Genomic DNA, 72,089 nt, shown 5'->3' on the forward strand with positions numbered 1-72,089 from the left:
TTGCTCAACGACGCGGTTTGCATGGAGGATAGAATCAAGATCTGAAACTTTAAGCTCTTTCGCCATATAGGTCACTAACAATAATGATATCCGTAATGTGGACCACTCTCTGTTAGCATGCTCAACCACCGATCTACCAAGCTCTTAGTAACCTCTTTAGGATAGACAGGTTCAAGGAGTCTCAGTCCTTCACTAACCCATCATACTCACGACATACCATCAAAGTGAAATCAAACCAAAGATGTCCAAAATATTGAATGATGCCTTTCCTACCAGTCTCATCATCCCATAGTCTCACTCCCCATTACGGCTTTGTATCCAAGAAAATCTAAACACCAAGAGCAGAGAGAAAGTAGTAAAAACAGAGCAATGAAGGAAGAAAATATGATGAAGTATTAAGAGCCATACTTCATCTCCTAGTTAGTGGACTTGCAGATGGGTGAATTAAAAGGTTTTTTTCTTTAAAATGTCACAGAGGAAGTAAAATGGAATTAAATCAATTTTTGAGCACAAACATAAGCAATAGAGGGACTGTCAGCCATGAAGTATAAAACATAAATCATCCAAAGGTCAATAGTAGCGCATCTCAATAATAGTGGATGAAGAGAAAATGAAAAAGCAAAAAAGAAAACACAGTGGAAAACTTACTTCCGAGAAAATATTGAAGGCCCTTATACTTTGTAATCCAAGACTCCTTTGTTTGCTCCCCAAGCTCAAGAATACCCTCTAAAAAGAAATCTCACTCTCCAGTAACAAAGTCACCCTCCTCGGCCGCTTCCTCTTCCTAAGCCTCAAAGGAACGCCCTCTAAAAAAATCTCTATAAAGAACCCTCACTCTCTAGCTCCCCTCTCTCCTCAATCTTTTCCTTTTATCAAGCTTTCTTTTCTAGAAAAATGCTCTGTCCCCCTCCTCCTAAGCCTCAAAGGAATGCCCTCTAAAAAAATATCTGTAAAGAACCCCCACTCTCTGGCTCCCCTCTCTCCTCAATCTTTTCATTTTCTCAAGCTTTCTTCTCTAGAAAAATGCTCTGTCCCCCTCCTCCTAAGCCTCAAAGGAACGCCTCAAAGGAACGCCCTCTAAAAAAATCTCTGTAAAGAACCCCCACTCTCTGGCTCCCCTCTCTCCTCAATCTTTTCCTTTTCTCAAGCTTTCTTCTCCAGAAAAATGCTCTGTCCCCCTCCTCTCTAAGGTGTCTTCCTCCCCCCAAAACGGCTAAAAGCCTCGCCCCCCGAAAAGTACCCTCTGCCCAGAATATCCTTCCTACAGCTCACTAACAACCTCAATGCCAAACGAACGCTGCTCTCAATATTCTCTCCACGTGCCTCAATATTATTTGCTCCTCAATTCCACTATCTGATATTCACTGGCAGCCAACCATGGGTCGACACATGGTCTCCCAAGGTTCCTCCAAGTGGCAAGCTAGGCAGCTGCAAGAATGACCCAAAATGGGGTCTACAACATATTAGGCATAAAAAATATAAAAAAGAAAATTCAAATAATTTCCCTCAGCCTAAGGGATCCTATCACATACTTGGTAAGATTTCTTGGGATTTAAAAATCCAAATTTACCAAGATACCCTTATAACAAAAATTACGGTTAGTAAAAACAAAAACCCTTAAAATCTAGAAAACAAGTTAGTATTGGTCGTTGTACAAAGGAGTGTTTGAGTGAGAGAATGAGTAAGAGCGAGAGAGAGAGATAGAGAGAGGAGGGTTGGGTTTTTTGAAAGACCACTAGTATGAAAGGTAGAGTCTAACCTTAAAACCCAAGGGGTTTATATATACTCTCTTGTGAGCTCAAGTGACTTTGACCCAACTTGGGCTTATGTCTTAATCCATCCCTTAATGAACTCTAATTAATTAGTTAATTCAATCTAGAAAAACTTAAAATAATTAATTATAATTCTTAAGAAATCTTTCACTTCTATCAAAATGTCCTTATGCACATAAATGATCAATTCTCCATAAAACTTTAAAACTTTATGCTAATAAAGACTATGAGCTTGAGTGGGGCCCACTAAGACTCATAGGAAAATATTTTCTTTTATAATCTAATTCTAAAGTTGACTCAATATTCCACTAAAGAAAGTCAATTGCACTTTCATAACCTATGACATTACACTAAGATGAAAATTGATTAAATCCAATTTAATAAATTTCTCAAGTTTGTGACCTTTATCTATTCGAGTTTGAACTAGGGTCCATAATCTAACATAGTGAAAGCTATTACACTCTTAAGATTACGTCTACCATCATTGAGTCTCAAATCCTCCTATTATATGATCAAATTGACATAATATATCTCACAAAGAGTATGAGTCAAGCTCTACTAAAGGAATTACTATGGTCCCGAATTTTAGGCTAACAAGTCTTTAAGATAACCTAAGAGGACACACTATCTAAAATAAAATCTATGAGATATCATGGTACATGTCTTAAGAATACCTATTGCTACCTACTAATTAATAGTGACCTAATCCATAGGGAATATAAATACCTTAACACTAGCACAGTATTCTGTCATGGTCTAGAGACTATATGATATAGTAGCATGATGAAATCATGATCACATGATAGTCAATGTCACAATTCACCATAATCTTGTCTAATGTGTAATCATACACACTAGTGCACTCAACATGGAAAACCTATCTAATGATAAAGGTAAGCCATCTCTCTTATTAGGAAGTAGTGTGCTATAACCTTAAATGAATTACCTATGTCCATGAACTAGCTATAAGCCACTCGTCAAAATACAAAGAATTCATAACTTCAATCTTTTGTGCAACTCCTAATACACCCAAGTTATATATATTACAATCATGCAGTCCTGAATGATAAAATAAACCATAATATAAAAGTAAGACGGTAAAGTGAATCTAAAAACTCATAAATATGTCATGTCATACTTTGAAGGACTCTATCTCCACAATTGATAATCTACCAAATTAAATGCATGAAATTCAATAATAAAAACTTGAACTTAGTAACCAAATCTACAATTTTATATAAAACCTTGTTAAAATGGCTTATGAAAAGTGATTGATATTACAAAAGAATATAAAATCAATGATGTGAAATGGATTTTCAAACTTAGTAATTGCTTTGGTTATGTGACAAATGAAATTGAATATAAGAAATCGAAGTCAATGACAAATGGTTATGTGAATAACATCTTGGTTATGTAGAGTTCTCCCATATTCAAGATTTCTTATAGTTTAATTTGTCAATCAGATGGTTATGAAGTTGGCCTTTCTATAAATTTGTACAATAGTAGTTTCACCTTGACTATAAGAGTTTCTCTCATTTTGGTAATTGCTTCGATTTTTATGTAATCACTAAAATATCCATCATAAGGTTGTACAATCGAATATCTAAATCAATACCATAACAAAGAAGTTTATATAAAGAAACCTAAATGGGTTTATAGTTTATAAATTTGTGAAATATTATTTCATCAATATCCTCCATCAAATCTTTTTGCTTGTATATATATACGTATAAAGATTTTATCATGTTATCCACATATAAAGGTTTAGTAGGAAATCCTCAATGAAGATTTCAACCCTATTGAGAATATTCAATAGATGTAGGACTTCTAGCTTTGTGTTTGCATTTTGAAGTTGAAGTTGCAAGCATTCTAGTTTTAGATGAATAAGAGATTTCGATCATGTAGTTGTCATCATCAATAGGGGTATGTTGTTTCCATTTCGTCCCATCAAAACTCATGTAAATATGCTCAGCTATCCCTTTGCAAAGCTCAAAGCGAATTTGGTGCACCTGAATTGAGAAGTAAACAAGAAGAAGAACAACAAAAAGTAGAAGTTAGTCTATACTTGGACATTTGAAGATGGATATTATTAACATGTTGGTTTCATCATCACTACCACTATTGTAAATCAAAACTAAAACTTCAAATACTTATCAATATTTAGCATAACATATAGTTGTAACAAAAATTATATGATCAATGTTTAAACATGTTTTAAGCTTGGTTTGATTAAGGAAAATATACATGCATAGAACTAACCTGTGCAAGACGAGTCCCATGGCAATTCAAAGGAAGAAACTTTTCCGCATGCCATGAATCTCTAAATCCTATAATCTCAAGAAGTCCATCATCCACAAAAGATGATGTAAAGTTTCTCTACAAATTACAATCCCATTAGAATTTTTTAATAAAACTATTAAACAAAGAAAGATAAAGTTAGCTTGAATGAAACTATATATATATATATATATATATATATATATATATATAATATATATATATATATATATAAAGTTTCTATTTTTCATCTCTTTTGATGTAAAACAAAACATTCAAAAGCTTACCTTTTTTTTTCTCCTAAAATTTGCTTTGCCCCAAGGGTCTAGTCCACCAAGGAAACTAGGCATGTTAAGACAAACAATTGATCTTATGCTACAAATGAAAAAAAAAAACAATTAGAAATATTATTAATGTTCATTCAAACGAGAACTAAATGCTAACAATAGATCAATTGCAAAAAGTAAAAGGAAAAAAAAAACAACAACAAATAGCCTTGCAAGATATAATATAATTAAATTTTGTATGGTCATGTCAAGGAGAATGACATTTCAATGAATGTTGTTGTAAAATATATAAACCTGAAAATATATTTCTTATTCATGTTAAGGAGGCTATCTAGTATTGATGTATTGAAGAACTAGTATACAACAAAAAGCATTTGAAAATCATTTCATCATTTGCTTTTATTATTGACCATGAAAAATGATCCACAATGAGATCAACTTTGTTGTGTGGATTTTCTTAAGGATGGTCATAATCCATTTTAGTTTTTGAGATAAAATTTTATTGATGAATTAAACAATTTTAGGTCTTGTTTTTCTATAAATAACTTTGGTCTTCCTTATCCTCACTCAACTTTAGTCTTTTAGCTAATTTTTTATAATTGTTGTCAAATCTTCATTAAGCTCCACTAATTTATCTAATATTCATTAAAATTTACTTATTCTTCAAGAATTTTACATTCTTTAAGCCTAAATTTAAAAGAAAACCAACTCTAGATGAAAAGTTTGACTAATACCCATTCTTAAAGAAAATGCTAAACTCATTTCTTTTTCCTTGCAATATCATTTTTTTTTTCTATGTTGTAAGATGTTTCTTCATTTTCATGGTGGAAATAGGGCAGGTTCATGAATACTCATCACATCTACATCATTTATTCTAAGATAAATTTTCAACCCTGTCTTATATCTTAGAGGCACATATGCATGTGACATCAAACAATTAAAAAAAATAAAGATGATGTGACACAAAGATGGAAGTTACAATGTATGTCAACCTCAAGACAAAACTGATAGAAAATAATGTCATTATTTTACCTTCGAGGTAACTTTAACTTCTTCCATTGATGTTGTTGATCCTTGATTTTAACAATTATAGGCAAAGTAATGTTCCTGCATCAATGAAGTTATTCTTCTCACATTTTTTCAAACAATAAAAATAATAATATTAATATAGTAAAGAAAGTCTACACTTTTAAATATGATTATGGGAAACATATATGATCTACACCATAACCAATTAGAAATGATTGAACAACCTTAATCAATCTTAATAAATCGCGTTATGGTTTAAACAAACTTCCAGAAATCAATTGTACCCATTCATCTCATGCTTCAGTTGAACTCACAAAATTCAAGGCTATTACATTATTATATTTTCTCTTAGTAATATATTATAGTGTAAGTCTATATTAATGATAAAATAATTGTTGGCAACACATACAATCACTTATTCACATATTTTTAGTTCATTTTTCACTTATTTTAAAATTTCAAATAGTAGTATAGTCCTTATAGAAAATAAAAGCATTCTTACCTTTTACTAACATTTCATCCAAATTAATTAGCAAGTTAATAATATATCCCAAAGTATTCCAAAATAGTAAACATCTACCCCTTGATTATTACACTAAATTGGAAAAGTATTATAGAACAAAGAAAATTAATTAAAAATAGTAGTATAATAATATCATAATGATAGGAATTGTACATCAAAAAGTTACCTTGGCCATGCTTTAAAGTGAGAATCGCCAAAACATTCTTGAGCATCCAATCCTAATACAAATATAAGAAAGATATAATGTCATATAGTTAAAGCATAGGGTACAAACAATCATCCTATTCTTATTGCATGTAATCTAATGCACAAGGAGCTAGATATTATCTGTATCTTTGTTGTGCTTAAATCTATAAACATTCCTAAATTTATTTGGCATGGAAAATGTTAGAAGTAGGTGGAGAAAGAAAATAAAGGTAAGCGTGATAAATGATTACTTAAATGTAAGCATTCAAGTCATGTAGAAGACTTAATGTGATTTGTTCATTACTAAAATCATATTTTGCACTTGTTTAAAATTGAAGACCAAGTTATATACTATAGATGATAAAAATGTGATGACTAAACAATGTGAAAATCCAAGTAGAATAATCACATAAATTTGACCACCTATATAGAATGAATTTGAAACATCCATATCTTACTTTTTAAGAGTACCATAAAAAAAATTAAAATTTCTTGCCTTTTTTACTAAGACACCATTAAGTTGATTCTAACATGAAAAAATGAAAACCAAATCAAATCAAGTTTTAACTTGTTCTAGATGAGGTCACAAATTATTAGTATATATATGCTTATTTCAACCATTCTAGATTAGATTATGTGTAAGACAAACTCAATACCACAAAAACATCATACTTTTTAGTTGAGAAGCTCTTTCACCACAAAATATTCTCAAACAAAATGTCTTACATACTTCATGAGTGTTTTGTATATATAATCTACTTGGGATTAAGGGAAACCTAATTAAATTTCTCTTTTAAGCAACTTAGTCTCTCTCAACAAAAGTATCATATCCAAAATTATCCTTGTTATTGACAACTCCACATTTTGTATATATGTATACACACATATGTGCATATCTAATTTCTTGTTAGTCTTTATAATTGGTTAAATTTTTCATTCATAGTCAAGTATTTATCATCCATAGATCTCCTTCCATGTGCATATATAAATTGGCTAACCCTCCTGAGTATAAGCAATGTGTGAGCCTACTATGCAAAATGCTAATAAACTTTCCTTAGAAGCCTCTAATATGTTTGGTATCAATATGGAAGTCATCACTATCTTTATATTAATGGAGGTATCAATAGCTTTATGGTAGTATAACATTCTTATCTCCTTTTAAGAGGATTGATAACATATTTCTTCATATAGGACTTTAATCATGATGACATATTTACTTGCCTCCTATTAGGATAAATCCCTTAAAAACATGACCTGATGTAATAATAAATGGATTTCAATATTATTTAAAGATGATTTTGGTTTCACATTCACTATCATTGTACATGAGAATACAAAATGAGACAAACACATGAGATGGCTCAAAGAAAGAAAAAAATAAATCTTTCTCTAAGAAAAAATAAAAAGTACTCAATAAAATTATCTCAAGTTGAGTGTTTTAACTATAGAGGTAAATGGCACTTTCATTTAGATTTCCCTATACCTAAAAAGAAAAAGAAAACATTGCAAATGACTTAGAGTGATTTCGAGTCTAATGATAATGAGTCTATAGAATCAACTAAAAGTGAAGATAATTGGTAGGGTCCATCCTTAATATGAAGACGGTAGGTAGCCATTTAATTTGCCATCTTAAGAAACCAAATTTTATTTTGGTTTTTATTTGCTCCATGCTGCCATTGCCAAATCCCCATTTTTACACTAATAAAATCTTGCATTTTTTCTTCCAATAAGAGCCTACCTATATTTCAACTAATGGAAGCAATCTTTAGCCTTCAATTACTGCATATAAATAACAAGCTTCTAGTGATCATTTGGTGAGACAAAAAATTCCAACCATTGAGAGTTGTGTAGAAAAGTGAGACAAAGTGAGCACTAAGTGATAAAATTTTGAGGATTACGAGCATATCCTGGGGTGTGTTAAACTCAAGTAAGGATAATACTTGAGTAATACTTTGTCCCAATTTTATCACATAGTGAATTCTTTTCTCATCTTTGCCCAGTGGAGGTTTTCCTCATTATGAGGGTTTTATCACGTAAATTAGGTGTTCCTTTTTCTTTGTCACTTTTATTTTCTATGGATTGGCACTGCCACCCATTTACTGATTTAAATTTCTGAAGGTTGACATAGCCACCCAACTGCTTACTTAAATTTCTAAAGGTTGACATAGCCATCCAACTTATTTATTTAATTTCCTATGGATTAGCATTGACACCTAATTACTAATTCAAAATTATGGTGGATTGGCAAAGCCACTCAAATATTACTTGTTGTAATGTTTAATAGGTCACACGCATTCCCAACAACTGGTATTAGAGCGTGATTAGGAAGTTCAAGTTCGGGTAGAATCATGGCTGAAAATTATTTGGGTACCATGATTAAATTTACAGCTACAAATTACTCAATTTGGAAATCCATGATGGAGGATTTCCTCAATTGCAAGGATTTATATGATCATATTGAGGGAGATAATGCTAAGCCAAGTGAAATGCCAGATGCAGATAGAAAGAATTAAAGCAGAAAACATTGGGTTCTATTTTCCAATGGGTGGATATTAGTCTTTACAACCATGTTGCCAAAGAGACGGATCCCCAAACTCTTTGGAAGAATTTGGAGAGCATGTATGAGACAAAAAACGCACAAACAAAAATTTTGTTAATGCAAAAGCTGATAAATTTAAAGCTAAAGAAGGGATGATCATTTGTTGAACATTTGAATTATTTTGAAGGTTTGATCACTCAATTACCTATTGCAGGACTTTCTCTTGATGATGAGACCCAGGCATGCTTGCTACTCAATTCATTACCCGACAGCTAGAATACTTTGGTGGTACTATGGGAAATTTAGCCCTAGAAGGAAAAGTCACATTGGGTATGGTTAGAAATAGCATATTCAATGAGGAAATTCAAAATAAGGATTTGATGGGCAATGACACACATGCCCTTGTCATGGGAAAAAGGGGTAGAAGTAGAAGCAAAGGACGTTATGGGCAAACAAATCAAAAGGTAGATCAAAGTCTAAAGGAAGATAAAATGTTATCATTGTGGTAAAATAGGCTACATGAAAAGGAACTGTAAATTTCTAAAACAGGGAATAGACAAGAACCAAAAGCAGGTAGACGATAGGAATACCACTACCAGTGACAACAAGGTGACCTTACTCTACAACCAAGAAGATTGTTTTCATGTAGCAGATCAAGATGACGAGTGGATAGTGGCTCAGCAGCATCATACCACTATATTAAAAATATAATATTTTTCCATATACAAAGTGAGAGACTTTGATGTTGTCAAAATGAGAAACATAAGTGATTCTCATATTGTGGAGATTGGCGACATCTGCACACAAACAAGTACGAGGTACACATTAACATTAAAAAATGTGTGACACTTTCTATGTCTATGTTTGAACCTAATTTCTATATGTATGCTAGACAAGGATGGATATAGCCACTTTATTTGTAACAACAATTGGAAACTCACCAAAGATCTTTGGTGGTGCTGTGAGGCAAATTATGTTGCTTATTGTACAAAACACACGTGAAAGTGTGTGGAAGTCAACTAATGCAGTTGAAGATGATGCTTCTCCAGATTTATGGCACAAACAACTGGTGTATATGAGTGAGAAAGGGTTACAACTTTTGGCCAAACAGTTCCTCATTCCTATGGCCAAAGGCAATCAAACCCCTATGACTATTGTATATTTGGAAAGCATCACAGAGTTTCATTCCAGAAGAATTCCAATAAAAAATTGGAGAAATTGGAATTAATGTATTCTAATGTTTGTGAACCCATGGAAATAGACTCGTTGGGCAGTAACAAATACTTTGTTAGTTTTATTGATGACGCTTCATGGAAAACGTGGGTATACCTGAAGTGTACAAAAAAATCAGGTATTCCAGTATTTTCAACAATTTCATGCCATGGTAGAGAGAGACGAGAAATCCACTAAAGCTTCTTTGAATAGATAATGGTGGATAGTACATCTTTAAAGAACTTAAAGAATATTGCTCAAAGCACAGAATCAGGCATGAGGAGACGGTTCTTGGTATGCCACAGCACAACAACGTTGTTGAACTGATGAATTGAACTATTATGGAAAAAGTCTAGTGTATTTTGAAAATAGCTAAACTTCCTAAGTTATTTTTAGGTGAAGCTGTCAACACCGCTATTTACCTAATTAATAGATCACCATCAGCTCCTTTGGACTTTGATATTCCTGAGAGAGTTTGGACTGGAAATGATGTTTCATACTCTCACTTGAAGGTGTTTGGATGCAAAACATTTTTACATGTACCTAGGGAGCAAAGATCAAAGCTTGATGATAAAACAATTCCTTGTATTTTCGTTGGATATAGGGATGAGAAATTCAATACAAGCTATGGGATTTAGAAAAGTAAAAGATAGTTAGAAGTAAGGACATTGTGTTTCACAAACACGAGACCATTGAAGATATGGAGAAAAACATGGGTAGTGCAAAACTCACATATGAAGGTGTTGCAAATTTAACACCAGGGCAGACTTCATTAGAGGGTACTACAAATGAAACAAAGATGTAAGGATCAGAACAAGGAACAAAAATGGAAAAACCAACCATTGGGGATGAGAAAAATGTAGACGACAATAATACAAAAGGTGCTAACCAGGGGAGCAAACCCTTCCACCAGAAAAAGAACCTCAATTAAGATAAACTACTGGAGAACTTCAATCATCTACAAGGTATCCCAATTCTAAGTATATTTTAATTACTGATGAGGGAGAACTTAAAAGCTTCTAGGAAGTGCAATCTCACAAAGACAAAGACTATTGGATAAAATTCATGCAAGAAAAGATGAATTCCTTGTGGAATAACCATACATACAAGTTTACAGAACTACCAATGGGAAGGAAAGCACTCAAGAACAAATAGGTGTTCAAACCAAAGAAAGACAACGAGAAGTTGTTAAAGTACAAGGCTTGATTAGTGGTAAAAGGATTCGGTCAAAAGCAAGGTATTAATTTTGATGAAATATTTTCATCTGTTGTGAAAATGTGTTCAATTTGAGTTATGCTGGGATTAGCAGCAAGTATGAATCTCCAATTGGAGCAACTCGACGTAAATACTACATTTTTGCATGGTGATCTTGATGAAGAGATCTTTATGGAGCAACCAGAAAGCTTCAAGGTTAAAAGGCAGGAGAACATGGTTTATAGGTTAAAGAAAAGCTTATGTGGATTAAAACAAGCACCATAACAATGGTACAATAAATTTGATTCTTTCATGATGAGTCAAGAGTACAAGAGAACAGTTGTAGATCCATGTGTATATGTTTGGAGATTCCTTGACGATAAATTCATCATTCTCTTATTATAAGTTGATGATATGATGATTGTAGGACAAGATGCAAATATGATTTGGAAACTAAAAAGGGAATTATCAAAGACAATGATATGAAGGATTTGGGTATTGCAAAGCATATCTTGGGGAAGGAGATCCTACGAGATATAAATTGACAATTTTCTTCCATTTCTTATTAATTACGATGAACTTATCTTTATAGGTCTTAACAACTAAAAAAACTTTGAGGTACCATAGAATTGAGTTTAGGAAGGTAAAAAGTCATCAAATTTGAGGAAATGATGTATTTTTGGTATGGTAAAGTTTTTTTAAATGGTAATTATATGCAAAAGTGTTGAAAAGGCAATTGAAAATAGCTGAAACTTGTGAATTGGATAATGTACTTAGTGGAAGTTCAAATAGATAAGAGGGGCATTCAAATGGTTTGTTATTTTTTAAAGTTTCAAATTACATTTTGAATTACAAAATCCTTGATTTTAAAGAGATATAAAAATTGGAAACTCTTCATATTTAGGGTTTAGGTTTCTTGAGTATAGATTTGTTTCTTTCAACTTATGTTTCCTAAGAACATTCATATTATAATGAATTGCATAATATTTATGAAAAAAAAAAGTACAAGCAAGCTAAACCCATTACCTATTATAAGATAGTTCCAAAATCTCCCACAAAGCTCTTTGTCACCTTCCTGGTAAGATATCATCATAAGAAGTACAAATTAATAAGTTAAAAAGTCTTATCCACTTCAAGCATTAATTCAAATAATGAATTATTAATTAATTAATTAATTCTTCTAAATTTAAGATTGTCTTAGAAGAAATTAAATCTTATGGATGTTTTAGGAGAGTTGCTCACTTAGCAAAGCCAAATGATTATAGGTTAGAGTCCCACCAGGAAAAAATAGAAAAAAGAAAAAAAAAAGTTTACCAATAAAAGAAAATGCTACCATGTAGCTAGTAAAGAAAATGTGAACTATACATTTTTTACTTAACTAATATGATATAGATCACAATCTCTCTCCCATATACATAATTTGTAGTATCTGAACTTATTTAATTAAAAGAGGTGGAGCAAGTTTAAACCCTCATAAGTCAACTGAAAATGATGCCCAATCAACTATTTATAGTAATGTGACTACTATAAAAATAGGAGTACACATGTATGATATGTAGATATATTTTGAAGCACAATGGTAGATAGCAAAAAGTAGGAGAAAGTGTTTTCACCCATTGAAATATATGTTCCACCTTTATGGGTGTTTGCTCAAAATAATGCTCGATAAACTATTTGTACTTATATGATTACTATGAAAATAAGAGTATGTACCTATGACATGCAAATATATTTTATAGTAAAAGTACCATAGGAAATAGCAAAGTAGCATAAATGTCTTCGCTCACTAAATATGTGTTTCATCTACTAAAATAAATTTTCTTTAACCTTAAAGTAGTATTTTAGAGAAGTTCATAAAACCTTATCAATTGTTGAGGTAAGCTAAACAAGTTGAATGGAAAATATAAGATAGTTTTGTTGTGCACTAGAGTGTAGCGAAGAAGAACCTTTGTAGAAGCAACTTGGTTAGGTCATGCCTAATTATTGGCATGACAATTTGGTCTTTAAAGAATTTCTATATATAGCTCCAATATATTGATTAACTATGTTAGTATTTCATCACTACTAACTATGGTTTTATTTTGCGCACCTTATAGATTCTAAGATATGCCTCCACTCTTAAATGGACCACTTCTCTAAAGGTGTGATATTTTAATGTAATTTTATTATGCACTACAACTTTTTCCCAATCTACTTATGTAGGAATTTTCATGTCTATAACCCTAAAGACTAACCAATTAATATTTAGGCAAACTTAAATTATGTTAGAATTAATTCCCTCTAAAGTATGCATGAAAAACTACATGAAAGTCATAGTGAGTACTAGAGTTTGAAGTATATCAATCAATTCATTAACCAATCATTATTGTCTTCTTGCTTGAATTGGTATCTAATCCCTATATAATCTCATAATTGATCAACAAATGTACCAATAAGTTTGCAATCCACAAATAAAGTCCACATTTGATGTTAATTTCTCTTATTCCATTATCAAGCTACTCATGATAAGCATGGATAATCTTATAGTGTCCCTAATATATTTGCTAAAAAAAAAAAAAGTCAATGTTTTGATCCAATTTACTAGTTTAATGGAATTATTTTAAAAAAAATGTCAATATTAGTAATTATAATATATCTATCCATAGCATAGGCTATTGGAATTAAATGTGATTGTTTAGCCATAATAGATTTAATGTATTTTATTAATAATGGAGTCAAATTTAAAACTTGTGTTGTAATATTAGAAAGTTAAATGCTATCAAACACTTAGGAATATTTAGTTATGAAAGACCATAGACTTTGTATAATAGGCACATCATAGAATTTTAGAAATTTGATTCTACACACACACACACGCACACGCACATACACCCACATATATATATATATATATATATATATATATATATATATATATGAATAAAAGGCAAAGATGTTGCATAGGTATTTTTCCATTTGAAGTCTCAACTAAAGAAAAAAAAATCAAGAACTGAATAAACAAAATGAAGGCTTTACTTGGTTCTTAAAATCAAGGATCAAAATTCAAGAATTAATGAAATATTAACGGTTGGATTTGTTTTAGAAGGAAGATAATATTGACATATGAAGAAATCTAAGTCAATTTCCAATTACTTTTTCAAGAGTATTAGTAATTTTGGATCAATTAAAAGAAATATTGAAAGTTTGAATGGTATTCAAGTGATTGAAAAGATCCTTTCATCTTTTAATCCAAGAAGTTATTATGTTGTTATCATTATTCAGAAGTCCAAAAATCATGATCCCATGACCATTGATCAACTCATGGGATCTTTACAAGTCCATGAATAATATTAAAATGAAAGAAGAAAGAAAATTGGAGCAACTCCTTCAAATCAATCTTACTTATGGTAATGAAATAAGTCAAAGTAATCTTGATGGTAGACATGGAAAATGTGGAACACATAATTACAATTCATTCAACAATGAAAAAAGTCAATATTGTAATTCTATAGAAGGACAAAATATGGAGCAATGGAAAATGAAATGAGAGGGCAAGGTATGAAAAATATTAAATTTAATGTCACAATAGATAATATTTCTCTATTTTTCTTTATTTTTGTGGATTCTTCAAATCCTATTTGTTGATAACAATAAAAGAATAGATAAAAAGAATTAGATTAATTATTTGGATTTTTTGTTACTCGAAATGTTCTTGTAAGTTTTATAGCATTGTCTCATTTCATTTGAACTTTTCAAAGAAAATGATAGAGATATGTGATTAGAACTCAAACTCAACACTCTAATGGCTCTAAAAGGCTTATTTTAGTATGTTCGAGGGACTTATAATTGATCCACTACTTACTTTTGTTTTTAATACCTTAGTCTTTTATATTTGATGTTTTTGTGAGAATTATGTAGGTCTTTAAGGTATTTTAAAGTGTGTTAGAATTTTTTGGGAGGACTTGAATGAAGCTTAAAGAGTAAGAAAACTTAAGAATTGGAGATATCTAAAGTAGTTGACGCATCTAAGAGGCGCGTCAAACTGAGGCCACACCTCTCAAATATGTTAGGTAAATTGTTCATCACTTAGATGACTCAAGTTTCACATCTCCAAGCTCATTTAAATTATGCACTACCTCCAACTCACTTAACTTATGCACCCCAACTCACTTAAATTATGCACCACTTTCCTCCAACTAAGTAGCTCACCTTCATTAAAACCAACCTTGCATCCTTCTTCACACTTGGAACTCCTCCAACTAGCACCTTTGCACACCATCTTCTCCAACATCCTATGCATGCTTCTAGTCATCTTCACCAATTGGCGCACCTTGAAGAACAATGATGGCGCACTTCAGGGATATTCACTAGACAAGATGGTGGAAGAATTTTTACTACCATTGTATGCACCCCAAAGAATACACAAGAGCATAGCATGCAACTTTGAAAAGGTGAGAACCAAGTGTCAAGCACAAGGTAGAGAAGAAAGTGAGCTGCAGATGAATGACCAAGCCAATCTATGAAAGCCAAGGTGGTTGAACCAGTCACCATGCTAGTCGTAATATCATAACAACCCAACATAGTGTTCAATTAGAGGAACATCTAAGCAGAAAAGACTTACAACATTATTATATATATATATCTTAACCTCATTTCCAACTCTTATTGCATAAATCATGGTCTAATATTAACATATAATAAGAATCTAAGACTAAAAATGGGAGATATTGAATTTTGTTGATGATTCTTACTCAATGAAGAATTCAAATGTGTAACAATGAAAAGAAGAAATGAGTAGAGAAAGATACCTTAGGGAGCTTGGAGTGTCAAATCAATTGAGTTTTTCAAAGGTCCTTAGTAGGAATAACTTCTTTACCTGCATATCTTTTATTTTCTTTTAGTTTAATTTTATGGGAAATAATTAGATTAAGTAAAGCAAGTTAAGCTTTAACCTTCTTGCTTTAATTCCACTTATGGCCTTATTTGCTCAAATGACTAATTAGATGCCTTTAGATAGACAATAAAGAATCTCAAGGTCCTTGGAGAAACAAAAAGAGGCATTTAGATAGATAGTAAAGAATCTCAAGGTACTTGGAGAAACAAAAAAAAAAAAAAAAGCATTCCCATTGAGAATTTTTCCTTAAATCATTCTCACACACTGCGCACTACATCTGTTAGTGTTAAAATACTAGAGTTCCCAAGGAAGGAAAGTTGTGGCAAATTGAGGAAAAGAATGATATATTGCAGAAAGGAAACGAAGATTAATAAAAAGATCTAATGCCACTTGCATCACGTATAAGGATTTAGCGAAGCAAAAAACTTGAGAAATCCATTTCCACCACTTGAAGCTTAGTTGTAGGTCCTCAGAGTGCTTTATCACTCAATTCCTTAGACAGACTAGTATGGGATTCATAGGCTAAGTAACAAGGATATGATAATGTTTGTATTCCTTTATGTTGAAAAAAATGTTAGAACATTAAAGCAATGAGTTAAATCTAGAAGAATGAAGTTTGCCCACAATCCAACCTAAGGAACTCAGTATAACTAAGAGTAAAAGATGCCTATACAGTTCTTGCTTTTCATTTAATTTTCATCATACTTAGCTAGTTTTACACTTCAAGGGGTAAGTAAAGCCAAGATTTTTCCATATCTGAGTTCAAATCTCTAGTGGTTTGATTTGTGTAAGACTCAAGTAAAGCTAGCCTTTTGTAGCGGTTATAATGACCAAAAGGAGTAACCATGCAAAACAAGTGTATGTTGTCATGGTTGTGAGGGTTGCACGTTAAGAAACCTTAGGAGAATGCCTAAGGGATCATAGTATTGATTTCCTTGAGTAGAGCACAAACCTACTAAGTTGAAATGAAACCTAACAAAAACATCTAGTTGCAAGGACCTAAACAAGAGCAACTAGAATGAGTTAAGCCTTTTTAAGATGTTTCTCATTCCTCTTAAGTATGTACTTTTTGGTATAAACCCTTGGCTTAGACTTAGAGTCACAAACACTAATATAGTGCCTTGTAAGAGAATTATAGATAGAAATGGTGATTTCAATGGATCTCCACTCTTAAAGTCTGTTTTCTATTAGTTTTTTGTTTTTAAATTTCATGTTTTATCCTATGACTTCAAGAGAAGCAATTCTATTTGAGCTCCTAAACTACATTCATACCTCTTGCTCTTTATCTTTGCTACTCTCAAGTAAAAGTCCCTATGGAGACAAGCTAACTACTATACAAGCTATTAGTTCTTTTTATTTTTGGTTCAAGGACTAAGAGTTTCAACAACTAAGTTGGTTTCATTTATTCATGTAAAAACCTTGTTGTAAAATCTACTAAAAGCATAGGTCTTCCTAAGAAAATTGTGGTTGTGATAGAGATAGAGTAGAGAGCTCTTGCAATACTTTATTCATCTAATCTTTTCATTCAAATAATAGAAAAAATTCATAGCTATCTTCTTCGAAAGCCTAATTTTATGTTTCATTAAACTTGGTATCTTTACTAACCTTATAACCTTTAAAGTATGAGTATCATTTCTTCACAATAAAATGAAATAGATAGATCTATTCCTGACATGAGTTGAAGCATGACAAAGAGTAAGAAAAAATAAATCTATTATTGACATGACTTGAAGTATGATAAAATATAAGAAAATATCTAATGAATTTTAAACCAAAGAGGTTGATTACATGTAGTCTACATAACATAGGATTGTCTTAGTGAAAGAATATTGTGTAACTCGATTGAGAATTCTTTTTAAAGTATTGAATGTGCCCATGTGCCGAAAGAAACTAGTAAAAGTTAGATATCAACGGTGAACTTTATTTTTATTTGCTATGACTCATACTCTAAATATTACAAGACTAGTAGAGATTACAAGTTTGATGAAATGTGGGATTCGTATGTCAAAGAAGATGACTATGAATTTCTTCATTTTTTTAAGAAGAAGACAAGCGAATAAAGAGTTGTAAGAGATCATTACTCCTCTTCTATCACCACCATCTACTTATGAAGACTCATCTCCATCGTCTTTAAAAAGTACAAATAAAAGTGCATAATATTACAAGAGCCTATAAAAATGTTTTGAGGTAAAAAGAAATAAATAAAAAATCTATTGTTTTTTTTTTAAATCTATTTTCTTATTATGACCAATCAACATTTTAGTGGCTATCAACAAATGATATATGGAGATATGCTATCAACAAATGATATATGGGAGTTAAAACCATTACAAAGCAATATTAGTGGCTAAAGGTTACAAATAATGACCAAATATTCATATGATAATTGATTAAAAAATTACAAATCATGCATCAAACAGCCTTTAACAAATTACTGGAGAAATGTCATCCAATGGACCTTTTTTTTTTTTTTTATACTTTTTCATCATTTTTCATGATTTATTTTTTTTCCTATTTCTTGATATTTTGGAAATTCTTCAAATAACTCACTACCGCACATGAAATTAGCTCATTGTGTGTCATGTTCTCACCGTTTGTGCTCCATGTTTGGCATGAATTCCTTAGTGCCATGTTTGGTAAGAATTCAAAGGGCAAGAATGGCAAGCATCTAGCTCAAATGATAGACTACCCTTATTACATTTTTTGTAATTATGTATATAATATACCTATACAATTTTCAAATTTCATTGAACTCATTATCCATTATTAAAAATATAAAATACATGATATTAAAAATAATTCAGTATAAAATAAATATAAATTTATGATATAACTACAAATATTTTTTTTTAATAAAGCATTATTACACTTATACCATCATGTTTTATATAGTTTATTATTTTGGTATAAAATATATTGGCAAGTTCCATATATTATTGTCATATATATACATATACATACACATTTATCCTTCTCTATTCTAGGAAAATTCCTTCTATACATAGTAATTCAAATCAATTTCAAATCTCCTACTAACTAATTTATAGTTGTACATGAAGTGTTTTAAAAGGAGAAAAGTCCTAACTAATTTATAATTGTACAAGAGAAGTCCTAAAAGGAGAAAAAATCCTAACTAATTCACAATTGTATAAAAAGGGTCCTAAAAAGAGAAAAATCCTAAATTATAAGACCCGAACTTGCAAAACTTGCCCTCAAGTTGGTGAATGGAGATTCTTTATTCCCAACTTGCCTATAATTCCTTAAAATGTGGTATTAGTCAATCTTTAGTTACAAAATATACAAGTTAGCCATGTGTCTCAATACCTGGAATGCAAATAAGACCACTATCAAGCTTATTCTTTATGAAATGTCAATCTACTTCCACATGCTTTATTTGATCATACTATACCAGATTATGAGTAATGTTGAATGTAGACTTGTTATCACGTACAATAAAGTCTCATAGGGTGTCTCTACTTGATTTTAAGATCATCTAAAATAATCTTAAGCCATAATAGTTCACAAATTCCATGAGCCTTTACTTGAAACTCCACCTCAACACTAGATCTTGTGACCTCTAGTTGTTTTTTCCTTTGCCAAGTATCAAGATATCCCCTAAGAAAAGTATAGTCCCCTAAGGTTGATCTTCTATTTAAAATTAATACAACATAATCTGGATCCATGTAGGCTTTCAGGCACAACTTCATAGCTTGTTTGAATAACAACCTTTATCGAATATTCATTTAAAGTAGTACATGATTCAATAAATAACTTAAAGATGAGTGTATTTGGGATTGTGCATAAATTGACAAACAATGCTCACAACATATGCAATTTCTAGTCTAATATGTGTTAAGTAAATTAATTTGCCCACTTGTCATTAATACATGGCACAATCTACAATCCCATTCTCCAAGGCCTCTGCTAATTTATGGTATGGGGTTGTCCACTAGCTTGCATCCAAGTTTCTTGGTTTCTTTAAGAAGATCAATAACATATTTTGATGGTGAAATAAAGATACCCTCCTTGGAATGACCCACATTGACTCTTAGGAAATACTTTAATCTAACAAGTTCTTTAATCTCAAATTCTCTAGTTAAATATACCAAAGAGCCTCATTTTCTCTGGATCATTACTAATCATAATAATATCATCCATATACACCAACAAAGTTATCACTCTCTTTAAAGTCAAATGCTTAATGAACAAAGTATGATCACCTTGACTTCGTTTGTATTTCATGGCAAACATCACTTTAGATATACTCCTAAACCATGTTCTTAGAGATTGTTCTAAGTCATATAAGGCTTTCTTTGATTTTCAAGCATTGGTTCCACCAAGACTTTTGCAAAATCCTAGAGAAATTTCCATATAGATATCTTCTTCTAAGTCCTCATGCAAAAATACATTTTTTTTTTACATCAAATTGTTGTAAGCTCCAACCAAAATTAGCTACTAATGATAATAACATCCTTGTGATATTTATAATAGCTATGAGAGCAAAGGTTGCTCAGTAATCAACCTCATAGGTTTGTGTTAGCCTTTTATTACTAACCTAGTCTTATATCTTTCTAGTTATACTTTATTCTATATACCCATTTACACCCAAATGGTTTCTTCCTCTAAGACACCTCTGCTATTTCCCATGTTCTATTTTTCTCTAAGGTCTCCATCTTAACACTCATGTCTTGTCTCTAATTCTCATTATTTAGTGCCTCGAAAAGGTTTTGTGGAGTGATGATGGTGTACAAATGAGTGAGAAAATTTTTATGGGAGTGGAAGAAGTTATCAAAAGACATAAATAATGACAACAGATGTTCTTAATGGTAATTGTTAAATCAAGATCATTGTCAACATTTGAAGTACTAGGAGAGATAGAGCTATTACCTAGCCTTAGTTCAGACACTTGAGTATACATGGGTTCAATGGTAATTGTTCTTCTTGTTGAGTAAACTTACAATGGTTTTATAACAATAGTTTCTAGACTAATGTTAGTCGAAGGATCCAATTCATTTTTTTTAAACTGGTTTAATTCAAGCATTGTGGCATTAGGAAAATATTAGATCATGTAGTCTATGTCTCCTGAGTCAATGACCTAAGAGCCAATGAAGGATAAATATGAGGCCCTTAAAGTATGAGAAATAAAAGATTGCCTTAAAGTATGAGAAATAGAAGACTTACTTGTTTGTGCCAAAGAACACATAATTATTTATTCAAAGTACCAAAAAATATCTTAGCCTTTCTATCTCTTCTTTGTTTAGTTCTCCCAATTCTTCACTATTGAAACTATGTTTTTCTTGAGGGCCTCCTTCAAAATTTGCCATAATTTCTTGATTGTGTTTTTTCCATGTTTTATTTTCACTATTCTAATCCAAGTTTTAAGGTTTTCCATTAAGTTTCCTATACTTCTCTTTGGTGTTTTAGGGCTTCTAGTAGTAAGTACACTAAAGTCCTTCACGATTGAGAATTTTCAACTTATCAAGACGCCCAGTTTCTCTTACAAGATTTAAGTTGAATTTGTTTGGCATTATAGAAACCATGGAAAAACCATGAATAAAATACGGTTCAAGGATCACACCTCTTTGATTTTCTTTAGCACAAATGATGGAGATGATTTCATTCATGGCTAGAGGCTCCTCTTTTCCTAGAACTTAGACCCATACTTGGTTAAACTATAAATTGGGCCTAGCAAGAAATTCAAAAATTCTTTCTTTTTCTATAATTTTTTTTGGCACTATTGCATCTTCACGACATTTAATTTGAATGTTATGGTAGTAGTCAATTTCCTATCACAAATTCTTCATAATATTGGCAAGTTTAATTATAAATCTAGTTCCTTATTTTATAGTTGAAATCTTCACCTTGATTTGAAAATTTGAGTAGAATCTCATATCTTTGAATAGGTTTGTCGGATGGCTTTATAAACCTCCCTAGTTGTTGTAAAAAACATACATGTTCCACTAATTTTAGGGGACATTGAATTCCATAATCAAGACATGATCATAAAATCCTTTTCATCCCAACTCTAAAATTTTAGATTTCCAAGTTTTAGTCCTATGCCAATTAAATGGTTCAATTTTCCTTTACCCTTTAGGGAGGTTCACACTAACTAAGAATATTGAAGATAATTCTTCTCAATAAAAGTTCTACAATTCCCTCGTGGTTTAGCTTAGTAGCGCTTTGAATGTCGCCTTAATAGAACTCTGGTAGTAGGAGTATGGTTCAATATTTCAAACATAGTAGTAGTGATGAATGGAGACAAAACGAATAATAAATAAATCAACAATGAAACTCAAGAAATCAAAATACCACAAAAAACTTCAAATAAGGATAGGTAGCACTCAAAGTTTTCATCAAGCATACAAAGAAACTAGAGAAAGGTTTGATACCATGTGAAATTCTAATTTAAAATCAAGAGAAACACACACACACAGACACACACACAGATATATATATATATATGTATGTATGTATTAAACCAACTTCAATGTGTATTATTATTATCTATTTTACCATTTTTTTTTTCATATTTATGTAGTTTTCATAATTTTTTATCTTAAAAAGATTTTTTTCCAAATTTTTGTTCAATTTTTTATATTTCTATAAAACTTAACTATTGATATTTTCATAATTTCTGATATTTTAATCCGTGATCATGATGTCATAATTTTCTTTAGTTACAATCTATAGTAACCATAAGATTCTAATTTCTTTCATAGCTTAGAATACATGGAAATTTTACTAAAAGTGTGATCAAAATCAATTTTTTAAATGAATGTCATAAAGAAAATTATATATGAAACAAATCATGGGTTATAAAGTAAAAGGAAACAAAAATAAAGTTTTGAATTGTACAAAAGCTTTATATAACTTCAAGTAGTAACGGGTCAAGATCATGGCATAGTATTTTGATAGATATTTTCAATATAGTATTCTTACTAAATATCCTGTGACCATGTGCTTTACATAAAGAAAATAAAAATATGAAATAATTGATTTTTACCAAAAAATTATCTAAGCACGAAAGTGCGAGATAGAGGAAAACATCCAAATCAAGATTACATCAAAAGGGATCTACACTAATCTAAACTAAAACATGAAGAAATCTAAACCCTAAAAATATATCAAAGAGGCCTTAAGACAAACCCCTCTCCAACTGCAAAATGGGATATTTATACCATTCCAAGGTTGCCTTAACGTGGAGAGATGTTGAGGAATTTTAATCCCAAAGATCTAAAGGATAGGAGAAAAATTCCAAAAAAAAAAAAAAGTGTCCAAGCATAAACAATTATTTTAATAGAGATGGTGTCACCCTTAGGAAAGCATTGCACCCAAAGTGGCAATAAGCAAAGGGGAGGTTGCAAATTTGGGCACCATGGGTCATCATCCCAAAATGGAAAATGGCATTGTGCATTCTCTCCTCCTCCCTTTCCCCTTCCCCCCTTCTCCCCTCCCTCCTCCCTCCCTCCTTCCCCTTCCTATTTCATGTCCTTGTACTCTTCTCACTCCATTTCAATACTTTGACTAAGCTCCCTTACATGCACTTATTCACTCAAAATAGTTGCAAGACATTAAAAAATAGAGAAAAAATGTAAGAAAGTTAGAGCATATGCAAGGTAGCACAAATTTGACTGATTGGACAATACAATTGATGCAAATATCACACAAAATTTGATTTCTACTTTACTGTCCCAACAATATTTAACATCAATCAATGTGTTTGTTAGGTAATTTGACAAAATTTTAATAAATAAATAAAAAAAGCTTAACATGCTATAAGAAAAACCAATTGAGATCCAAATGGACCATAAATTAGCATCTACATTGGCAAAAAATATGATGTTCCATGATCAAAACAAAAACATTGACAAAAGATATCCTTTCTTAAAAAAAAAACGCATAATGAAGAAGTAAGTGGAATTGAAGAACCTTGGTACTCATGATTAAATTTTTGACATATTCGTAAAAGTATGAATATTTAGTAAGTGCATTGTGCTAATTGATTTTTATATTAATTGTGGAGACAAATACTATAATATATATTAAACTTTTTAATGTTACTTTAACTCCATTGATTGATGGTCCAAGCATATTTTTACTTGGCTTTTTTACTTTGATTATAGAAACTTGAATATGGAAATGACAAAGTTTATGCTATAAATTAATAAATTTACTATAAAATATTGATACAACTACAAAAACAATCATGATCCCAAAACATATGCATTGTAAAAAACTAATGCATTAATTATTTGTGCAAAAGCAAAGTTCTCAATTTGCAAGCAAAATATTTGTTCTCTTGTAAATTAAAAAAATGTTATATGACAAAACGTTACCATGAGCAATAAGTCGTCTTCAGAAACATGTTGAACACGAAGAGTCTTTGGTATCTCAAGACAATCTGGAATTGATGTCCTCATTACAAAATTCCAACTGGAATAGATTCAAACTAAAATCATTTAAATTTGGCCCTTGGAAACTTCCAACAATAATTAGAACAAGAATGTGAATTCTTAATTACCATAAAACAAAGTACTCAGACTAATCAAATATCAATTATTTAAGAATGTGTAATAATGGTAATCTTCTATTATGAAATGTATACATTAGTCAGTGTTGGAAAGTAACTCAAATTTCTAATTAATATATACTCACTTCTATGAAGAATATTATATAGAAGATCTCCTATGTTTCTATGTTATTACAATATTATAGTTTTTTTTTTTATAGGATAAGGAAAGTTATTTGGAACATCTCTATAAATATTCTAGGTCATAAGGGGGAAAAAGAAATAAGATGAAATGGGTTTGTCTACATGCTAGGTAGAGATATGAGAAAGAGTAGAAGACACCTAATGAAATGAAGACTCAAGGTTCAAGATGTAGATATAAGGAATAAAGAAATATGAGATTTTTTAGGACTTAACATTGGTATATAAGGAACAAAGGTTCAAGATCTATAATATTCTCTATAATATAGTAGAATGATTTCTCTTATTAGTATATATAGGAATTATTTTTAAACTATGCTAAAACCTTTTATTCCTTTGTGTGTTGTTTATTTTATCTTTATATTCTAACACTAATATATCAGCACTAAAGCTTTCACTAGTATGACAAATTGGTGTCAAAGCTCAAATTGAGAATTCTAGAAGAAGCAAAGAGAACAAAACAGAAAAGAAGATCACAAAGGAATTTTAGTTGAAGGTAGAGTCAGTTGTTCTCTCATCAAAATGTGATACAAGAAATGTGTTTTCATTATCCAAGATAAGCATAGCTTCTCCTACACACTTATTCCATCTTAAAAGGTAGAAATGATGAAGTGTTTGAATGATTTAAATCCATAGCACATGACAAGACTGTGATGCACAAGGGTAACAATGATATTTTAGGAGTGTGGCGCACAATGGAAGTTATGATATATAGTAAGGATTTGATTCACATATGTTTATTAAAGTGTGTATCAAAGATAGATAAAAGATAAACTTGATAGAATTTGATCAAGATGATAAAGAGTTCAGATTTCCTTTTAAGATGGTTCTAGTTAGTACTAGATTAGTGTTTGAGTTAATTAAAAGAAAGCCAATATGCTTTGTACATTGCATCAAATGAAAAAAAAAAAAGAAAAAGAAAATTAGCACACTCTTTACATTATTTTAATGCTCTTTGGTTGAGAAGTTTCTAGACAAATCCACAATTTCATATTAAGGCAAAAGCATTTATAATGTATACGACTATAAATTTTAGTAACTTCTAGTGAAGTGATCTATCTAAATAAGAGAGTAGTATTTAATAAATAAAATAAACCTAGCTCATTAAAAACCACAAAAGTATCCTACACGAGCTCCCACTAGAAAGAACTTTTCAATTCCAAAATCTTGTACTTGAAAGTGTTTTGGAGTTTGAGTGCAATAGAGAACACTATAGAGCACTTCAAGAATCAAAAAGAGCTTTTGGGCAGCCCAAAAGTTGCACCAAAATGGTGCTCCAATTTGAAGGATGCTTAATATGGAATTATTTAGTCGAAAACAAACGATTATATATATAAATGAAGCGAATTGCCTAAGGTTTTGTTCAAGTAGAAATATTCATTATTTTATTGACTTTAAAAGGTTTATTTGATCCTAAGTTGCAATTAATTAGGACTTGAGATTAAGTTACAAACTAAACTTCCATTTCTAGCTAAGAATTCAATAGACTAATAGATTAATTGCGGCTCGAGTGCAAAGAACTATAATTTTCCGAGCTTAGAACCAACTAAAATTTGGTTAATGTAGCAAATATCTAACCACATTAATGCGGAGATAGATAGATGTTATCGAAGATCAAGCAACTGGGTCGTCAAGGTTTAAATAGTAATCCCTTTAGGCCAGCATATGGAGCATGTCACCAACCAAAATGGAAGGAATTAAGAAGGCATATCTTTTTACATAATAGTAACCAATGGAAGGCTTTTTTTTAGTCTTTTTTTTTTTCTTTTCTAAGACCATGAGTGGTGGATTAAGAAGAATTGAATCATAATTAGGGGAATAGATTGGTTCTATCCCATAATATAAATTTGAATATGTACCAAATGCTCAGCCAAGGGAGTAATGCTATTTGTTAATTGTTGATCACATTGAAGCTTGAAGCTCAAAGGTATAGGACTATGGTGAGGCAATTGGTAAGGCTTATATATATTATGCATTCTGTTAGTAACATTCAAACTTTATTACCTGTCTATCAATATCTCTTCAGCATCCCTTAATTTAGTCAAGTAAAATATAGGCTTAGAATCTGTATCAGAAATTTGATTTCCCTGTCAAGCAGTTAAATTATGCGTTAAAAAAAAAAAAAAAAAAAACCATCTCTTTTATCTCTTTATGTAATATAAATAGGATGAGGCTGCCAACTTATATGAAAAAGATGATAATTATTGTATTACCCATCCAAGAGAAATTGAAATGTTAACTTGTGTTCCCAAAGGCATCACACCAATTGATGGTGTCGGATGGAGTTCCATATCACAGAGTGCTTGTAAAACCCGATTTGTTGTAGCATCGCCTCCAAAAACCTGGTGAAGCATACATATATAGTCATTATGATGAGTTAATTGAGAGAAACCCAACCGCATATATCTTATACATGTTATAATAAAATAACATTTACAAGTACTCCACTTACCAGTACGTCTAGAAGGTTTATGATTTTTTTTTCTTTTCTTTTTAAACAATCTAATAGATTATTGCATAGAATAAAAGAAAAAAAAATGATATAATTGTTTAATATTTTATTAGAATAAATAATTATTCAATTAGAGAGAATTCCTCGTATCATATTTACTTATATCACTTATGTCATTTTAATAATTACTAGAGTTTGAGCTCAACATCTAAACAGAAAGTTGGGAGAAAGCTTTTAGGCAGTACGCTCTCTTAGAATTCTTAAGACAAAGGAGGCCTTATAATTGAGATTAAATCTTAAAACTTACAACTATCCTCAGTTTGTCTAGAAGGTCAGAATAGCTTATCTCCGTTACCAATTGGAAAGCCTCATGAACGTCACGTAATGGCAATTGAACAACCTCTGAAATGTCAGAAACCTGAAAAGTAAAGTTATTCAAAGCAGCACTAAAACAAATCCTCTGAATCAATCTTGAGGGTGCTTTAAAATCTAACCCATTCTGTGCCCAACATGCTACAAATAGATCGGAGCAAATGGTTCCCCTGATTGGCATCGTCTTTGGGGTTGATCATTACATAATATACTAGTTTCCTTTCTCGTAGTAACTTCTCCATGTGCTTGAAACTGTCACACTTAATACACGTTTAGTATATGAAAATAGGAATTAATCCCCAGGATCATTAGAGTAGATGATTTAAAGAAAGATAAGAATCCCTCACTTATGTTAAGGATTATAAAAAATTCTTCTAATATAACTAAAACAATCTAATATCTTTTAAATTTATAAAATAATATGCCATATATATCTTCCATTTTTAATATATATCTTTAATATAAAATTCAAATATTAATACCTTTATATAAACTATGAAAAAATAAATATTATTGATTTTAATTTTTTTTATATATATTTAAATTTCTAAAATAAAATATTTTTAATTTAATAAAATATAAATTATATATTTATTCAATCACAATTCAAAACTATAAATTGGTAAATTTTCAAATTCAATCTTTTAAAATATTATTTATAAATTGAAGTAATTCAAAACAAAATTCAACAAAAGAGGCAAAAATTCTTTTTGTTATGTATGTAAACACAATTCTTAGAAATTTTAGGGAAATTGAAATAAAAAAAATTTTAAAAGATAATTTTTTTTAAAAAAAATTACGTATGTGAATAATCAAATATTTTTTATTGAGAGGATAATTTTTTTATAAAAAAAAACATTATAGATAAATACTGAAAAAATGTATCAAAATAGTTATTTTAGCATTTCTAAGAAATGAAAAAAAGAAAGTTACAAAAGTATAAAAACCTTTCAAAAAAAAGTAAAAGAAATATGAAAGAAAAAAAAAACATGTAATTCCAAACACAGATTAAAAAATTAGGCAAGAGTGCTTTTTGCCATGTGAGTATGATTTTCCATTCAAAACACTTAGATTTTTTATTTTTTATTTTTTATTTTTTTTAAAAAGAAGTTTAAAATAAAATAAGGATAATCTTTTAAAAAGAAAACCAAGATAGGCACGTGCATGGAAAAAAAAAAGAATTAAAATAATACTAATATAAAATAAGGACTTAATTAGTCATATATATATATATATATATATAATATATATATATAATATATATATATATATATATATATATTATGCTATCTAAATTAAAAATCAGTTATTTTTCCTTAAAATTATCTTTATTTAAATTAAGAACAAAACATTTTTTCTCGTGATTAATTTTTTTTTTTCTTAATTTTATTTCACTACAAATAAAAAGAAAATAAAAAAATTAATAAATATTATTTATCAATCAAAATTTATTCTATTTAACTTTATTTCTCTGCCTTTTCTAATTACTTCTTTTGTAAACCCATACACTAGAAGTCATCTTCAAGAATAATAATGTTCATAATTAACTAAAAATATATGTCGTCATTGTGAATGCCAATGAAGCAAAATTCTATATTTTAATATAAATAATTGGATTTTAACATTCAATATAAATCATTGATTAATAAAATAAAATTAAAAAAAAAAAAAAAACTGGTTAAGGAAAGTGTCAATCTCCTTCTTAGCTTACTCATTCATCTCCTCTTACTCCATTTTCTGCATGAAAAAAATTAAAAAATACTTGCCCTCAATCTTATAATTTTTTTCCTATTTAAATTTTATAGTCTCCATAAAATCTTAACAAAAGTTTTTTTTTTCAAAAAAAAAAACACACCGGCTTCAATAAATTCTCAAAAATCAAAGAACAAACTAAAAAAAAAACTAACTAAATAAAAACAGTTACAAAAATAAAATGAAATTAATTAAAATTATAAATTAATAGACTCTAATGAAATCACTTTTGAAAAATAAAATAATCTAAAATATGATATTTCTTTTTTTATTTTTTTCTTTTTATATATTTTGTATTATTATTATTTTTAAAGGAAGAAAGAGATAATTGCATCATTTATACATAATTTAACCCATTCCTTTAATACGTTATTTGGTAATTGATTGCTTATTTATATATAAAATCTAGAGTATTAATCAATACATTATACTGTAAACAAGTTCTTATTTAAATCTCAAAAAATCTTAAATATATATATACCAACAATGTGATTATGATATACATGTGATTAGTATATGAAAAATGTGAAAAATATGAAAATAGCAACCTACTTAAAAATCATGTGACCATGATAAAAAATATTAAATTAGAAAGGTGGTATATAAAATATACGTAAAAATCAAGCTGAAAGCATAGAAACTTACTCCCCTCCATAGGTTTGGTTCTGCATAATAGTGTGGAACGTTCTTGCAGCTAACGGGAGACCATGAGAATGGTATATCATTTCATCCTTCAGTTTCACCACAGTGGGATGCTCCCGAGGAAGCAGCATCGTCATGAGGTCCCAAATAACCTCATTGGAAATGGGCTGCATACGATATAAATTATTGGGCCCAACCATCCTCTTAGCCACACCATCGAGTCTGGTTGTAATCATGATGATTCTACTCTGATTTGATTTGTTACGCCACTCGAGTCTCTCCTTTAACCTGAAGTACCAGTCCAGGTTGACATCCCAAATTCCATCAAACACTAATAAATAACTCTTACTCCCCAATGCTTTGCAGAGGGCGTCCAATAGCTTCTCCACCTCCACACTACCATCCCCAAAATCTCTTTGCCCACCATCACACTGCTTCAGCATAGCCTTGAGAATCTTCTTAAAATCTATTTCTCCATTCTGTATCGCTGGTAAGTTGATCCAAATTCTTCGGGCCATACGACTTTGGTCGAAAACCATTCGGGCCACAAGGGTCTTACCGCAACCCCCAATCCCCACAATTCCAATTTCCTTACTAAATCCTTCTTCATCCAATTCTCTCCTACCCAGAACCAAATTTGCTATATTTTCGACTTGGTCTCTAAAGTAATAGGAAGAATAAGAAGATGATAAAGAGCCAGAAGAAGAAGAAGTTGTGGCTACATCCGTGACGGCAGAAAGGGAAGTCTGCTCTAGTACTACTGGGTGGTGTGTAGCAACACGCAACTCTTTCTTGATGTGAATCAGCTTCCTTTTTGTTTTGCACAGAAACCATAGCTCAGGCAGAGAGTAGTGGTCTTGCCTTTGCCTTTGCCCTTGCCCTTGCTCTTTCCCTTGCCCTTGTGAGGAATCCTTGTTGATTTTCATTTTGCGCTTTTCCAGGAAGAGAACGCAGTCGGTCAATGCAATGCTGAGGTCGTAAAGACAATCCTTCATTCCTGTCGACGGCGTGATGCTTTTAGTTTCCAGAAGCTTTCGAATTTCTAGAAAATAAGAATGATGGGGGATGTCATGAGGTGGAGGGTGTTCCTCCTCTGCTTCTTCCAATTCATCCATGAATTTGTTCTTCAAAAACTGAAGAATATCTGCTGACATTTTGGCTGTAAAAACCTAATCTCCCAACTCTCACAATTAATTTTTGCTTACATCGGCATAAGGCTTTTCTTGTACAAATGAAGAGAATTTCTTGTGGTCTAAGGAAACGGACAAGAATCCAAAGTAGGGCATTTAAAGAAAGAAAGAAAAAGAAAAAGGAAGGAGATTAAAGCAAAAGAAAGAGGTTTATGCCGATGCTTACTTGTTTGACACTCCAAACTACATGGAATTTCCGTTGGTGATGATTCTCGGAATTTATTTCCATTTTAATTGTTTTTTTTTCTTCATAATTTATGTCAATTCTAATTGAAAATAGTATATATATATATATATATATATATATATATTGTATTTGAAGTTTACAAAATTAATCTTAAAATTATAGAAAATGTAAAATGTTAACTATTTTATTGGTATTTCAACTTAAAAACAAAAAAAAAATTAACATAATGTAAGTGAAAATATGTTGTTCAATATTTCTATAAAATATAAATGAAAATAGTATTATGGATGCAATCCTATGTTTCTCACTTTATTATACTCCTTACAAATGAATTTTTATTTATTAAGCTTTCAAATTTATTGTGACCCACCAAAATATACCAAAAATAGTATTTATATACCAATTAAGATATTTCTTTTTTTTGCTAAACGTGACAAAAAATTTAAAATACTATTTAACTCACCTATCAACCGTAGTTTGAAAAATGAAAAACATGTCAAAGTTGAGTGGAGAATATCAAAGAGAAAGGTTTGAGAATGGAGTGATGAATGAGAAATTTGAAGAATTTTGTGGTGATCAAGACATTCCAAAGTTGAAAATTTAATTGTTAAAATAAGAAAATTTATTTATTAAATCATATTATTTTTTCAATATGTAAGGAAATCATTGTTTTAACTCACATGTTTAAGTGTAAATTTTTTAAACATTTGTTAAAACGAACTTATCTTCTTTCTAATTGATATTATTTATGGGGAAAAATATAATTTGAAAAAAAAAAATACACATTTCTATAATGAATATCCAACAACACATACAACTTCTCCTCTTCTCCTTCATTTACAGAACGACTCCTCATATTTTCCAAAAAAAAATCTCTCATCATCTTCTTCTACTTCATAATATTCCTTTAGTGCATAAAACAGAAAGGTCATCTCCTCTTCCACTTCATTTATAGAAAGAGTCCTCATCTTTCATCATCTTCTTCTATTTTATTATCTTCCTTTGATGCACAAAACGAAAATCTCATATTTCTTTCAAAAACCCTAGAAATCCTTTATTTCATTTCGTATCCTTGGAAAAAATGTTATTCTATTTTTTTCAAGTTATCTCATATTATATCTTCAAGCACGAAGGAAACAATGAGTCCATTGAAGAGTGATAGGAGAAAAAGATTTTAAAAAGTGGCGAAAAAGCAAAAATGCCAATTGCGAACAGAAGAAAAAGGTGAAGCAGAAGAAAATGAAGCAAAGAAAAGCGAAGCTATTGAGCAAAAATCCTAACTACTGTGAACTTAATTGTGGTTAAGTTCTTTGTTAATGGAACTCAACTACTATTAAGTTCAGGTGAAAATTTGAACTGTGAACTTAACTGTGGTTAATGAACCTCAATTACTGTTAAGTTCAGGTGAAATATCTTATTGTGAACTTAACTATGGTTAAGTTCTTTGTTAATGCAACTCAACTACTATGAAGTTCAGGTGAAATATCTTATTGTGAACTTAACTATGGTTAAGTTCTTTGTTAATGCAACTCAACTACTGTTAAGTTCAGGTGAAAATTTTTGAATGAACTTTTCACTTGTTCAGAACTAACAATGGAGTCTCTATTTTTTTACCTACAATGTTGAAGTGAGATTTTGAATTTTCAAGAAATAGAAAGAAATAAAATGATAATATAAAAAAGAAATTGTTGGTTGCCTACATTTTTTTCATATTTTCGTGATCGAGAATGAAGAATAGATGAAACAATGGTAAGAAGTTAAACTTGATCTCCGCAAGAAAAGAGAGAGAAGAGCAACCAATGATTGAATAAAAAAATTAGAACCTAATCTACTATAAAACAAAGGGAAAGGGAAAGTTGTCTTGGAGGGAAAAATGAGGGGGGAAAGGGAAATGAGAAGTTGTATGTGTTGGAGAGAAAAAATAAGAAGGGCATTTTTGTCTCAATCGAGTCAATATTTTTGCTTTTTGACTGATGGGTTATATTTGCAAATATGGGGGTTATTTTGACCCCTTTAACCAATTAACCCAAAAAAAAATTAAGGGAGGGAGTTTGACTGAGAGCCTGTCGTTGACTGGCCATAAAATCGGGAGATTTCAAGAAAAATCCTGACAAATGCCAATATTTCGGTGATAATAACGGGAAAAAAAGAAGAGAAAAATCATTGGACCAACTTTCGATCCCATATTTCGTGTCGGGAAGGCCAGATAACACAAAATACTGATTATGAATTTATTTTATTATAACTCCATATGCAAAATTATTACTAATGTAAAAGAATGTAAAATGAGAAGGATACGAAGAATAATATGAGAAATGAAAAAAGAATGTGAGAATTCTTCGTACCCTCTTCCAATTTTTTTATTTTTTTATTTTTAATTTCCATCAACTCTAACTTAGTTCCTATTATTAAACTATTTTATTGCCATTTCAAGTAAAAAAAAAAAATCTTAAAATTATTAAAATTGTGAAATTGTAAGTAATTCTTAAAATTGTTTTAAATGTAACATTTTTTCATCTCCTCATATCCTGCCTTAGAATTAAAAATTATAATAGTTTCATGTCTTCTTATGCCTTAGAAGTATAGTAATATTTTTTATTTTTTATTTTTTAATGTAGCTTTGGTATTAGAGTACATAGAGAAAGGGAAGGTGAAGGAATTTGTAATCAATCTTAAAGATGAAATTCATGAGGATCCGTATATCAATGGTAGTTCTAACCATGATTCACAATTTATTTATAAAAAAGTTTAATGATATTTCAAATGAAGAAGTGTGCAAATAGGAATTGAATTGTACAGATGAAGCAAAAACATTTTACAACATATATGCTAAAGCGATCGGATTTAGTGTTTAGAAAGATGATTTGAAACGTGATAAGAATGGAGGTATTATATCTCCAAAGTGGATTTGTTCTAAAGAAGGACATCAATTGACCAAATGTTTTCGAAATGAAAATTGACAATGTGAGCCAAGATCATTGACTAGAGTTGGTGTGAAGCGTTATTTTGTATTGTTGTGGATCCCGCATTTTAGCTCAATGCATTCCCACTCGATGGCGAAACTCGCTTTTTTTTTTTCATTTATTTGGCGAAAATTTGATTTTTAGAAAAAGACTTGGAGTCGCCACTTATTTTTGTTTTATTTTTTTAAAGGGGAAACAAAATAAGAAAGAAAAACCATAAGTGTGACTTCTTATTTGGAAAAATAGGTCTGTGAAAAACCGAGTCGAGGTTCGGGGGTCAGATTACTTATCAAGAAGGTACAATAAAGATCGTAGCACCCCTCTAAGTCCCTAAAAACGGGTCTCTACTAATAAGGTGAAGCGAGCATGGCAATTGATAAGGAAATCAATGGATACCAAAGTGATCACAAATTAGAAGCAAGTCATGATCGATAATGAATAAATCAACAAAGTGAGTGCGAGAGCGTACCTTGGCAGTAGGTAATAAAGCATTATCATGAAATAGAGTTAATGTGCAATAACAAATACAAAATATATCGTATGTATGTCAAATATCAGAACAAAAACCAAACAATATTCATTAGGCATAACAATTAACAATCAGAAAAGAAATCTCATATGTAGGGCCCTCACTAAAACCCAATTTATTTTGCATGAATTGGTCTCACAAATTTCATTATTTTGGAATTATGAAAAAAAAAAAATTCATTCTTACTTATGAAAAATCAAAAGAAATGGAAGATTATTTGAAAACCGAAGTGGAATAAAAACTGTTCGAGAGAAAACTAGATTTTTGAAATTTATTTGGAAATTTGAGTCTCGAAAATTATTTGAAAATTGGAGTCTTGGGAATGAAATTTAAGAATTGGAATTTTGGATATTAAATTTGAAAGAAATTGGAATTTTTAGAATTATATGAGAATTGGGGTTTTGAAAGTTAAATTTAAGAATTGGAGTTTTGTAAATTAAATTTGGGAGAAATTGGGAGTTTAAAAAAATTGTTTGAAAATTGGAGTTTTGAAAATTAAATTTAAGAATTGGAGTTTTGGAAATTAAATTTGAAAGAAATTGGAAGTTAAAAAAAATTGTTTAAGAATTGGAGTTTTGAAAATGGAATCTTTTTTAAAAAAAATAAATTTAGAAATTGGAACTTTAGAGAATTATGTAAAGATAGAATTTAAAATAAATAAATAAATAGATAGATAAATAGAATAATAATAGTAGCAAAAATAATAATGATTAAACGAGGAAATGTGAAAATTGGAATTTTAGAAATTGAGAATTAAATTTGGGAATCGGAATTTTGAAAAATTATTTAAAGATGAAATTTTAAAAAATAAAAATAAATAAAATAATAATAATAATAATAATAATAATAATAATGAAAATAATGATGATTAAATAAATAAATGTGAAAATTGGAATTTGGGAAATTAGAAATTAAATTCGGAAATTGAAAATTTTGAATTTCGGAAATTGGGAATTAGATTTGGAAATCGGAATTTTGAAGAATTATTTAAAGATGAAAATTTTAAAAATAAATAAATAAAATAATAATAATAATGATTAAATAAGTAAATGCGAAAATTGGAATTTTAAAAGTTGGGAATTAAATTCGAAAATTGGAAAATTGGAATTTCGAAAATTAGGAATTAAATTTGGAAATCAAAATTTTGAAAACTTATTTAAAGATGGAATTTTTTTTTAAAATAAAAAATAAATAAAATGATAATAATAACAAAAATAATAATGATTAAATAAATAAATGCTAAAATTGGAATTTCGGAAATTGGAAATTAAATTCGGAAATCAGAATTTTGAAGAACTATTTGAGAACGGTATTTTGGGAAAACTAAATTTTGAAGATTGAAATCTTGGGAAATTATTTTGAGAATGGAATTTCGGGAAATTAAAGAAATTGAAATCTTGAAAATTTATTATGAGAATGAGATTTTAGAAAATCAAATTTCGAAAGTTGGAATCTTAAAGAATTATTTTGAGAATGGAATTTCAGAAAATTAAATTTTGAAAATTGGAATCTTGAAAAATTATTTTGAAAATGGAATTTCAGGAAATTAAAGAAATTGAAATTTTGAAAATTTATTATGAGAATGGGATTTCGGAAAATTAAATTTTGAAAGTTGGAATCTTAAAGAATTATTTTGGGAATGGAATTTCAGAAAATTAAATTTCGAAAATTGGAATCTTAAAGAATTATTTTGAGAATGAAATTTCGGAAAATTAAATTTCGAAAATTGGAATCTTGAAAAATTATTTTCAAAATGGAATTTCAGGAAATTAAAGAAATTAAAATCTTGAAAATTTATCATGAGAATGGGATTTCGGAAAATTAAATTTTGAAAGTTGGAATCTTAAAGAATTATTTTGGGAATGGAATTTAGGAAAATTGAATTTCGAAAATTGGAATCCTAAAAAATTATTTTGAGAATGAAATTTTTATAAGAGGTGATTTAGGAGGATGACACGTGGCCTGAGGAAAAGTGGTCATGCATAGCCAAACACTCCAACGTGTGCTTTATTTTACAATATCAAATTCAAATCAAGCTTGTGGACCCCATCCCAAAATTCATTTCTCCATGTATTCAAGCTTATTCCCATCTTTATTGTGATATCCCCAGTACGTAGCAAACCCATTTTCATGTTGAAAAAAATATCATACCTATACCACCATGCCATTTTCCAATGCATATATCTATCATACTCACATCATAAACCCATTTTTTATGCATATTCAATGAGTGAATCACATACTTGGGATGTGGTTTGTGAACGACAAAAAGACCCATATTATGTTACTAGAGAGAGAAGGGTGGTGATGGGAATGCAAAGATGGGTATGAGGGATGAAAAAAAATGGAGATGGGCAAGCACTTGGGACTTCATGCACGTGGAGAATGGGAGGGAAAGGAACCAAAAGTAAGTTAGGTGGTGGGCATGAAGGGTGGTGAGATGAGAAAGGTGGTGAATATGAATCTTGAGGCATAGTTCACGAAAACCCTAAAACCCATATATTGAGAAACAAATGAAATTGAGCACGTATTTAATGTCATTTTCTTGGAACCTGAGTAACGAAAAACATGGTAGGTTAGGTTCTCTTTTTCCTCCCTTTTCTTAGTCACCAAACAGGGGCACGCATATTCTTACAGATTGTGGTGCTTGCAGATTAAATGGGGATTGAAGAGAAACATGATTCTTTGGGTGGTCTCACCAAGTTTGAAGTCTCAATTACTTTAAAGGTGTATCTTAGCAAAAAATTGTCAAACTTCTTTAGAAGTTCCCAAAAATGCTCTAAATTACTAAATTGTCAAACTACAATGGATTTTTCTTATCAGTCATTAAACTTTTCTTCCACATCTTTGAAAATATGTTGTAACCATTCAAGATTATAGTGGGTGCATGTGAACCCTAAGCAAAATGAATTGGGAAAAACAAATGCCAAATCCATACTAAATCCTTCTTTATAAAATCAGAATAAACAGAAACGAGTGAAATCGACATATCACTAATATCTTTTACAAATTTAGAATATTCTAAGCTCCATAAAATCTATTGGACCTGGTCTTGTATACCGCAACTTAAAATAATTGAGACTTCAAATCAAGAGAGGACGCAAAGAATCATGGTTCTCTGCAATCCCATCCAATCTGCAAGCAGCCCAATTGGGTGCAGTCCATAAATCAAAGCACTGGAACAACACACTGTAAGGATATGTGTGCCCCCGTTTGGTGACTAAGAAAAGGTGGGAAAAAGAGAACATACCATGTTTTTCATTACTCAGGTTCCAAGAAATTAGCATAAGATACGTGATCAAGATTTTATTTCTTAAACATCCAAAAAAAAAAAAAAAAAAAAGAGAGAAAATGGACCTTTCACGTTGTATAATTCACGTGTAACTCTGTTCAATCTGGAACCCTAAAATCATCAAATGAGAAGGCATTAGGCATAGTTAATAAAAACCCTAAAATCTAGACAATGAGAAACAAATGAAATAAACCCACGACAAAGCTAATGATTGAACATCAATGTCTTACATCTATAATTCTTTGTACATTCTTGGGTCTCTTCTTTGGTCTTATAGGTGGTCTACAGCCCGTCATGGCACAAAAATCCTCATTGATTTCTTCCTATGAAAGCGTGGCCGAGAACTTTTGGGGTTTCTCTGTTTTGTCAGTACTTCTAGTATGTTAGGAAGTGTCCCAAATTCCTAATTAGTATAGATTCCTTTTTTGTAAAGAATATTATATAGAATATTTCTAGGTTGATATATTATTGTAATATTAGACTTCCTTATAGAATAAGGAAGGTTGTTGGAAATATCTCTATAAATATTCTAGGTCATGAGGGAGAAAAAGTCATGACATGAAGATGGGCCTGTAGAGACTATATGAGGTGGATAGAGATGTGAGGAAGAACGGGAGGTACCTGGTGGAGCGAGAGGGCTCGTAGTAAGGTATGGATACAAGGAGTGGGGAAACATGGGATGTTTCGAGAACCCAATAGTTGTATCTGGTTCTGTCTTATGTAATATTCTCTATTGTATAGTGGAATCATTCTCTCTCATCCGTGGACGTAGGCATGGTTGGCCGAACCATGTTAAAACCTCGTGTACTGTATGTGTGATTGTTTTATCTTTGTGTTCTTGAACTAACATTGTTGGCATCAAAGCTTTCGCTGGCATAACACTTTATTCATTCTATTGCTCTCGCTCAGATCTAGATTCAAATTTCCAATCACTTGGCGAGGATTGGTACCTTTGCTTATTGGGTTTTTCTTCGTTGTCCAGCTTAGGCGAGTCCTTTGATTCTGGGTTTCTTCTTCTTCTTTTTCCTTTTCTTTTATTTATTTTGCTTCTTCTTCATCATCGTCTGTTTCTTCCTTCTCTTCTGATTCTTTTTCTTCGCTTGCCACCATTCTTCAATTGAGTTTTCTTCGTTTTCCTGCTGGGGCTAGGTCTTCCACTCCGGGTTTCTTCTTCTTTTACTTCTTTTACTCCATCCCCAAGTGATAGTTATCAACGGAGTTGTCGACACTAATTTAATTTACTCTAATTTATTTTTTTATTTATATTTTAATTTATTATAATGAAATATATAAAGTTTTACTTAATTATATATATATATATATATATATATATATATATATATATATATATATATATATAATATGATATCTATAATTAAAAAACTATTTTTATTTTTAAAATTTTTAAATATATAAATTAGTTAATTTGCATGGATAAATGGACCAATTTGGCATAATAAGTTAAACATGTCTAAATGGATTCGAGCATATTTGGGTTATTTTGATATGATTAAATAAACTGAGTGCTAACATAATTATATTTTATCTAAACTTATTAAAATTTGCATCATTTGCGAGTACGTATTTATCAAAACAGCTACCCCTAATTTCATCTTACCTTGAGAAACCTCGGCCTAAACTCATCAAGAAGTGCTTGATGATGGGAGGATTAGCTAGGTGACTAAGAGATGCACCAAGACTATATGTTGACTCGTTATTAGAGTTATGATTATCTATCTAGTTATATGTGATAAGAAAAGAAATGTAATTTGTTTAATTGATGAAACAAACTTTATGATCAGTGATCTTACTAATAAAAAATCTCATGATCAGTGAGAAGGAAAATAAAAATTTTGTTGAATCTAAACTTGCTTCCTATTGGATTTGTAAGTAACATTAAGTTTATATATGCTTCTTTAAATATTTTTATTTTATTTTCTCTCATGCACAAAAGAATGAAGATTTTAAAAACGTATAAGTATGAATTCAATAAATTTTAATTCCTTATATGCTTCTCTAAATTTAATTTTTTATACAGAGAATAAAAAACTATAAAATATATGAAGTTTTGAATAATTCTTTTAATATTTAATTTTCTTTGTACTTTGGAGTAAAGATTTTCTTTTTCTTTTTCTTTTTTTTTATTTAAAAAAAGATGGATGAAGTTGTGGTATATTCATTCGTTGATCTATAGATCTTAATATACATAATATATATTTATACACATAAAAGTGTGTATTTTACATAATAGGAAATATAGTTGTAGCCAGATTGGAGGAGATTTTTTTCTCTTGAGATGTAGCTTGGTCTTTGGAGATTTTAGTCTCTTAGGCTATAGCTTGACTAGAGAAGATTATTATAGGATTCTCTTGAGTTGTAACCTGACCAAAAAAGATTTATTGTGTGATCTCTATCTTTGACAAGCCCCTCAAACGGGTGTGTTGTTAAGGATAAACAACTAGTTTATCCTCGAGTACTTGAAAGGTAGCCTTAGGTAATGACTTGGCGAAGATATCAATAGGTTGAGATGATGAAGGAATGTGTTGTGTGGTAAGACTACTCGTTGCAATTTTTTTTCAAACGAAGTGAAAGTCGAGTTCAATGTGTTTTGATCTTACATGAAACATAGGGTTAACAAATAAGTGAAGTGCGCTAATGTTGTCACAAAATAATTGTGGTGTTTGTGCCAAGGGAATATTAAGATCACGAGCAAGGAATGTGATCCATGTTATCTTAGTTATTGTGGAGGCCATAAATTAGCATTTGACTTTAGTATTGGAACAAGACCATTATTAACTATACATATAAAGATATAGTACTTATATTTGGATTTGGATGTTCATAAATCAATTCATCATAGTAAAAAGCATCTTTGAATATTCTGAAGGTTTCGTTCACCTAAGATTTTTCATCCGATGACTCAAACCATGATTTTGACACTCCAAAGTGTGGGTTTTGGAAAGGTGGAAACCAAGGCTTTCTCTTTCTCTCTGGAGGTGAAAGACAACTGTCTAAAGCCATGGCCAATCCCACCACTACACATTGGCTTGCAATAAAACGTATCCTTTGTTACCTTAAAGGGTACTTCTTCATATGGTATTCACATGCAGAAATCTCATTCTTTGGATGTTCACACCTACAATGATGTCGATTAGGCATCATGCCCATATGATAGAAGAAGCATCAACGACTAATATATCTTCCTCAGACCGAATTTGGTATCCTGGTCATCTACAAAGTAGAAAATTGTCTCCTAGAGTAATGCTGAGTCTAAGTACTATGGTATTGCTACTGCTACTTCATAAATTATTTGGATTCAATTTGTGTTGAACTAACTCTGCCTCGCTCCATTCTCTCTACCACTTCTCTAAGTTGACAATCAAAGTGCAACTCACTTAGATGCAAATCCAGTTTTTCATACTAAGACAAAGCATATTGAGTTAGACCTTCATTTTGTTCATGATAAAGTTCTCTAGAATCAACTTTGCATTTGGTACCTCCCGTCCTCTGATCAAGTTGCTAGCATATTCACTAAACATATCTCAAGCTCCTAATTTTTTAGTTTTCAAACCAAGCTATCTATCATCTTTAAACCTGTGAGATTGCGGGGATGATGTTGGATTTAAGGGTATGGAAACAAAAGACTAGCCCAAAAGACACAAATAAAGAACAAAATGAATAAAAAGAAAAAACTTATCGGTTGAGACGTGACAAGCACTGTCCTTGAAATAGATCCACCTTCCTCGAAGATGAAGTCGGTGCACTAGGGTACTAATGGTCTACTTCCAAGATTCAATAGCCAGATCTCGCCTTGGGTGCACTCTATAAGCGAGATGTGTACAACTCGGGTTTTGAATAAATTCCTCCAAATAGATGTGTGAAAATACTCCCTGAAAAACTATCTGAAAAATTGGTATTCATGTATTGAGAGTGAGGGTTGACTTGCTTTTGTAGGCCACTAACATAGTCCCAATGGGAATCCACTTGTAATTATAATATGATTCTAAGTGGAAGGTGATTCTACTTATAAAAGGAATGAGACTCCACTAGCATAATCCCAATAGGACTCTTCCTAAAAAATATAACACTAATAGAATAAAATAAAATAAAAAATAATTTTCAATAGGACTTTTCCCAAAAATATAAGACTAATGGAATAAAATAAAATAATTTTAAAATAATTCCCAAAAATAAAAATTATTTACACTCTTCCTACAATCCCTCACAAAGTGTAAACGTAATTTTTTTTTTTTTTTGGAGGAAAAAAGAATCCAATGAATTAGTACTGGTGCCCAAAGGTTATGAACCAGTCTTAGGACAAACAAGTGTTGAATCACAAAACATGGTGAAAATAAATTTCTATGAACCAGTGTTTCTTGATGTAACTCAAGGGACTTTTATCCACATTGGTTTTCTCAACTACACTACGAGCTGTACAAAACGGGTTGGCACAAATAGGCCATGCACCTTGCCTGGATATTCATGAGAACTCTAGAGAACCTGCCTAAGTTCTCATAGGAAGTGATCCCACCTCCACTCTAATATAGGTGAATCCATCAAGTATGTTTTGCATTTAAACATACCATCCATAAGGAATATGGTATTCATTAAGAGTAAACACTCAACCTTAGTCAATACAGAATACACTCTATCTACACCATAGGGATGGACTCTCAGACAATTAGAGTTGATAGAGCACCTCAAGTCAACAAGTGATTTTTTATTACCCATATGAACCTACTTCATGAAATTTCCATTCTAATAGGTTGAGTTACCACCACTCTTTACTTCTGTAATAGGCATAAGTCCCATCCCCCTCGATGTTTCTTCCACTAGTTTCTTATTTAGTGGTTTGGTCAAAGGATCGACCAAATTCAACTTTGACCTCACAAATTCTAGGGATATAACCCCTGTTTCAAGCAACTGTCACACAATATTGTGCCTTAGGCGTATATGCTTGTTCTTCCCATTAAATATTTTACTCTTAACCTTAGCAATTGCAGCTTGGCTATCACAACACATAGACACAGACGGGGTTGGTCTCATCCATAAAGGGATATCTGCTAAGAGGTTTCTAAGTCACTCAGCCTTAGAACTTGTCTTTTCTAAGACAATAAACTCAACCTCCATAGTAGACCGAGTAATGCAAGTTTGCTTGGCAGACTTCCAAGACACTGCACTTCCACCAAGGATGAAAACATATCCACTAGTGGATTTCATCTCATCTGAATCCAAGATCCAATTTGCATCACTAAATCCTTCAAGGACACTTGGAAATCCACTAAAGCACAAACCATAGTTAATGGTGCCTCTCAAATACTTAAGGACTCTACGAACAACAGTCCAATGGTCCTAATTAGGACTTTGGGTGTACCGACTCAATCTACCTACTGCATAAGCAATGTCAGGTCTGGTACAATTCATTAAGTACATTACGCTTCCTATGATCTAAGCATACTCTATTTGGGCAACACTATGTTCTCTATTTCTCTTCAGCTGTGAGCTGGGATCATAAAGAGTTGACATTGGTTTACAATCAAAGTGTTCAAACTTCCTTAGGATCTTTTTAACATAATGCTCTTGAGAAAGTTTAAGCCCGTTAGGTGTTCTAGTTATTTTAATTCCTAGAATCACCTCTGCCTCTCCTAGGTCTTTCATATCAAACATAGAACCTAGGAATTTCTTGGTCTCACACACAACCTCTAGGCTAGTTCCAAAGATCAGCATGTCATCAACATAAAGGAAAATGACTACACATGTGTTATCCTCATACTTGTTGTCGATACACTTATCAACATCATTAATGGAATATCCATTAGTTACTAACACATGATCAAACTTGTTGTGCCACTGTTTGGGAGCTTGTTTTAACCCATATAGTGAATTAACTAATTTACACACCTTTTTCTCCTTCCCTGGAACTACACAACCCTCAGGTTGATCCATATAAATTTTCTCTTCCAAATCCCCATTCAAGAATGCAGTCTTGACATCCATTTAGTGTACCACCAAATTATGAATGGAAGTTAGAGCAATCAATACTCTAATTGATGTTATTCTAGTCATAGGGGCAAATGTGTCAAAGTAATCTACATACTTCCTTTGTTTAAAGCCTTTGGCAACTAAACGAGCTATATACTTCTCTATGGACCCATCTTGTTTTAACTTTTTTTAAAGATCCATTTACAACCAATAGTCTTTGCACCAGGCGGTAAATCTACTAACTCTCATGTATGGTTATACATGATTGAATCGATTTCACTATTAATGGCCTCCTTCTAGAATGGTACATCAGGTGAAGTTATAGCTTCTTTGTAGGATTTAGGGTCCTCATCTATTAGGAAGGTGTAGAAACCATCTCCAAGGTTTGTTTTTTTCCTATCTCTTTTACTCTTTCTAAGTTCAAATTTAGAAGGTTCAATAGACTTGTCTCTACTTGTTTTCTGAACTTGTTGTTCACCATTTAGTTTCATAGGAAAGATGTTTTCAAAGAAATCCGCATTCTTTGTTTCTATTATAGTATTGACATCTATAAGACCATTTTCTGACTTAGTAACAAGAAACCTATATGCCGCACTATTCTCAGCATAGCCAATGAACATTACATCAAAGGTTTTAGGACCTAGTTTTCGTTTTTTAGGTTCAGGGAGAAGAACTTTTGCTAAACACCCCCACACTTTCAGGTATGCTATATTAGGTGCATAACCCTTCCACAACTCATAAGGAGTTTTACCAGTACATTGTAAGGTATTCTATTTTGAATATGACATGCGGGATAGGATAGCTCCCCTCTCCCGAGACAAGTTCAAGGGTACTCCTGAACTTACCAACATTGCATTCATAATTTCTTTTAAGGTCCTATTTTTCCTTTCTGCTACTCCATTAGACTCAAGGGAATAAGAAGGAGTAGTTTCATGAATGATCCCATGATCTTCACAAAAAGAATTAAAGGGGTTGGACTCATACTCTCCTCCCCTATCAGTTCTAAGCCTCTTAATTTTCTTACTTAGTTGATTTTCCACTTCATTTTTGTACTTGATGAAAGCATCTCTTGCTTCATCTTTGTTTCTCAAGAAATATACCCTTGTATACCTTGAGTAGTCATCTATGAAAGTTATGTAAAACCGTTTACCACCTCTAGTCATTGTAGTTTTTAGGTCTCCTAAGTCACTGTGTATTAAACTTAGTAGATCTTATTCTCTTTCAACTGATTTGCAAGATTTTTTTGTGGTTTTAGATTCTACACAAGATTCACATTTTCCACGGTTTTCTAAGGACAGTTTAGGGATTAAACTCAATTCAACCATTTTCTTCATATATGAAAAGTTCACATGTCCTAGTCTACCATGCCAAATATCACAGGAATCAACTATGTAAGAAGAAGAAGAAGATGCATTATTATTGATAATATCAGAAACATTCAACATAAATACACCCTGATTATAATAGCCCTTTTCCCAAAAAATGCATCATTCTTGGTTAAAACTATTTTATCAGAGTCAAACAAGATCCTCACTCTTGCTTTTCCAACCAGAGATACTGACACCAAGTTCCAATGGATATCTGGCACATGAAGAACATCACAGAGGACAAGCACTTTTCTAGAGGTTAGCTTGAGGAGAACTTTCCCTTTGCCAATCACTAGAGTAGATCTAGAATCACCCATGAACACTTGTTCCTCTCATTCCTTTATAGTGGTATAGGAAGTAAATGCACTTCTATTCCCACATATGTACCTAGTAGCCCCAAAGTCTACCACCCAATTCTTTATATTAGTGACCATGCTCACTTCATAAGAGATTACTGTTGTGATCACCTCTGCCTCTGCCAGATTTGCCTTTGAATTGGACTTCTCAGTTCTCTTCCTGTGGCGACATTAAGTTGCATGGTGTCTAGATTTTCCACAGACAAAGCAATTGCCCCGTTTTTTTTAATAGTTGAGTTATGGACCTTGTTTGATGCATTGGGCTTGGTCCTAGAGTTTTGTTTCTTGGACCTATTGTTTTTGGGTTTAGATTTTTCTTCTACTACATTAGCTTTAGAAGACAATTCCTTAGCTTTCTCAATATTGTCCCTATTTCGGTTTTGTTTCTCAATCCTAATATGGATTATGACATCCTCTAAGGACATCTGTTTCATGTTATTTTTATAGTCTTTCCAAGACTCTGGAATAGTCTCTACTAAATAACTAGCCACAAAAGGTTCGGGTAATTTAATGTCTTCAATAGCTAAGTCTTTAATCAAAAAGTGGTAGTCATGGATTTGAGATGATACATCTCTATCCTCGGTTATTTGGAAATTTCTAAAATTCCCTATGACATATTTATGAGTTCCTGCATCTTCCAAAATATATTTTTTATTCATTGCATCCCAAATTTCTTTTGCAACTTTAAATTGACAATAAATATAAAAGTTCACTAGAAAGGGTACTCAGAATAGCATACCTAACTTGTTTATTTCTAGTTTCCCAGGTAGGTAATAGATGAGAACCATCTTCTGGTTTTAGGTCAATCAAAATGTGTCCCAAGTTCACCACATCAATTGCAGAGAAAACCCTTTCCTGCCATCTCTTAAAGAATGTCCCATTGAAGGGATCAATTTTAGAGGTGTCAGGACAGGTGTGAACTAGGGAAGCTTCCATTTGGATATATTTCAATATTGTTGGATTTAAGGATATGGAAACAAAAGACTAGTCTAAAAGACACAAACAAAGAAAAAATGAATAAAAATAAAAAAACTTATCAGCTGAGGCGTGACAAGCACTATCCTTGAAATAGATCCACCTTTCTCGAAGACGAACTCGATGCACTAGGGTACCAATGGTCTACCTCTAGGATTCAACAACTAGATCTCGCCTTGGGTGCACTCTATAATCGAGATGTGTACAACTCTGGTTTTGAATAAATTCCTCCAAATAGATGTATGAAAATACTCCCTAAAAAACTATCTAAAAAATTGGTATTCATGTATTGAGAGTGAGGGTTGACCTGCTTTTGTAGGCCACTAACATAGTCCCAATGGGAATCTACTTGTAATTAGAATATAACTCAAAGTGGAAGGTGATTCTACTTATAAAAGGAGTGAGATTCAACTAGCACAATCCCAATAGGACTCTTCCAAAAAAATATAACACTAACATAATAAAATAAAATAAAATAATTCTCAATAAGACTCTTCCCAAAAATATAAGATCAATAGAATAGAATAAAATAAATTAAAAATCATTCCCAAAAATAAAAATAAAATTTATTTACACTTTTCCTACGGATGATATACATCAGTTTGCACTAGCAATAGGTGTCTTACCTAAAAGAAACCATATATGCACTAAATAATTCCCAAAAATAAAAATAAAAATTATTTACACTCTTCCTACAGATGATATACATCAGTTTGCACCAACAACAAGTGTCTCACCTACAAGAAAACATATCTCCACTGAAACAAACTCAAGGTTGCTAAACGACTCAAGAACTTCAAGAACTGTTAAAGAGTTAGGAGTCTGTTGGAAGGTTCGAATAGTTACAATAAAATATCAAGCATAAAAAACACCAATGTAATAGGTTTTTCTTTAATGAGAAAATAGAAACTACATTTCTGATACAAAAGCTTACACGTGTTAGGAGTCTCATGACTTGTCTCTTAAAAAATGCTTTATTAAGATAGATTCAAATCTAAATGTTCACAAATTAATGTTTTATAATCTCTTTTGCAAGCGACACACACTCACACACACACAAATATATATATATATATATATATATAAAGAAACTTTATTAAAGAAAAAACAATTTCTTTATATGCTAAAACATTGTTTCTATAGTGTCAGGAGTTGTGACTTGTCTCTTAAAAATGTCTTATTAAGATAGGTTCGAATCTAAATGTTCATAAATTAATGTTTTATAATCTTTTCTACAAGCGGTGTACACACACACTGTTTCTATAATGCTAGGAGTATCGTGAGTTGTCCCTTTAAAATGTTTTATTAAAATAGGTGTTTGAATCTAAATGTTCACAAATTATTGTTTTATAATATCTTCTGCAAGCGGGGTACACGCACACGTGCATGCGTGCATGCACACACACATATCTATATGTATATATATTCTTTAATCATATTATTTTGATATAATTAAATAAGACATTTTTAAAATTTTTGTTTTTAGTTAGAAGTTAGAAGATAATCTCAGAATAAAGAAACTTTATTAAAGAAAAAACAATTTCTTTATATGCTAAAACATTATTTCTATAAAAAGCAATATCATTTTAACCTATGTTTTAAGTTCTTTGGACAAAAATTGTTCAAGTGTATCTAAAATTAAACTTTTTTTACTTTTATTTTTTTATAAAAGCTTCATAAGATTTATTTGGATCCATATTAGAGAACTCAAAAGCTCTTTTTTAAACTTAATAAGAACTTTTATACCTATTTAATTCATTTTGTTCAAAGAACTTATAACTTAGGTTTATTAATAATAATAATATGAAAGCTAAGAAATGTTGCTTCCTTTAGAAGCTTTATTTTGGCCTACTAAGAAGTTCCTTCATGTTTAGTAAAATTTTACTATATTAATAGTACTTTTAAAAAATTATGACTTTGATTTCAACTTTTAACCAAAGTAAAAATAAGAAGTTATCGTAAACAAGGCTTTATAAGTCATTGTAAACAAAGCTTGAACTCTCTACAAAAGTTGTCAAGTTCAATATAAACTTGACGGACTCTATACAAACTCGATAGACAATCTACATGTATGTGGATGAGAGATTTGAATTGTGAGGTACTTAGTAATGGCTACTACATAGATTAAATGTTCATATTTGAGTTCAAATTCACCCAACTATTCATAATTTCTAGTATTAAAAGGTCAAGTACAAGAATCATTATATTTTTACTATTAATGTTTAAGTAAAAATATAATGCAAAAAATCTAAATTTTGATATAAAAAATATTTACATAGGATTTCAAATCTAACTATTGCTATCTCTACATTTTGAGAATAAATGCTCATACAAAAAGGAATTAAGCAAAATATTTGTATGCATGCTAAAATCATAGTACAACGATCACTAAATTTTTTGGTAAAAAAAGTCACAATAAAAAATAATTTCAAATACATGCGAATTTTTGATTACTTAGTATTGACTACTACACTGATTAAATATTCACATGTGATTTCAAATCTAAATATTGGTATCATTGCATTTTGAGAATAATTGCTCAAACAAAAAGTAATTAAGCAAGATATTTGTATGCATGCTAAAATCATAGTATAACACGAGTCATAATAAAACTAACTTCAAATACATGCGTTTGTCCGGAGTCGAACCTGGGTCTGTTGCTTGCAAGGCAATTATCCTAACTGTTGGACTACAAACGCTTGATTGGAAGTATTACAACAATCTATACTTAGTCAAACTTTAACTTTTTTAAAGATAAAAATTACTACTATTTTATATAAAAGCCTTCTACTTTTTATATAAAACTAGTAAAAGGTAAGTGCACATGAATCGAAATAAAATTAATCATGCATACTAAATTTGTGCAAGTATATTTTGATTGTTTAAATAATTTTTAAAATATATTATGTATGGTAGTACATTATTTATTAGATATTTAAATTTTATATTTTTTATCAAGTAATTTATAAAATATAATTATTTAATTTATTTGAACCACACTTTTAAATAATAAATTCATAAATATCATATGTACATACCAATGACATATAGAAACAAATAGGAACTCCAAATTCATTAAGGAAGTATAAAAAAAAAAAAATTGTCACATACTTGTATGTCCCAATATTTAAAACATTTAAGTGTACATTTAAATCATAAAGAAAATTTTTATAATGTAAATAAATATAATAAAAGTTGCAACATTTGAAATACAAAATAGTATTTTGAATTCTTTATTCTACTTTGTATCATTTCAAACAATATTTTCAATTCTTTATTCTACTTTATATTATTTTAGTAGCCACTTGCACTAAAAAAAATTCTTCACATCTTTATCTTTGAGGTTTTCTTGCACAACAAGTTTTATCTGAGTTTCCTTCGCTCGGATGAATTTTTCAATCCTAAGGAAAAGTTCAATTCTATGTAGGATTTTTCTCCAACATTAGACACTTTGATTGAAAGAAATAAGTTAGCCTCATCATCCATTAATTCACTAGACTACTATAATCAAAATTGTGCTACAAATTGCCATACTCCAAGTTGTGGAGCAAGTCACCATGAAGCTCTAGAAATAGTCATTACAAATATTCATGCTAATCAAAATTCAGCATCACATGATATTCAGAAAACTTCTGTCATGAACCAATATTTTCATGCTAGTGATTTACAAGGTGAACTCATCATTGGATTACCTTTCTCTCCAGCTGCCCACTTTGCCAATCCAGAAAGTAGTCCAGAAGAAGCTATGCATGACAGTCTAGATAGCAACCCAGAAAAAGCCATGCATAATAGTCTAGAGAGTAGCCTAGAACAAACAATCCATGATAATTATGTTGCTCGTTGCTAGTATTTCATGACCAGTAAGGATCAGATGACACCTACCTATCTCAGTGATTATGCACTTGTCATCACTATTGATCATGCTCTCTCCCATGCTACACCAATTGAGCCTAAAACATTAAATCTCCAAGATTCACAATGGGTGGCAGCCATGGAAGAAGAACTTCAAGCAATTCATGTCAACCAAACTTGGGAACTAGTTCCACGACCATCTCATTTTATATTATCAGTTCAAAATGGGTGTATCATATAAAATATTGGGAAAATGACTCTATTAATCGCTTCAAGGCTCTATTGGTTTCAAGAGGTTTTACTCAAGAATCAGGTGTCGATTATGATGAAACATTCAGTCCTGTTGTGAAGCTGACTATCATTTGACTTGTCATAGGTCTAGTTTTTTTCTTTCAACTGGAGAATGTTGGAATTTTTATGTGTGGACTTACATAATTACTGTGATAATGCCATAAATAAATGTTTTTTTTTTTTGCATTGTGGTCCATAATGGGGTTGGACACATTATTGCTTGATTTTTTATGGGCTCACCCTAATTCACTTGACTGGCCTATTAAGTCAAGTGGTCCAAATTGTGTGTATGTAATATGTAGTATATATGAATTATTCATTTATATATATATATATATATATATATATATATATATATATACACATATATATAAGTGCAAAAAGAAGGCTCTGGTTCAGTTTTTCCTCTTGAAGGCTGAAAAGGGCACGCACTGCATGAACTCTTCAGAGCACACACACAAATAGATTTTGGGTGTAGAAAGGAAAGAGCTCATTGAACCCAGATTTACACACCATCACGAACTAAGTATATTCTTGGACACTAGTGGAGCACGGAAAAGGATTTCCATGGGATTAATCAAGGTAAGCATTTCATCAATTGCCCTTTTACTACATGCTTTAATGTCTACATGTAATCCTGTGTGATTTAGGTTTTTTCATCAATTGGTATAAGAGCCATACATGATGACATTTAAGTTGCAATATTTGAGTTACTTAGGGTTTCCCGTTTTCTGATTTGGAAGCCAATTTTTTTTGGGGCTTTTTTCGTTTGGTGTTGATTCTTAGGTTTCATGCCCAATTGATGTTAGACACTTGTAGAAAACATTGTTTGGAGCAAAACCCATCTTTTTTTATTTTTATTTTTGGAGATCATTTGATGGGATTTCGAAAATTAGAGTTTGTCTTGGATCTTTTTTTTTTTTTTTTTTATGCGTTTTTGTGCAATTTTTTGGTTTAGATTGAAGGTTTGTTGTTTGAGAATGGAAACCTAATTGTTTTCGTCAAAAATTGCACAAATTTTTTGCTGATTTTTTTTTTTCTTCTCTAGCAGAACTAGGTCATGTTCAGTCTGGTGGAGAAGACAATGACATCATAATTTTTTTTTCTTTTTGGTTGTCTTGGTATTCTTGGAATGATTATGCATATGTTGGAATTATTATGCATTTGTTAAGTTTGACTTTATTGGGACAATTATTATTATTATTGTTTTTTTGGGTATAATTTTTGTCTTATACCAATAATGTTGTCTTAGGCCATTTTTGTTAAATATTTCAATTTATTATGACATGAAAGAACACTTGTGTGATTGTCTATCGCAATTCCAAGTGTGTCAAGTTGTGAAAATTGAATATTTGAGTTTATCATGACAATAGTGAACATATATGTGGTTGCCTATCATGATCCTATATGTGTCAAATTGTCTTTTTTGAGATATTTTATCTCCCACTTTTGGTTGTTTTATTATTGTGATTACTAAGGTCCATACGGGTATTGTAATTGTCCTATCAATGATTATAATACTTGGTAGGATGCTTAAATTGGTGAAGGAAATTAATTATATATTATGAATCGTACTAATTTTTTTTTTGCCCTTTCGGTAATAAAATTAGTGCATTTTGGTTGTGATATTTAATTAGTTGTCCTTACCGCTAGGGAATTTCAAAATTCCAAGCTATTGCTAAATTGAGAAATTCTAGAAATTAGCAAATAGTATGATATTGTAGTAACATGCATATTGTTTAATTTTGTTGTTTTCCAGCTACTAGCAATCTTGGGTTTACTCTGCAATTATCTGCCATCAAGCCTCTTACTGGAAATAATTTTGAGGAATGGTATGAGTCTTTCAACGTGCATATAACTCTACACATTTTGGACTTGGCTTTGAGAGTTGATGAGCCAAGTAAGCCCACTGATGTGAGATCTACTGATGAAAGATCCTTTTATGAGAAATGGGAGCACTCCAATAGGAGTTGTTTGATGGTAATGAAGTATACTATGGATAAGTCTATTAAAGGATATGTGCCAAAAACAAGGGCCAAAGATTTTTTATAATATGTGAAGACCAATTATACCAAGATTGATAAGGTAGAAATGTCAACTTATTTGAAGCTTCTCACAACCACTATGTATGATGGAGTAGGTGGGGTTAGAGATCACAACATCAAGCTAAAACACTACTTCAACAAGGTAAATGAGATGAAAGTGGAGTTGAGTGAGAAATTCTTAAAATGGTTGATACTTGAGTCTCTTCCTACTTCCTTTTATAAGTATTTTGAACAAATAACTTCCAATAGTTGTCATATGCTAGCATAAAATGGACTAATTGTATGTGTCATCTTACCCCGGTCCATAGAATTTGTATAAACTCATTGAAACCCAAACCATTCCAAAATGAACCACAGTGCATCCAAACCTATATCAATAAAATATCTTGAGCCCTACTTAGACTTGTAGGAAATGTCATATTGATACTGGGTTATTGTGCTTAGGTTATTATCTAGCTTGAAGGAAATGTCAAAGATTAATGATAGGAAACCTTTTCGAGGTACGTTGATCATCATCCCAAGCAAGCAAAGTAATTATCTCGTTTGATCTACATATATGTATCACCTTCACTAAAAATTGAAGTGAGAAAATCCTTTCGATCCAATCGTAGCGTTTGGAGAAGAAGTTGTGTAAACGGCCTGCAGGTGATAATGGGCTGGACTGAGCCAGGGCCAGCCCAGTTTTTGAACAATTCGGCTGTGAGTAGGTTGCTTTCTTGTCATAAGCCCTTGCTCTACCCATGGTTCCATCTGGATCAAACCTCCGTTAAGATTGAGGATTAATTTCACTCGCCACGTTATATTTGGACTAAATATATCTTACCATCGTTAATTTCAAATTCCATCAAATATTTCTCATATCCTTTTCATTTATTATTTTTACTCATTTCTTATTTGATTCAAAATTAGAGAAATATCTATTGAAACTCAAAATTTTGATGACTAAATATATTTAGTACAAAGTTGAAGGTCGATTGTGAAATTTTCGCATATAATTTTGATTAAACAATATATGTGGAATCATATAAAGACGAGAAATTCTCTTAGCCTACAACTATAAAGAACCATATCAATACAATAAATTTTCATAACCCAAAACTATTATCGTATAAATTTAAAATTCATTTAAGTTGTTCCTTTATTTCTTGGACTCTTTTGGAACTCTTCTTAATTTCTCTATGGTTCCTTGGAAATAATATCTACATCTAAAAGTTTTAGAAAAAAAGTGTTAACATTTCCATGTTTCTCAATAGGGTGTTGTGCATCCAAATGAGTAAAAATTCCAATTTAGTGTAATACAATCAAATGAAAAAAAAAATATAATAATTTATTCACATTATACATTAACAAAAACTTTAATCATACAAAAAATTAAATTAACTAGGTTTGCCAATTTTTCTATTATAATCATCTATATCGTTAAATATTCCAATTTTTTTTGCATAATATAAACACTTCAATTTATCATCCAACAATTTATTCAAATATGCATTTGATATCATTTAATCATTATATATAAATCTTCGATCCAAATGCATATTAATGCAAATGTTTATAGATAATTAAATAATACATTGTTGTTCTTGAACTTTCACTAAAAGATACGTATTTGTATTCAAGTATTCTCCCATTGGGAGTCTCCTTAGGGTAAATTAGTGTCAATGCGATAATTCTTGTACCACTTAATATCATTGGGCAGATAACCCTACTAGGGAGCAAATGACTCTACCAAAATAACATAGATATAGATAAAACATGTTTCTCACCCAAAAACTCCTTGATGGAGCTTACACATGAGAAAAAATGGGCAAGTGAAGTAGATGATTTAGGAATCTATCTACTGTAGATAGGTTTGTCCAAAAGTCAACACAAATTAGCTCTTGTATAAAGATGTATACGAACCAAAGTTCATAATGAATTCAGTTATGTCTCATGTACTAGTCAACACGATCTAGGTGAACATAAGAATCAAGCTATGGCCGAATTCTCACCATCATGAACTTACTAGAAGACAAAAATCGTTGCTAAGATTCTCCTTTAAACAGTTAGACTAGTAAAATAAAGACATGTGTAAAGGAATGAAACATAAAAATGGAATAAGAGAGAAAAATGAATCATAAAATAATGATCACAATAGGCATAACACTTGACATTAAAGAAGACCCTTCAAATTCCATCTTTGACCTTGTAATCCCAACCTCTAGCTACAATCCAAGGCAAGGTTAAGTCCACCATCAAAGTGAACCCGATCAAGGTATGGAGTCTGGGTCATAATTTATGTAAGGGAAAAAAGAATTTGGATATATTATACTCTTCATATGCAAGTTGGGGGATTATTTTTCTGTTGAACACTTGGCATGAAAACTTATCTTTGGATCCCTTAATAATTCTTTTTGTTTCAATCACATAATGTTACATCATTTTTCTTGGATAAATAAGATATATTTGCACTCTTGGATATACTGCTGGTTTCTACTTTCAAAAATTTCTAAAGAGCAATGAATTTCTTTTTATTTACTTTTTAAAAAAGAAAAATCCTGAGATATAATGCAAAATCTAAGACTATTAGGTGTGTGATGGTTGGTTGGGTAACGGTTGCTATGCTGATAGGTGACGAGTTTCCCTCATGACTCTCAGTTATATATGTGATTTCAAGTAATGATTGTTTCCATATTGATTTAGGGGAGAGTTGTGTTTACATACTGTTATATGGGAAATATATGGTTTTGGAAACCTATATAACTGAAATATGAGATTTGTTTGGTAATGAGAAAAATATTGTGTGTTTCATGCACTATATATGGTTTATATTTGTATTTTTAAAATTACCCCTCCATACCTCCCTGTCAGCAACCATCACCAGTCAATCCCACTGTCACACACAACATGTTTCACATTGCCCCTTGTTTCTTTCATTCTTTAACCCACCCCACCTCACCTGTTTTTATTTTTTTTATTTTTCTATTTTATACTTTTAAGTTAATATATATATATATATATATATATATATATATTAACTGTCTTAAAGTAAAATAATTGGAAGAAAAAACGAAAAGACAAAAAAATAAAATTCTAAGAAATAAACTAAAAAGTTGAAAAAAAAAAAGAATTCTAAGAAATAATCTGACACTAGGATTTATATATTATTGTTTTTATAATTTAATTTTAATAAATATAGATATCAATATCTATGGAAAAAATAAATTATTTTTAATTATTTTATTTTTAAATTTCATTTAATTGGTTGTTAAAAATAAATAAAAAATTATAAATCGAGATGCAATAAGTGTATCATCATTTATTTTATATCATTGAATATATTTGAATTAAATATATTATAATTTTAATATTAAATATATCTTCAAGTTGGAAATATTATTACCATATGTTATAATATTATTGTCAAATAATATATTATTATAAATGTATAACTATTTATATGTATTTGCTCTGACAATGACATTTCTTTTTTGTTATCTTAAAAAAAGACGTTTCAACTTGAATTGTACCAAAATGCAAAAGAATAAAAAACCAATAGGCCAAAAATGTATAGATGCGTTGCATATTGGCCAAGATTCATAGATAGTCAAGTTCCAAACCGATTTATATCACAATCAACGTAACAAAAACTACCTAATGGCATTATACAAAGGTTAAAAAAATGGCAATAAGGCATATATAGTCAAAAGAAAAACAGGTAAGACAGCCAAGCCTAGCACTTTGGACCGGAAAATTCAACCACTACGCTAAATTTGAACAGGTTTTACAGGTAGGAGCATGAATGACCTACCTTCATGTCCCCATCATTCACCCATTTATGGCATAAAACACAATAGTAATGCCTAACTGTTATATATCTATCAATTTCCATATTGTATGGGTATGGGTATGGTGATGTGAGGATGATGAACTCCATCGTCCCCCCAACTGATCATTTGATGCTGGTGGGATCAACATTTGTAAGTGTGTCTGCTTGTAGGTCTTGATCAGCTTGTAGGTCTTGATCAGCGTGAAGGACCTAAAAAAGGGCATCCAATGGGGATAATGAAGGAGCGGGGGTTCCAAACCATCAATGACATATGTGCAGGCGGACACAAGCAATTTCTGGGAGGTTGTTCAATGCCTGAAGGGCCCTTCACACACCGATAATGATCAAGGTGCCGGGAGGGTGGGGTGCGGGCGTAAAAATTATTATTTTGATGAGACAAAATTTTTCGTCATTAGAGGGAGGAAGCCAAGTACAAGAGAACAGTGTGTATTTTGTACTATATATATATATATTTGTTAAACCTTGATAAAAAATTTTACATTATAAAATTTTATTATTTTATCTTTTTCATAATTTTCAAAAGATGTATTAAACGGTATATATTAAATTAATTAAAATAATAAAAATACATTTAATCATATAGCTACATCAAGTTGTGACTCTTAGACCATGCCATTTCCCAACTCTTGGACCTTCCTTTGTGACCCTTAGACCATGCCATTATGTGATTCTCTTGTGTGGTCAAGTGATTCACCTTTGGTTTTTTGGGACTGTACCTTAGGTACTACCTTAATAGCCCTTAGGTACTACCTTAATGTACCTTAGGTGCTACCTTAAGGGACCTTAGGTACTACCTTAGTTAAAGTTGGGTTCTACCTTTCCCAAGCCTCGAACTTTCCTTTGTGACCATTAGACCATGCCATTATGTGATTCTTTTGTGTGGTCAAGTCGTTCACCTTTGGTTTTTTGGGACTATACCTTAGGTACTACCTTAATAGCCCTTAGGTACTACCTTAAGGGACCTTAGGTACTACCTTAGTTAAAGTTGGGGTCTACATTTCCCAACCCTCGGACCTTCCTTTATGACCCTTAGACTATGCCATTATGTGATTCTCCTGTGTGGTCAAGTGGTTCACCTTTGGTTTTTTGGGACTGTACCTTAGGTACTACCTTAATAACCCTTAGGTACTACCTTAATGTACCTTAGGTACTACCTTAAGGGACCTTAAGTACTACCTTAGTTAAGGTTGGGTTCTACCTTTTCCAAGCCTCGGACCTTCCTTTGTGACCCTTAGACAATGCCATTATGTGATTCTCTTGTGTGGTCAAGTAATTCACATTTGGTTTTTAAGGTAGTACCTAAGATATAGTCCCCAAAAAACCAAAGGTGAACCACTTGAGCACACAAGAGAATCACATAATGGCATGGTTTAAGGGTCATAAAGGAAGGTTCAAGGGTTGGGAAATGTAGACCGCAACTTTAACTAAGGTAGTACCTAAGGTCCCTTAAGGTAGTACCTAAAGTTAATTAAGGTAGTACTTAAGGGCTATTAAGGTAGTACCTAATGTATAGTCCCAAAAAACCAAAGGTGAACGACTTGACCACACAAGAGAATCACATAATGACATGGTCTAATGGTCACAAAGGAAGGTCCGAGGCTTGGGAAAGATAGAACCCAACTTTAACTAAGGTAGTACCTAAGGTCCCTTAAGGTAGTACCTAAGGTACATTAAGGTAGTACCTAAGGGCTATTAAGGTAGTACTTAAGGGCTATTAAGGTAGTACCTAAGGTATAGTCCCAAAAAACCAAAGGTGAACCACTTGACCACACAAGAGAATCACATAATGACATGGTCTAAGGGTCACAAAGGAAGGTCCGAGGGTTGGGAAATGTAGACCCCAACTTTAACTAAGGTAGTACCTAAGGTCCTTTAAGGTAGTACCTAATATAGTCCCAAAAACCAAAGGTGAACGATTTGACCACACAAAAGAATCACATAATGGCATGGTCTAATGATCACAAAGGAAGGTTCAAGGCTTGGGAAAGGTAGAACCCAACTTTAATTAAGGTAGTACCTAAGGTCCCTTAAGATAACACCTAAGGTACATTAAAGTAGTACCTAATGTATAGTCCCAAAAAACCAAAGGTGAACCACTTGACCACACAAGAGAATCACATAATGGCATGGTCTAAGGGTCACAAAGGAAGGTCCGAGGGTTGGGAAATGACATGGTCTAAGGGTCACAATTTGATGTAGCTATATGATTAAATGTATTTTTATTATTTTAATTAACTTAATATAAATTGTTTAATACTTCTTTTGAAAATTATTAAAAAGATAAAACAATAAAAGTTTATAATATAAATTTTTTATCAAGGTTTAACAAAAAAAAAAATATAATACAAAATACGCATTGTTCTCTTGTAATTGGCTTCCTCCCTCTAATTACGAAAAAATTTGTCTCACCAAAATAATAATTTGTACAACACGTCATAATACCCTTCACATTTATAAACAAATAAGTCATTAAATAGAAATTTTTGATTTTATAATATATATCTACATGACTTATAATGTGTTGATATGTTATTATTTACTTTATGAATCATGTTCGTCATGTCAAACTCTTTTGGATCGGAAAGAATATATAATGTCATTCACATGAAATTTTATATCATTAGTGACATAAATTTACCGTCACTAATTTTATCTCTTTAAGAGTTTGCAATCAAATTTACTTGAGCTATATTACCATCGTCCGTTATGTATATATCATACAATATATGAGACAAATATTTTAAAATAAATCTACTTTATATTATAAGCACAAAACTAATAATTATGACATATGCATATTTTATTTTTATTTTTATAAAAAGTAATAATTTTTTCATAATATGTGATTACTACTCAAAAAGTGTTATTTGATAGCTTGTAATAAACTCTTTTAAACACTTTTGAGTAGTAGTTATCACCTTTTAACCCAATTAACATATTAAGGACCCTTGCAATCAATTCTAATCAAATTGTGTTAAGTTTTGGTGTTTTGATAGCTTTTTTATCACCAATGCAATCAGAGATTGAGGGGAGTTCTTCGGAATCCATGGCAAAGCAATGGAAAGATCAGAAACATGAAGAACCAAAGCTTTGAAGTCCTTTGCCATAAGCAGATCCGGAACGCAAGGAGTAAAAGATGTCCGAACAAGGCGTACAGGATGGCGACGGAAGTCAATGATCCGGACAACATATCCGAATAGGATATGCTATCGTCCAAGTATGATGTTCACGAGTGCCGTGTGCTTCTCCCTAAGGGAATCCGGATAGGGGAGTGCGCCGCATGTCCTCTTGGGGAATCCAGATGGAGTTGATCTGGATAGCCTTGCGCGCTCCGTGTCATCCGGGAGAGGGGTCCTTACATCTTGCACACGCAGACGGTCCCCCTTGCGCAACATAACTCAGTCCACCCTGGGCGGAATTCTGTGCACCGACATTTTACATCCGGATATCGCACAGCCGGATGGGAGAGGAGGACGTTTCAACTTCTCCGGTCAGACATATCCGGATCCTCTGGTAGCGCCTGCCCGGTCAGACATGCACAACTGCGGTGTTCTCCTGAAGCTTCCTGATATTTCCGACTGACATTTTGAGATATTTTGGGATATTTTGCTTTAGATATTTGATGTCTAAATCCCCAAACTCTCCTTGTAATCCACCTATCATAGGATTCCTTAGTCTTTAAGTAAGTACAAAGGGTGAATAACCTCATATATATTGTTTGTAATTTTCTTTACAAAGATATCAATTATGTAATCAAGGAAGAAATAAATATATTTTAGAGAGCACTTGCTCTGTTTTTCCTTCGTATAATTGTTTTCTCGTTAGTTTTCTTACTAGCCAAACAAGCTTTGAGGAAGTTTCCTCAGAGAATGAGTGGCTAGACTTTTAGTTCCTTGGAGTTAAGGTTGCCGGGAAAGGTTCCAAGTGCAAGAATTAGTAGCTTTGTGGTTTCAGTCTTTAATGAAGAGAAAGTGTGATCCTTTAATGATTTCTATGTTTTTGGTTAACTTAAAACACCTTCAAGTCACTTGAGGCAACACTTGGTAAGGCACGTGATCTCCGTCCATGGAGATGCACTTGTTTATCTCTTGTGAGCTTTTGGAAAGTGATTTGGAGGTGGGATTTTCTAGAATTGCCAACACTTGGTAAGCTTTTGGACTCCAAGGAGACATCCATTAGTGATCTCTTGCGAGCTTGAGAAGGGAAGTCCAAAGTTAAAGATCACCTTGAATGGCAAATGCTAGGTGAGAGACACGAGTCATTGCAAGTTGCATCAGTGAGAGGGAATTAGAGTTGAAATCCATTTAAAGGTTACATCTGTACAGCACCGGTTAGAGAATTGACTATATGTTAATTCTCTAATACGAGTAAATGAACCAAATGACTGGAGCTCTGTTTTTGCATAAGGAACCTCCCCTGTGAACCCAAACCTCCAAGGAATGTTTTTCTTCATAAGTAATTTCCATTACTTTCTTTTTGGTTAGTTTAAGACCAAACCCTTTTCACTCAAACATCTTTATGTTTTCTTTTAAAAGCTAACCTTGAAATGAAAAAGCACCAACTCAGCTTTGAATTGGTATCAGTTGTGAGTTGAAAACCCTTCCCAGTGAACGATCCTAGAGCCACTATGCTATATTAGCTAAGCTATCCTAATGCATGGTGATATAGGTTATAAATTTTGTTGATCACTTCCTCAGTCAAGGAGCACCAGCTGGACATGAATCAGCTGAGACACCAATTGGGAACGAATCAATATGGAATGTACAATTTTATAAGTTTCAACTTCTATAAATTAAAGATAATAATGAGCCGACAATCAAATCAAATTTGAATTATAACAAATTAAAATTTTCAGTAATTCGATTCAAACACGAAATTTTCACATAATTTTTTTCATAATTTCATGTTATGAAAGTATATAAAATTTATATAGCTTTAAACTATGAGTTGTACAAAAAAATTTATATGAATATATAAGATAATAGCTTCAAGTTTTGAAAATTTATTGTAATTATATTGTTCTCTAAGTTACAAGGTAAGAGAATTTATTGTTTATATAATTCTACATATATTATTTAATTATAATTGCATAAAAAAAACTAAACTAAAAATAAAAGTAATACTAAAATCCCATAATATAAATTAATAATAAAAATAAAAGAGAATAATTTTCTCATAACTTCTGATTATAAAATTTTTTATTACAATCAAATGGAATATTTGCATAACTTTAGATTTTGAAATATTTTTTTATATTGCTTTTAGTTGTATAATTGTAAAAAATTGTTATGTACAACTTTCAACCATAGATATACTAAATATTAATGTTTTTTATTATAAAAATATGTAAATGATATCTATTATTCATTTTCATAGCTTTCGCTCCATAAATTATTTTACATGATTTTATTGCAACAAAATGTAAAAATAAAAATTGCCTAACTTCAAACTATAACATATTTTTTCACATAAATTTTGGTCATAAGAATTTCAAAAAATTGTAGAATAAGTCATATAAGTTTCAAATATATATACATAAGACAAATTTAATTGACAATAAAGGAAATCCCTTAGATAATGTTTTAGATTTTTTTTTAAATAAAAATAAAATTATAAAATCTTATCTAATAATATATCTTAATCCTGTACTGATTTAAATTCATTATATTCATAATATAAATGATAATAAATATAATAAATCATTTACCATTGAAAATAAATAAATAATCTTAACTAGGTAGCATGATTGAAAATAAAATCATTATAAAATCTAACCAATAATGAAAATATCGATTTTGACGAATATATCGATAACTCAATTTTATAGATATATCGAAAAATATTTTGACACAAAATATAGTTGAGACAAAATTTTGGAGAAATTTTTTTAAAAATGATATAAAAAGTAATAATCAACATTTTAAAATTGTTTTATTGATATATTCAACAATAATATCACGTATATGAGTAAAAAATATGAATTTTACAAGTATACATTAATTATTAAACTACATTAAATATTATTCAACAATAATATTATAACATATGGTAATAATATTTCCAACTTGAAGATATATTGAATATTAAAATTATAATATATTTAATTCAAATATATTCAATGATATAAAATAAATGATGATACACTTATTGCATCTCGATTTATAATTTTTTTATTTATTTTTAACAACCATTTAAATGAAATTTTAAAATAAAATAATTAAAAATAATTTATTTTTTCCATAGATATTTATATCTATATTTATCAAAATTAAATTATAAAAACAATAATATATAAATCCTAGTGTCAGATTCTTTCTTAGATTTTTTTTTTTTTTAATCTTTTTAGTTTATTTCTTAGACTTTTTTAAAAAATAAAAAAAAATAAAAACAAATGAGGTAGGGTGGGTTAAAGAAGGAAAGAAACAAGGGGCAATGCAAAACATGTTGCGTGTGACAGTGGGCTTGACTGGTGATGGTTGCTGACAAGGAGGTATAGAGGGGTAATTTCGAAAATACAAATATAAACAGTATATAGTGCATGAAACACATAATATTTTTTTCATTACCAGACAAATCTCATATTTCATTTATATGGGTTTCCAAAACCATATATTTATCATATAACAGCTTGTAAACACAACTCTCCTTTGATTTAGGGAATAACCCTTTTCACGTTGTAATTATGACTTGTAGTCTTATCTTATTTAATGATAGCTAGACATGCTACATTAAATTTGCTAATGGGAGGAGGTTGTGCCTAACCAGCCTTTGATCACCAACTAACCCTCCTAAACGCTATGCTTAGAGGAAGGACCTATGACCCTCTTAGTAGGTCATGCACATAGGTGGGTTTGTCCCATGTCCAAGTCTTTCCATGTCATAGGGGCACCACTTGTTAAGCCAATCCAGTCCTAAAAAATTACCAGCTGTCCAAATCATAGGGGCACCACTTGAATATTTGAAGATCGTAGTTTGTCCATATCTCATTTGCTTTCCTAGAAGGTAGCCACCAAACACCCTAGCTTAAGCATCTGGAGACAAAAGACTCTAAAAACTAGAGTTTCAGCTACCGAAGGAAATGATGTAAAATTGGTTATATAGGAGTTTTTAGTGCATTAGTTTGTTTTGGTTTAAGTTAGTAATTTTATTCCATTAATCCTGATTGAGGACTTTTTGTATTTCTTTTGTGACCTTCACTCCATTACACACACATAAGAAGTATAGAAAGGTTTATAAAAGCTATTGATTTTAAACAAACGACATAACAGACTTTACGGTATTTAAGTTGAGTGTTTTTAAGATAACTGTTTTAGAAATTCTTGATCGAGCGCAAAAACGCTCCTTGAGATCGCTCATCATTGTGCATGAGCATTGACAAGGGGCGCTTCAGCAGTAGAAGCACTCAAGCACACTTATTCAACACTCAAAACATTTGGGTTTGGGTTTTCCAAAAATTAAGTCCTAGACATGAGATTTGGCCGTATAGGTTCTAGGACATAAGTCTTAGAGTAACTTCCACTAGGTAAATTTGTGTACCATTTTTCTATGTCGAACTGAAACCAGTAATTAAAATGCGAGGGAAATGGATTCATGCCCCCAAATCTGAATAGGCGAGAAAAGGAGTAAAATAATGAATATCAAGCTAACACTCTTATTTACCAGAATAAATCATGAGTTAATTACTTCCAAAAAGAGCTAGTTTGCAATGTATAGTCAACTATAATAGGCTAAGATTGTGCGGTGAGAATCAAATTCTTGCTCCAATTAAGGTCATCAAGAAGTCCTTGTAGCCCCCTGATGTTTTGCCTACCACTGCATCATCAAGACTTACCTTGTTCATGTTGAAATACTCTTCTTTGATCTTCATCATGTCAATTTCCACTCGAGACAAAATGGCTCTTGCTAATGAATGAACATCTGTCCGATGACCACTGAGGGAAACTCTTATAACCTGGTGATGGTTCAAACAAAGGAAAAAGAAATTTCATGAGAAGCTTAAAGTTTAATATTATCTCTGACAAATACGAAGAAAATCTTTTGATGGAAGCAGTTTAAGAAAAATGACTTTCATTCAGAAGATGAAGTTCTGTACCAACCAGAACCTTTTTATAATTAAGTTTCAAAATCATGTTCCTGTTTAATAACTTTAAGCAAGTTTACTGCCAATCTTCCTTAAGATTACTCCAAAAAGCATCCTATCGCTCTGTTTGGATGGTGACAAAATTTTTTAACCATCATGACACACAATTTGAGACCATAAGAAACACTAAGCATAATACCAAGTCAGGGTAAGCTTAAAAAATTTTATTTTCTTTATTTATATATTTCCATCACCTCGGCAAAGTGTTTCTCGGGAGCATCAATGCATAAAATTACCACCCGCAATAGAGATCCCAAATCATCACTCCCTGAGCTCATAATAGCCTGTCAAGAAGGTATATATGTGTCAACTTTCAGTAAAAGAAAATGGCTAGAATAGATCTGTTAACTAACCATATATAAAAACTGAACCTGGTAGATAAGGAACTTGGTAGTTTTGTTTATACTGCTTAAAAGTTGCTCTGAGCTGGAAGAAATTCCTGGTGCTGAGTATCCACATAACTTCATCACGATCCAATTGCTTCTTTTCAATGGCTTCATGTAGCTTACCAGCCTCAGATTTTGCAACATTCAAATCCACCAATTCTCTATCATACCTGTAGGAGCTCACCAAGCCCAGTAGAAGCTGTGCATGACCCACATTGCAAGTCATTCATAGAAATGCAAATGGTGTGCATAAAGCATAAGTTTAAACCCTAAAACTGAAACATATTTTCTTAATTATTAATAGGACAAAATAAGAAATGACAATGATATCACAAATCCATATATATTTTGACTTGTATATCTAAGAGAGTGTACCACCTTTTGGAGAGACGATGAAACTTTGGATGTGATGGCTTCTTCAAGGGAACAATCAAATAAAGAGCAGTAGGCCTGCCTGACTGCCATTAGATGGTTAGGAGATGATGCGCATGCTATCTCGACAATGACTTGCAGTTGAGTGATGCCCGCCTTCCCCCTCTTCAAGGTCTTCTCTACCAACTTGGCATCCCTTTCAGGCGGTTCTTCCATCCAATAGGACATTGCTTTCTATTATGAAACATTTAATACCTATTATGGTCCCATATACATGGGGTTTAACATGGGGAAGACTAGCTTCGGCGAATTAAATATTTTAGGCTCATAATCATCATTAGATGATGCCAATGTAGATATGCATGAAGGGGACAATCTTTTACCAGAAACACTCTCCTATACTCAACTAGGGATTGAATCCTAATCTGGCTTTAAAGAAAAATAATGAAGGCATAGACAGATGCAAAATGGTATGGGATTTAAGTTCAGGCTCTGTAGAACACCATTCCTTCCTTCAATTTTTGACAGGAATAAAGGGCTGCCACTTTGAGAGAGGGAGAGAGAGAGAGAGAGAGAGAACTCAATTTCTGCGAAGCTAACTAGCCCAATGCCCTTTATATCTATGATAATATATATCAACTGTCATCAACAAATTAGCATGTGCTTCACAATATGATACATAAAACATCAAAATCTTCAGCTTAAACAGCCTTGTTTAGTATCCTTGCAGAACATTTTTTTTTTGTCTAAAAATTAGGAATATTTAGAAGATATATATATTTAGCTGTAAATATCTCTTTATTATCTAGTTGTTAGGAAAATATCCGTATCCTTATTTCTAGGAGTTAGTTTCAATTGTACCAAAAATAGTGGGACTAATTAGCTTATAAAGGCTCGATTGTACTCTTATTATTATGTATGAATGAAATATATATTTCATTAAACAACTTGTAGTGTTTTAGCTTGTATTTCTCTTATTGTTAATTTTCATGGTATGAGAGCTTTTGAAGCTAACAATTAGTTGAGGAAAACAATCGATGACAGGAGCAAGCAATGATGATGACTCTTAGCCAACCTCTAAAATTATTCCCACTGCCTTTCTGACAATCTGACCTTGCAAATCATGACACATAAATTGAACAGAAATTTTTTTCTTTAATGGTTGTGATCCGTTCAAATAGTAATTTGTGGTAAAGGAAAGATTGGCTACCTAGATGGTACCATGTCCCCGCCAAAGAGTGACGATCCCTTATTCTCCAATTGGGATGCTCAAAACTCAATGGTTATAGCTTGGTTAATACACTCAATGGAAGACAGGATTGGAGACACATACCTATTTTATCCGACCACCAAAAGAATCTAGGATGCTATAAATTTGGCATACTTAGACCCTGAATATTCGTCTCAAATGCTTGAGCTACGAAACAAAGCCTGTGACCTACAATAGGGTGAGATAGACGTGACTTAATATTTCAATTCCTTGACCAAATTGTGACAGGAATTAGATTTCTTCAACAATTGCTAGTGGCGTGACCCTAAAAATGTGGTGATGTATTGGAAGATGAAAAAGAAAGACTGAGTCTACAATTTCCTTGGTAGTCTTAACAAGAATCTAGATGGACTGAAGTGAGACTTGCTGGAATGAAACCATTTCCGTCCATTGAAGAAGCCTTTGCAACAGTTCAACATGAAGAAACTCGCAAATGTGTTATGCTAGGAAATTCATCAGCTCGTATCATGGAAAATTCTACTCTTGTTGTTTGTCGATCAAACACCCAAAAGAATGGATAGTTGTGGTGTGATCATTGTCAAAAACCACTTCATACCAAAGATAATTGCTGAGAAATCCATGGTAAACAAGTTGATTAGGTACCAAGGAGTGCAAGAGGACGATTTGACACAAAAGGTCTCCATATAAGTCAAAAGCTAGAAACGTCAAAAGACACATGCACTTGATGTCACTCTCACCAAAGAACAAATGGAGTATCTCAACAAAATAATATATGGAAATCAAATATCTAGTACCTTACTAATGGTGTAAAAATGTATTCCCCTAACTACTTTCAGTGGTTTGACTAGGAAAAGTGAACTACGGATCATAAACTCTGGGGCTACAGATCACATGATGGGTTGTGAGAAATTATTCTCCTCTTATACTCCATGATCCAGGAATCAGAGAGTCAAATTTGCAAATGGATCCTATATGACTAGCTGGAATTGGCAACATTGAGATAAGTCCTATGATCTCACTTAAGGAAGTTCTTCATGTGTCAATTTTGTCTTACAATTTAATTTCTATTAGTAAAATTACTAAAGAGTTGAATTGTTTGATAAAATTTTCTCCTACCGATTGTGTTGTTTTTGACGACCGAATCTTGGGAAGGACGGTTGGCAATGCTAAGGAGTTTAACGGATTATACCACTTTGAGAAGAATTTTTTGGTGAATGGTCAAGCTCATAATGCGGTGTGCAATCTCTCTTTCTCTCATGTGAAGATCAAATAATATTTTTCCATCGTGGCCTAGGACATCCAAATTTCTTGTATTTAATACATCTTTTTCCATTATTGTTTAAAAATAATGACTCATTTCAATTCGAAGTTTGCCAATTAGCAAAATACAAGCATGTTTCCTATTTTTCTCATTTATATCGTGCTTCAAAACCTTTTGCATTGATTCATAACAATATTTGGGGTCCCCCTCGTGCCGAGAGTCTTACTAACAAATGTTGGCTTATTACATTTATTGATGACCATACTTAATTGTGTTGGGTTTATCTTTTGAAAGATAAATTTGAAACAAAAAAAAATAAAAAATAAAAGTCTTTAAAAACTTCCATAGTTTGGTAAAAACTCAATACAACAAAGACATCAAGGTTTTTCATACTGATAATAATACAAAATACTTTAATTCTATACTGAATGAGTTTCTTATCAAACATGATAATTCATCAAAGTTCTTATATCAACACTTCACAACAAAATGGGATTTCAGAAAGAAAAAATTGTCATTTGTTAGAAGTTGCTAGGTCGTTATTGTTTCAATGTGATGTTCCAAAATATCTTTAGGGGGATGTCATTCTTATTGCATGTTATTTAATAAATTGCATGTCGAGTTGTGTTTTAAATTACAAAACTCCATTAAACTATCTTTAAGAGTTCTATCCAAAGTCTTGCATGTTTTCAAGTCTTGATCTCAAAATTTTTGGGTGTTTAGAGTTTGTCCACAACCATGATCCATCCTGTTCAAAATTGGATCCTAGGAATACTAGTGTATTTCCTTGGATATTCAACCACTCAAAAAGGATATAAGTGTTATTTCAGTGAGAAACGAAAATATTTCATATCTCTAAATGTAACATTTTTTTTAAGACACTCATTTTTTTTAGAAAAAATTACGGGGGAGAATTCAAGTGGAAAATTTTTTAACAAAAAGAATTTTTTGGAAGGAAATTTGGAGAGAACCAGATCATGTATGCCTCACCTAATTTCGAACTTTGTGGCATATGAACACTTATCTTCCTTAGTTTAGTCACTTTGCACTAATCTTTTAGATGAAGATATTCGAAAGAATGTGGAAGAGGCATTGAAGAATCCAACTTGGAAACAGGCTATCATGGAGGAAATGGAAGCCCTAGAATAAATAGAACATGGGACATAGTTCAAAATCCTAAAGAGAAAATACCAGTGGAATCTAAATGGGTATTCACCATCAAATACAAAGTTGATAGATTAATTGAACAATACAAAGCAAGGCTTGTAGCGAAGGGGTATACTCAGACCTATGGGATTGATTATTATAAAATATTTGCTCCTGTTGTCAAATTAAACATTGTTAGAGTTCTTTTCTTACTTACAACAAATCTAGATTGGACTCCCCAATAGATGAATGTGAAAAACACATTCCTTAATGGCGAATTGGAGGAAGAAGTTTATATAAACCTTTTGGTTAGATTTGACAAGGAAAGCAAAGTTGGAAAAGTTTGCAAACTCGGAAAGTCACTCTATGGCTTGAAACAATCAACTCATGCATGGTTCAATCGTTTTTCAAAGTCTGTACATTATCAAGGATACACTCAAGCTAACTTAGACCATATGTTATTTTTTAAGCATAAAAATGAGAAGGTAACTATTCTCACAGTTTATGTGGATGATATCATCTTAACTAGTAATGACAAGGGAGAAAGAGAACAATTAAAGAAAAAGCTAGCTTTGGAGTTTAAGATGAAGGATCTAGGAAGCTTACATTATTTTCTCAAAATGGAAGTTGCAAGGAGCCATGAGGGAATCTCAATATCTCAAAGGAAGTATGTTTTAGATCTCTTAAAGAAAACAAGTATGATTGGTTGCAAACCGACTAATACACCAATGGATCCAAGTACCAACACTAGTAGAAAAAATGCAATTTATGGCACTTGATTCCTTGGCGCCTCTAAAAAGTGTCAAGGAATTGGGTCAACCTTGGCGCTTGTAGAATATTTATAAACCTAGGCGCTTCTAAACCATATATATTTGATTTAATGACACTTTTTAAGTTGATGCTTTTGGAAGTGTCATGGTTGGAAATGGAAGGTAACCTTGGCACTTTTATAAGTGTCATTGAAATGGAGTTCAAACATTGGCACTTATATTAAGCGTCATTGAATTTACTAGTATATATTTCTTTCTTTTTCCTCATCCTAACACATTACACTCTCATCCTAACCCTTGGAGCCCTAAGCCAGGACAATCACCCACATCTTCAACCACCACCAGCACTAATCGATGAGAAAATGTTATGAACATGTTGAAGGTACTCTCATTTCATTTCTTTTTGGTTTGTTTGCTTACCTAGAAAATGAGAGAAAAAACCATAAATTAGGTTTAAATTTTTTGAATCTAAAATCTTGAAATTTTTTTAATCCAAAATCTTGAATTGGTTGATTGGATTGTTTCAGTTATATATAACTTTCTGATTTTTATGTTTGATTAAGAAAAGGGTGAGAGGGATTTGAAAAATGCAGAGGCCCTATTTTCCTAAACCCTAACTCTTTAAACAATCCATTATTGAGGCTTTCTCCATTATAAGGAACCTCGGGGTGCACTTGTTTTATCCATTACCAGCTTCTAGAATTGATTGCCTTTTTTCTTGGTTTCTCGATCCACTTTACTTAACACCTCTGGTGCTGCTCCTGGAAGGGGCAATCAGTGTATAGAATGATGCCAGTTGTTGAAATATGTTTCACTTGTCCAATAAATGGTTGAATTTTTGTTTAAGGTTTGGAGTAACACCATTGAGTCCATTATGCAAACAATTTTTATTTCAGAATTTCTTAATTTTTTGAAATGTTTTATGTGCAGTGTCTGGGTTGCATGCAGACCACCAGGCTATGCTTTTATCGACTTTGATGACCGTATGTTTTAAAGATTTTCTTGTAATGGTGTTTATTGTTCTTGAATTTTCTCTATGCTTGAACCCCATGCCAACAACCATTTCATCTCCTTTCTCTAATTTCTGGACAAGTTTGTCTTCCTCTTCACCTCAATAATTATTATTAATTTTCATGCTATTCAGGGTTGGAGACCTAATAATAAGAAAGAATATTTTGTTCTGTGTTCGGTTTTGGGGATTTTTGGGTTTCATGTTGTTGTGTTTCGATCGTGTTGATGGTTTTGTTTATATGATGAGAGGAATGCTAGATAATGACCAGGTACACCAGGTCCAAAGTAATGGGTTATATCCCATTGGTCATTGCCTTGTGTGAAGAGATATCTGAGTAGAAGAAATTTATCTCTTAATGACTTCATCAATTGAGTTCAAACATAATTTAGTTTTTCTATTGGCATAATTATGTCGTTAATTGAACTCACTTTATGGGACATCTCACCATCTCACACAAAAGCCCCCCAAAATACAGAAGAAAAGAGATCAGTGCAAGGGGCACGTGATTCCTTAAAACTACAAGATGCATATCTAGATTGGTAGTTATTATTATTATTAATTTTTGATAAGCAAAAGAGCAATAGAATGGGTATGAATTTGAATTTGCGCTAGCTTTGATTGGGATAAGAGGTGTAAAGGATTTTGATCAATAGAATGGGTATGAATTGGAATTTGCGCTAGCTTTGATTGCTTTTTTTATAGTGAAAAAGACTTGTAATTTTTTTTCCCTTTAAGATTATTGGCTACCAAATTAAAAATTATTGAATTTGCATATACCAAACTTGGTATTAGATAAGAATTGCATAACAAAGTTTTCTCTTCTGTTAAAATAATTGTTTTGCAAACGATGGAATTCCATATCTATGAGTAAATTGATTGTACTCTTAGAGTGATCAGTTGGAAAGATGATGGTGATAAGGTCTTCATTACCTATTTCTTCCAACTTAACTTAAATATATTCTTTTACTCTTTCTAGTGTGATTCTGTATTCTGATTGTCTTCTAAGCCTCTATACAACAACTTAGAATATTTTCCATATTTTATAGTATCTTTTATTTGATAATTCAGCTCATGTTTATCCTTTTAGTTTCTT

The 72,089-nt window shown here is 31.4% G+C and overlaps 2 protein-coding genes across 2 annotated transcripts in view; both read right to left on the reverse strand.

Annotated features, from left to right (window-relative positions):
• Positions 1–3,471: 3,471 nt before the first annotated feature.
• On the reverse strand, positions 3,472–31,060 carry LOC117932456. Its single transcript, XM_034853711.1, has 13 exons — positions 30,702–31,060; positions 29,824–30,659; positions 27,549–27,678; positions 27,362–27,472; positions 26,816–26,944; positions 26,607–26,689; positions 24,229–24,325; positions 12,046–12,094; positions 6,055–6,106; positions 5,369–5,443; positions 4,337–4,424; positions 4,032–4,148; positions 3,472–3,781 (listed from the first exon to the last, which is right to left on the reverse strand). Exons 1-13 carry the CDS (start codon positions 30,972–30,974, stop codon positions 3,569–3,571), a joined length of 2,253 nt encoding a protein of 750 aa, XP_034709602.1. The 5' UTR covers positions 30,975–31,060; the 3' UTR covers positions 3,472–3,568.
• A 33,305-nt stretch (positions 31,061–64,365) lies between these two features.
• The window catches only part of LOC117932616 (annexin D3-like), a 9,698-nt gene continuing 1,974 nt past the window's right edge, over positions 64,366–72,089 (reverse strand). Inside the window, exons 3-6 of the mRNA XM_034853894.1 lie at positions 65,583–65,810; positions 65,196–65,403; positions 65,013–65,107; positions 64,366–64,629 (exon numbers count right to left, since the gene is read on the reverse strand). Coding sequence (XP_034709785.1) covers positions 64,426–64,629; positions 65,013–65,107; positions 65,196–65,403; positions 65,583–65,810 — 735 coding nt within the window. The 3' untranslated portion in view covers positions 64,366–64,425. The remainder of the gene's footprint in view (positions 64,630–65,012; positions 65,108–65,195; positions 65,404–65,582; positions 65,811–72,089) is intronic.

This window comes from Vitis riparia, chromosome 15, assembly GCF_004353265.1.
Source record: "Vitis riparia cultivar Riparia Gloire de Montpellier isolate 1030 chromosome 15, EGFV_Vit.rip_1.0, whole genome shotgun sequence".
Lineage (NCBI taxonomy): Eukaryota > Viridiplantae > Streptophyta > Magnoliopsida > Vitales > Vitaceae > Vitis > Vitis riparia.

Bases quoted from the DNA above. Each gene is read 5' to 3' on its own strand.
- LOC117932456 (XM_034853711.1), bottom strand. From the start codon at position 30,974: ATGTCAGCAGATATTCTTCAGTTTTTGAAGAACAAATTCATGGATGAA. The intron at 27,473-27,548 runs GTTAGATTTTAA...TTTACTTTTCAG, and splicing joins GCATGTTGGGCACAGAATGG to GTTTCTGACATTTCAGAGGT. The intron at 4,149-4,336 runs GTAAGCTTTTGA...TGTAATTTGTAG, and splicing joins ATTTTAGGAGAAAAAAAAAG to AGAAACTTTACATCATCTTT.